This window comes from Amborella trichopoda, chromosome 6 (assembly GCF_054954075.1).
Source record: "Amborella trichopoda isolate Santa Cruz 75 chromosome 6, AtrichopodaSantaCruz75HAP2 v2.0, whole genome shotgun sequence".
Lineage (NCBI taxonomy): Eukaryota > Viridiplantae > Streptophyta > Magnoliopsida > Amborellales > Amborellaceae > Amborella > Amborella trichopoda.
This window is the reverse complement of record NC_142341.1, coordinates 30584095-30656183: the sequence shown is the minus strand read 5'-3', so window position 1 is coordinate 30656183 and position 72089 is coordinate 30584095. Positions and strand designations below refer to the sequence as shown.

Below are 72089 nucleotides of genomic sequence, written 5' to 3'. Positions count from 1 at the left end.
ATGGTCATGCACCCTTTGCGATCTTTCAAGATCCATTCGGGGTCCTTCCAGTCTTCATCCAGCCAAAAGATTATTCTTTTCTTGATCGGCTCAGGAAGATGGCCTTTTTGATACCCATTTCGGCTCATGGATCGAACTTTTGGATCACGAACACGAGATATGAAAATCACGAGAAACGTGTGATCTTTGATTCAATATTGTGCCCGTTTCTCAGTGTTTCTCCACAATTTCTTCGTTGTATTTTGACGAGCATGCCATTATGAGCGTTTAACAATGAACATGAATCAATTTGGGGTCCGAAAGATTGTTTTCCAAATTTGATATTTTTGCCAAAATTTGATTTTCGGTGGCCAGAAATTGCAGCAACTTCGTTCTCATCATGCGTTAAATCTGACCATCCATCACGTACAAGGTTTGGCTCAGATGAAACCTTTGACTTCTTGCTCATAATGGGTCTAGTTTGAGGTCAATCTGACTCATGGGTGTCGTAATGTGGCCATTTGATCGAAGTGCACTCTTGCTGAAAAATATGCGACCTTTCCTCGAATAGCAAACTTCTCTCTAGCTTTTCTCCCGGCTCGCGACACAACAGGTCATGCCATATATCGAAATGCTCGGGTCGACGAGAGGAACATACTCGTAAAACTTGAGCATGATCCGACTTGGGACGAGAGAGATATGGCCTTCCAAAGTTCACCCCGAAACCCAAAACTACAATTTCCATTATTGGAACCTGGTTCACTGAGGGTGCACAGTAATAGCGTGTAACCTACCTATTTTGGGTAATTTGGTCATAACTTGGTTTAGGGCATTCCGGATCCACTAGCAATGGTTCTACAGTCATTTGATGTTTCGGTGATAGGGTTGTAGTTATAAGGTTCAATTTCAAGGTGATAGAGGTCGATTTTCCAAAAAAATTTCTTCGTCTGCACTACCTTAAACTTGTCGGATCGTGACGAAAATTGGCAAGTGTTCTTAAGAGACCCTTAGGCATGATCTTGAACCTTCTTGGGCCATTCTGGGACATTTGGAAATTTCACTTTTGGATCAGGGCTTATTGTCCTACGGCTTTCGTAATCCACAGGCATTTTAGTACCTACAGACCTAAGTCGCGAAAATTTTTTCTCTTTATTCACATCAGGGAAATAAGTATTGAAAAATACCTTCAAATAGTCGTGCATTTATCAGGGTTATTGCGAAAACCAGATATGGTGCACACCCTAAGGGTCCGGATGAAAACCCAAGAGGGCATCCAAACCAGATGGACAGCAGCCCTCTGGGGAAAAACAGGTCTCCTAGCCCATTTCTTATCCCCACCATCAAATAGGGATAAGAACTGAGTGAAAAAAAATAGAAAAGAAAGGCGAGCAAGCCATGAAAAGAAAGAGAGGAGACACAAGCCATAGAGAAAGAAGATTCAAGCCAAAGAAAGATTTATTTCATGAACAAAAAGGATTACAAAAGTTGCAGTTACAATATTGTGTAGCTACAAAAGAGATAGATTCGTTCTGAAATGAGTCTCCCATTTAAAGATACAGCCCTCCAAATCTGCCGCCGCCGTCTAAAACGGTAGTGTCTTCCAAGAGGAAAGGCCATTCTTTTCTAAAAAAAGAGTACCAAAAGAATGAAAATAACCTCTTGCTACTTTTCACCCCAATTGAAGGCAAAAAACCAGGATGTAGTTACGAATGTAGCAACAAGCGAAAATCCGAGCAGCAAATCTCCTGCTCGACATATTGACAGCTCACCCAAGTGCTGAACATCCAAGCTGACTATCATGAAGAAGATGATGGGTAAGCGAAGACCACCACAATCTATCATCATGCTTGGATGGACGAGATTGGGTTCACGTCAGAGGATCCTCAGGATCTTACGCACATCCTCAGACCTTGCTCTCGGAATCTCAAGCAAACAATAGGGCTTTGAAGGCATAAGCCTACCACATTCAGCACAAGCCCATCAACACTTTCGCAGGGTCGAACATCTTCATCAAGGAGGTCGACATTCGGACGCACCCCAAGACCAAAGACCCAAACGCCGGTCTCATCAAGAGGCATGGCCTCCCAGAGGAACGCTTCAGGAAAAAGAGATATCCTCTCCCCCTTTTCCAAATAAAAATAGAATATAGAGGCTTCTATAGGGGAAAGAGTTGCTTTCCCACTCTCTTGGCCTAGCCTTTTTATAAAACCGTAGACTCATCATAAAAGCACTCTGCTTCCCGAGCAGGGCTTCGTCTGACCACATGGACACGTGTCACTATGATAAATGCCTCAACTGACTCCCAGTCAAGTCTTCCACCGCTTCAGCTCCCATGCATCATTTTCATTGGATCACGTCAAATATTTGCTACCTCGTCCTCCCAGTCGTCACTTTCGATGGATTACGAGAAAATCCTCTACCTTCCTGGTGATGTTTCCTAAAAAACACGTGGGACTATCATTAAAATGACCCACCTTCTCGGGCAATATCTTGCCTCCTTGCGGATGCATTCTGCCCCACAAAATCCCACTTCGACAATCAACTGCTCAAGGAAAAACGTGTTTCCGCGTGCCCAAGCATCACATGATCAAGTCACACTTTTCCCCCCTTACAGTAGCTCATCTACGGTATCTACTACCCCAGAGAGCCCTATCTAGGCACGACCCCTCCAAGTGGAGTCCCTTTAAAAAACAAAAAAAACAGAAACCAGGCATGACGAAAACCCACAAGGGCGTCATGAGTAAAAATGACAGGCGGGCAGGGCCATGAAGCCATGAGTAAAAGTATCCTAAACACAAGAAAACCAGTCATGACGAAAACCCGCAAGGGCGAAATGAGTAAAAATGGAAATAAAAAAAGGGCGGATGTGACCTCAAAGTCACGAGTAAAAATGTCTCAAAAAGAAGTCGGCGAAAACCACATTTGTTGCACCACTCCTCCCCAGTTTCAAAAGAAAACCCGAAAGGGTGCTTGGACTAATGAACAGGTTGACTCAGCTTCCTAACCAAAGACGACTTCAGCCACCTACAAAAAAATTCCAGCCCCAGTGCAAAGCAAATAATCCTGGCCTCAGAGCTAAAAATCAAAATCTCGGCCCCAAAGCCAAAAATCAAAATTCTGGCCCCGGAGCTAAAAATCAAAAATTTTGCCCCAGTGGCAATCATAAAATTTCGGCCCTATCACCAATCAAAAATTCCGACCCCAACGCCAATCAAAAAATTCCAGCTCTGGCGCTAATCAAAAATTTCGACCCCAGCACCAACCAAAAAATTCCAGCCCCAGCACCAATCAAAAAGTTCCAGCCCCAATGTCAATCAAAATTTCGGCCCTAGCGCCAATTAAAAAAAAAATCCCCAGCCCTACAGCCAAAAATCAAAAAAAAATTCCAACCCCAGTGCCAATCAAAAAATTCTGACCTCAGAGCCAAAAATCAAAATCAGGCCCCAGAGCCAAAAATCAAAATTCCGACCAAAGAGCCAAGAATCAAAATTTCGGCCCTAAAGCCAAAAATCCCCCACCAACTAGATTGGGGCAAAGCCCACCAAGGGAACCCACTAGCTGGTCCAGTAAGAAGGTAACGTTGACATGAAATGGTAAGCCCTTCACAAGGCAGCCTATAGCGTGCTCTCTCAAAAAAAAAGGAGATTCTAATAGCGTTGGAAAGGAAGCCCTTAAAAAAGGCCCCCAATCATTAGAGTCCACTTCGATCACCCCTCTTCAGAAGGAAGCTTAGCATGATCTCCCCCTCAAGTATTGCTCTGATGCCGGTGATCGAGAAAAAAAAAATGTTTGTTGAGAGGCAATAAAAACACTTCTTAGTGAGGATTCGAAAAAAAAAAAAAAAAAAAGATGAACTTTGATGACAAAAACCTCATTCTAAATGATTGCACTTCTCCCTTCTCTCGAAGCACAACATCCATCGGGGCAAGTTGTTGTATGCCATTTTTAACATACTTACATCCCGAGCAAAGAAAGGAGAGAGTCAGTGATGATCTGGTCTTGCTGGTAACCAAGAGACCACCACACCATGGGAACGCTGAACAATATGCTTAAACACTAGGCAACCTTTGGAAAAGTATTATCATACCAAAAGACATATCAGACTTCATGAAGCATAACTCGAGATCTATACATTGGATCATCACAAAGACAGGTCCAATGAAACCATATCACGAAGGGCTACAAGCTGGTATAACTTTTATACTCAATCTAAGGTTGGATAAAATGCAGATTCCAAGGTTGGAGAAAGCAAGATCACTCGGTCGCTAGAATCCCTTTTTCTGGTGATCTCCCGAAATCAAAAAGTACTTCAAGCAAGGATCAGAATAGACAAAAATTAGTGCAAAACAACTATGGAAGTCTCCTCTGTAATTTGCAATCAAAATGAAGGCTTGGAACACCACGGATCGCACTACAATAATGACCAAAGTTCATGATCTAGCTGAATTTCTACCTCTCGAGAAAAAATCCACCACAAGATGATCAAAAGACATCAAACTCTTCAAAATCAAGTAAGCAACAAGACTATAATGAAGGATCATCTGAATCATTGCTGCAACCATCCAAAAAAGCTTCCAAGATCTAGCAATTAGCACAAACGGTCTAAGGGGATGGTCTTTTCATTAGCACAAACAGTCTAAGGGGTATATTGGTCATTGTTCTTTAATTCAACATTTTATTATAATTTCTTTTAATTTTAATTAGGCTTAGTTTTGAGCATCCCCCCCTGTTTTGTGGATCCTTTATAAATACAAGTCTAGGTCAATTGTAAAAGGGCCAAATCATTCATCAATGAAATAGAGGCATTAAGCTTATTTTCACTTGTCTTTGCTTTTAACCCTAGATCCCACATCTAGAAGAGAAAAAACTTTTCAAAGAGAGAAACTACCATTGGCCCATCCCAATCATGTGGCTCTGATCTCTTTCTTTTCTTTTCTTTTCTTTTCTTTTCTTTTCTTTTCTTTTCTTTTCTTTTCTTTTCTTTTCTTTTTTTTCGTTTCTTTTCTTTTCTTCTTCTCTCTCTCTTCTCTCTTGCTCGCCCCGCTCAGTGACTCGTGTCCGCGGCCAATGCACGATCACTTCTCTTTATCCCTTGCGTTTCGAGCGTAAACATGGTAAAACTTGCAATCTCGTATAGCATCCTGTTATCCCACATACACTCGAACTCAATACCTTTCAGGGTCAGCTTAAGAGTTCCAACCCTCAAACCATCGCTCGAACTTCCTCTCCATATAGTCGAGTTGAGTCGTGAGAGATGCATACGCTCTCTTCCTCAGTCACTCGAGAGGAGTCATCCTGAGCCAATAGTCAAGAGGGTTCTAACCCTTTCGGTCGCTCTGATCGCCCAAGTGCATAGCATCTGCACGGATAGGGAGATTCTCGCCACCCTCTATCCCTTATCCTTTCTTTTGGCCAGCCAGCCCTCGTTCGAGTGAGTCATCATATAGGAGTACCATCGAATCCACATTGCAGTTTCCAGAACAAGAAAGCGAAGCGACATGTCAAAATCCTGAGGAGAGTGTGTGTCCAAACTGTGTTGGCAGACCGTCGGAAGGCTTTGTAGCTATTCCAAGAGAGAGAAACCGCCCGAGCGTGTTCGAACCCCAAACAACTAGGTAAGTTTCTAAACGCACCCGCGTCGTAAAAACTCTCTTTATTGGTTACTATAGAAAAATCAGGCTCCGACCAGTGGTATATGGATTTCAGTGGTCTAGAGAGTATGATTCGAGGGGGGGCTATGGTTTATGGTTCAGTTGGGTTATGGTGTAGGGTAAGGTTAAGTTGTAACTATAGGGTTTATGGGTTTGGTGGTCTAAGGGAAACTCTCTCCATAATAAACTATTATCTCTTTTCTCTCTTTGGTTCAAGTTCGAGTACAATACGGCTTAATATGCTCTTAATTCAAACTCAAATCAAGAACCTTTACAATCTCTCTCTCTCATTATTTACAAAATGAAGAACTTTAGGCTTATATAGAGCCCATCCATAAACATTGGTGGATGCTCAAGAAACAACAATCAACTAAAAATATATCCATCTTGAATTAAAGTAAAATCCCGTTTTTGGGCAAAAATGAGCATTTTACCACTCCCTCAAAATGTGGAAATAACAAAACCATCCTTGCAAAAGGGGCCTTATGCCTTTCCCATGGTTCAGGGCCATTTTGGCGTGTTCAAGTGACATTCCGAGTGATTTAACATCATAGAAGCGTAGATCATTGTGAGGCGATTATTTTGATATAAGATTTAATGCTTTAATCGAACTTTTGTTTATAGTCCCAAAAATTTGGCCAAACCATCAAACTTGAGAATTTTTCGTCTTCGATCTAGCATGCCTTGTCGCGTTGTTGGTCTTCTTTTCTATCACTGATCGAAAGGGAAGTCGTTGTGATTGTTTTGCAATAAAAACTCCCTGATTTGGAACCCGTTTGGGTACTTTTTCATTTATGGAGGTCATGGAATAATGGGATTCCAGCAATTGAAATAATGTGCCTTCTTGGGAGCTTTTATAGGATGTCTTCCCAACGTGTATTTCAGTCAAATAAAATGTCAAAATGAAGCCCTCTGAGTCACAATCTCAATGGATTCGACGTTGAGCTTATAGGAGTATGAAATCTTGAGACTTGTTCGATGAAGTCGCGACATATGCTGCATATAAAATTCTGCAATTTCATGTTTCCGATCAACCTTCTTTTTAGGATTTATCTTTATCCGGGGATCCCAAGTGCCAACCACCACAACCTGTAGATCAATGAGGGGAACAACATACCTAAATTTGGGAACGATCCACTTCAAGGTGAGAAAGAAAAACAATTTACAAGTTGCCCCGTTTTTAAAAAATACAAATACTATAAATAGTAACCAATTCAATGAGGCTCAAGTGAATAGTAAAATTCTTGCTTGTTTAGAAAAGTAGGACATAGAAAGGTCTGTTTGAGCTTAAATTTGACAAGCATACTAGTTTCGACCTTCTGAATCCATCCGTAGTGGTCCCATGACCACTAGATATCTCTAAGATAGATTTCTAACTATGGTGCACTATGGTCATGTTCGTGATCTAGGTTGGAAACTGATTTCGTGCATGTTTCTCATATTTGCACCCAAATTGAACGAAACTTTCGGAGCATCCTTGAAACATCATAGGAGGCTCATGTGGTTCATTTGGGGCTGAAAGGACATCTTTATCATGGTTCTTTAAAGTAATGGCTATTTTTATGCGGCTTTCTGTAGTCCATAAGCGTGATTGTCAGACCTGGGCAGCAAGCGCCTCTTCAATTAATTGAATCGAGGAATTAGTGCGTAAACAATACGCACTAAAAGTCATGTCTTATAGAATGAGCCAAAAGAATACGTGCAGAAGCTAACTAGTATTCCACAAACCTCGATGACAAGGGTGGTCCTCTAGATCATGAGATGTCTACTCTTTAGGAAGGGTTACTTAAAATCATCCTATGACCTTGAAAGCATTATGATGCATGACGATATTAGTAAAGAGGCTGGAATTTAATACTTCATAGCGACAACTCTTATGAAGGCTAAATAAAAAGGGAAATGTTTCTATGTGGCCCCAACAATATATAAGTTATATATGACCCCACTTCTTAGCCACTCGATCTAAATCGAACGGCTTAGATTGCTCATATCCCAATATCATACCAAACACTGTTTTGTTTATCACTTTTGTATAAAATATTTTTTAATGAAAATTTAGGCGTCCCATCACATACTAGGGTGAACCTAAGAAAAGTAAAAAATAAATATTTTATGTAAAAATAAATGACCAAAATACCCTCTTAATTTTGAGGGGTACTCTGGTAATTATTCATCATAGAAAAAATTTTATTATTATTTTTTATCATGTGTACCCCTATCAGATCTATGCATGTCCCAAATTTTACTTTAAAATGATTCATAGAATAAAAATTAAAAATAAAAAGCTCTGAACCGTCCGATCAAGATCGGACGGTTAAAAGTCAATTTGTGATTTTGTGACTCAAGCCATGTTAGCCATCTACTTAGATCTCATATATGTTATATATGTGGGTGGGGGCACATAGAAAGCCTTCCCAAACAAAAATGATGTTTGTTTGACCTCATTGCTTTTTTAAGAAACTGTAAAACGAATTTATACAAGGGTGCAGCCCTCATACGGACGCCTCCGTAGGTGTAGAGGTACAGTGCCCTTCAAATTTTATCATGGTAAATAATTTTGATGTAAAATATTATTAGGATTATCTTAAAATCTATTTTTATATCTAATTTTAAATTTCAAAAATGGTTAAAATCAAGTAGATGTATAAACATATGAAAATCTTGAAAATGGACGGTGTAGATAATATATTATAAAATGCATTATTTCTGATACTTAAAATCTTTTTATTTTTTATAGTCATACATCATAATACATCTCAATGTCGAGATGATCAATCAAAGGGTTTTTTAACATTAAAACTACCTTTTCCGATGGATTTTTGAAGGGCATCCGTAGTTCTACATTATAAGGTAGCATCCTTATATAAACTTTTTCCTTTATACAAAGGGGTTGAAACGCCAAAAGGAGTTCGTTTTTATTCCAAACTCATTACAAAATGATTTAATAAAGGGCAGGCAATTTGTTGAGTAGGGAGCAAATTGATACGATAATGGTAAACCTACCCAAAACCTAGCTCTTAAACTAAGAACTCTCATATCTCAATAAGGTTGTAACCGACTTGGAAGAGATGATATGTGGGATTGAGTTGTATGCATCAAAAGATTTTATGCCTCTGCATTTTCAAATGGTTCTTTGTGCAAATTGTGAGGTTATATATTTTCTCTCACAGTCTAGGAATTATACCAAATCAATAATATGTTCCATATAGGACAAACAGTAAGTTTTGATTTTCTTTTTGAAAAGGTAATGTCCGTAATCCTATTGAGGTCACTCTTGTATGTGATGTTAGGCACCCTGTTTTGGCTCTTGATAGTTCAATGTGGATAAGCACAACTAAGAAGGTATATTTGAGAACGTATATTTGGTTGAACCTTAATGATTCAATTTTGGGCAAACAAATGACTCATAAGTCATGAGAACAAAACTTAATAATATGTCTAAGAAGGCACTTGTGAGATTTGGAGGTAAGAGGACCCTGTAGAACAATTATTATATTGAATATGCATTTTATAAGGGTAAAAGGATAAAAATGTTCAGAAATGTTTGACTGCATACTATCATTATATTCCGATTGAAATTCAGAAGGATGAGATATCAGTGTTACAGAGCATCATATTCCGATTGAAATCCAAAAGGACGAGATATAAGTGTTATAGAGCATCTTGCATGGGCTATATTATCGAACACTTTGTTATTATGATTGAGTGGGAGTGCTTATATATAACACCTATAAGATATGGGTGAGAGGACTGCATGAATATGTCATGGGCTTAGGAAGCGAACTTGGGTTAAATGGCTATCATTTGGTGATTAATTAGCAACACTAGATCCTAGGCTCAAATCCGATCAGTAGTCGAGTAAGGGGTTGTAAGGGCCACAATTCATTGAACCTGACCACTCGTGGCCATAGAGAGAAGGAAGTTGAGAGAGGCAGAAGCGCACGCCAGGAGACAAGGGCGAAGGTTAGCGTCGTCTGTGTTGAATAAGACTATCGCCACACACGAAGATAAAAGAGTGGTAACACCACAGGTATAATGGTTAACGCCGTGCTCAGGCCAGACTAACGCCACGTGCTAGTGGAGGCATCACATCTAGCATAAGGACTAGCGTCGTGTATAGCGTGAGGTAGCATTGTCTGAGAGAGAGTGGAGAAGCCTTAGCATTGTCTGAGAGAGAGTGGAGAAGCCTTAGCATCGTCGTGTGAAGAAACACTGCCTAGGCTAACGCCGCCCGTAAAAGGCGGGAGATGTAATGTTGGGCACGTCAGGAGGCCTAGCATTGTGCGTAAGGAGAGAGAGAGAGAGAGAAATAGAAGCATCACTGGTTGTAGCTACACCACACATCGACTTGGGATATCGCCGTTTGGAGCATCGCCGTGAGCTAGTATCACTGTCTGGAGCATCGCCACGAGCACATATAGCCTTCTGAAGCATCGCCATGAGTGAGTTTCACCGTCTAGAGCATTGCCGCGAGCGAGTATCGCCATCTGGAGCATCGTCGTGAGCACGTATCTCCGTCTGGAGCATTGCGACGAGCAACGGCATCTGGAGCATCGCCGCGAGAGAGTATCGCCATTTGGAGCATCACCGAGTGCCTTACAACCAAGAGCATCGCCCCGAGCGCGTATCGGCACCTAGAGGAACGCCGTGTGCGGTTGGTCAAGTGTGCAGTCATCAGCAGTGTCAATGTCGCACCGTACCTGTCAATGTCGTGCGAGTGGCTCTAGTCACAGCTCATTTCTCAACCACCCCGCGACCTCAACCACAGTTGGCCTCACCTACCCATGTGCCTATAAATCGCACCCCTCCTCACCCTCAGCATCGTTTTCTCTCTCTTTCCCTCAAACTTTCTCTCTCTCTAGAGTTTAGTGTAAGCCTTGTGCTGCTGCCACTGGGAAATTGTCGACAGGAGCAAGAGGTGACCTGCGCGTGGAGGCTTCAGAGCGTCGTGACGTTAAGTAAGTGGACTTAGTGTTGTGCCGCCCCTAAGGCATCCATGGAGTGATGGAGACCGAAGGATAGGAAAATGATAGATTAAGATGCATGAACGTAGAATGTATGGAAAATAAAAAATGAGTATTCATCCATTGCCAATGAACTTGGAAAAAATTATAAAAGTAATCCCCTTGCTAAGCTTGCTAAGTTGACTTGCAAAATGATGTGGATTATGGTGGTAACATGTTAATAATTCTAGGAAGGAAATGTTTTCCAGCAATTATGAGAGCTCTTGCTCTAAGCTTTTCACAAGCCAAACGACGCCCAAATGGGCCCAAACTGGTCTTGAATGAGAAATATACGTACGCACTTCTGGTTGCTTTATATGCCATGTTGGAATGTTGTATAGATTGAAAGATGTGAACTAAAATGTTGAAACATGTCGCTGTTCATAATTGCTGTAAATTCCAGTAATTATACGGCAATATCAATGTGAGAAAGTCATACGGCAATATCAATGTGATAACTTTATGATGAAAGTTTCATGATAAGTGCCAAATTTCCAGTAATGATAACCATGTGTAAGTACTCCATTCTAGCTTACGTGATGGGTGCCTTGTGCTAAATGTCGTATTGTTATAATGGGAATGTGATTTATATGTTATAAAGTATTGAATTGGCATGAACATATTGAATGCTCGAGCGAGAGATGAGGCCCTAATGATGAACACTACGCAATACCCATTAGTAGTGAACACTGTTCTATTATATCAATGTGAGAATGGCCATTGTTTATGGATACTGGTTACTACACGATGGGTCACCCATCGGTAGTGGAGACTGATGCACTGAGATAGTAATGCCAGAATGTTTCTTAAACTGCACAATGACAAGAATTGGTTAGGGGAGAAAAGAAGGTCGCTCCCTGTGAATCATGAGATGAGAGAGGTGATTGATTGATGCCTTGTAAGGAAAAGGACTATCGAACCCCAATGCGCACTGGGGACCATGTGCGTCAGTTGAGGGTATTACAAAGTGGATTACCCCACTCCCTCTTGTGGGATGGTAGAAGTCCTAAGCAACGGGATTGGTTTGGCCTGATGGATAGGGATTCTACAAGAAAGGAGTAGGTGAATTAGGGAGTGAGTGTGTAATGAATTAATTGTGTATGTGGCTCCCTATAACTGTAATGACTACATAATGGTTGCTACTTGATATCATGCCTATAATTGATGCATTGATATGTTGATTACTGCATAGGACCATTGCTTTGCAACTTGCTATATTTAAATAAATTTTTCAAACTTATTACCAATGCGTAACATTAGATCTACTTACTGAGCTTCAAAGCTCATTCCATTTTTTTCCTCCTTGTAGACTGAGAGTGGCAAGTTCAGAGTTAGTATTACAGGTTGCAGTTAAGGATCAAGGAGGCCATTCTAATGAGGAGTTTTAGATCTTGTAGGTAGTTGGGCTCTTGGCCCTAACTGTACTATTTGCTTTAAATCTATGTAACCTTGGTCCCCGGAGCCCTAAACTCTATTGTACTACCTTTGGGTTGTAATGAAATGACGCATTTTTTTTTTTTTTTGTAATGATGAATTTGCTTACGTTTTAAGTATTTAAGGCTTGTGAGCATCCACTTCCATTGGTTTGGTTGATTACCGTGAATAAAGTGTTGAGTCTTCTCCTACCCGAGTAACAAACGCTACATTAGGATCATGAACTCGCGCTCTGTCGCCCTCCATCATCAGAGGTAAGGGGGTCGGGGGCGAGGTCGTGACAATTATGGTATTAGAGCAGCCATGATAGGGTCTTTGGCCTAGGGAGTTAGGAGGGGAGTCTTTTGATTAGCTTTGGGGTAGACAAGTGACTGAGCGCTCTTGTAGTTAGGTTGAAGATGCTTAGAGCTCGTACCCATAATGCTAGTTTCAGCAATGAGAACATCGAGACGCTCGGTGAATTCTATAGGACTTTTGGGGCTATGACCCAGATGATGTAGGAGTCGAATCCCGCCCTGTCTACCCCTACCCCGAAACAGAATGATAGTAGTCTTTTCGAGAGGTTTAGAAGGCTGGTGTCCCCAACCTTTTTGGGACAAAGAGGAGCAGAAAAGGCTAAGAAATAGAAGAGACAGATAGAAAATATCCTAGAGGTCCTGCACTTCTCGAGCAAGCAGAAGGTTAGATTAGGAACCTTCATACTGGAAGGAGAAGCCAAGCACTAGTGGGACTAGGTGAAGCAGTCTTGGGGGAGTCAGGGACCGAACCCACCTGGGCGAAGTTTCTGACAACCTTCGATGATACGTATTTTCCAGACTCTGTCAAGGAGAGACAAGAAGTAGAGTTTATTGAACTCCAACAAGGGGGTATGACCCTGGATCACTATGCCGCCAGATTTACAAAGCTCTTTAGGTACGCTCCCCACATTATTCCAACAGAGGCGCGAAAGGCTGCCAAATTTGAAAGGGGCCTACGGTTGGATATAAGGGGTAGAGTGATGTTGGTCGACCTAAAGTCATACGCCCCGTTGGTAGACCTCGCCTTGAAGATTGAGAGAGACTGCGAGGACCACTGTTCGAGGAAGGAAGGAAGGATGAAGGTTATGTTATCGAGGAGGCTCTCGAAGACACCCCAACAAGTTCCAAGAAGAGATGTGAGAAGGAGGCCATACCAACTGAACCCGAGAACCCAGAGGAATCTCCTGGACAGCACAAATATTGATCGACGCCTGGCCTATACTCATTGTGGGAAGGGCAACCACACTGTCTAAGATTGTTACCAAAAGAAGAATGTGTGCCTAAGGTGTGGCAAGCTCGGTCACTGGGCTAGGGACTGCTCTATGATGAAGACTGAGAACTACTCAAAGACTCAAGGATGAGTGTTCGTCGTCATGGAACAAGAGGCCAAGGTGTCCACCTCAGTGATCCGAGGTATACTCTTAATTTGTGATACTAAAGCTAGAGCCTTAATTGACCCTAGATCTTCTCACTCGTTTGTTGCACCCCAATTTGCTGGCCATTTGAATGTTGCACCTGCACACCTTAACTACACCCTGGTAGTATGCACACTAATGGGAGGCTCTATAGAAACAGGTAGAGTGTATAGGCAGTGTAAGGTTTCAATTGATGGGCATGATCTGCCAGTGGACCTGATTCATCTAGACATTCAAGGATTTGATGTCATTCTAGGTATGGACTAGTTGTATATACACCATGCTACATCAATTGCCATGAAAAGACAGTGACTTTTAGGCGTCCTAACCAAATAGAGTTGCACTTGGAGGGAATTAGGAATACTACCCCGCTAGTCTCTGCCCTCTAGGCCTTTCGCCCTTTGACTAAGAACTGTGAAGGGTATCTGGCTTATGTAGTGGAAAATCGGGGTGTTCAGTCAACTGGGATACCCCGTGGTGAAGGAGTACTTTGAGGTATTCCCTGAACAACTGTCGTCTCTACCCCCAGTAAGGGAAATTGAATTTGAGATAGATGTAGTCCCGGGGACCGTGCTCATCTCTAAAGCCCCATATAGGATGGCCCTAGCATAGTTAAAGGCATTAAAAGAGCAGCTAAAAGAGTTATTAGATAAGTGGTTTCTCCGACCCTGTGTGTCACCCTGGGGTGAACCTGTCCTGTTTGTGAAGAAGGGAGATGAGTCCATGACGCTATGCATTGACTATAGACAGTTGAACTAAGTAATGGTAAAGAATAAGTATCCTCTGCCTAGAATCGATGACCTCTTTGATCAACTCCAGGGGGCCCAGGTGTTCTCAAAGATCAATCTCCGATCAGGGTATCACCAACTAAGGGTGAAGGAAGGAGACATCCCAAAGATGGCCTTTAAGACTCGATACAGTCATTACGAGTTCCTTGTGGTGACGTTTGGATTAACCAATGCCCCTGCTGCATTCATGGATCTGATGAATAGGGTGTTCCAACATTTTTTAGATGACTTTGTGGCGGTCTTTATTGATGATATTCTGGTATACTTGAAAACTTGAGAGTTACATGAGCAACATCTAAGATCTATTTTGCAAACTTTAAAGTTAGAAAGGTTGTATGCCAAATTAAGTAAGAGTGATTTTTGGCTTTCCAGCGTAACCTTCTTGGGCCACATTATTTCCAAGGATGGGATCACGATCGACCCCTCCAAGGTTGAAGCCATACTTAAATGGTAGAAACTAGCAAATGTGACGAAGGTTAGTAGTTTCCTGGGTTAACTGGATGCTTCAGGCGCTTTGTGGAGGGATTCTCAAAGATAGCGCTTCCTCTAACTTGGCTGACCAAGAAGAGTGTAAAATTTATGAGGTCAAAAGATTGTGAGAGAAATTTTCAAGAACTTAAGAAGAGACTGACCACCGCCCCTATCCTAGCATTACCCGAGGGAAATGAAGATTTCATGATTTATACTGATGCATCCCATAAGGGGCTCGGGGGTGCAGAGAGGTAAGGCTATTGCTTATGCCTTCAAGCAATTAAGGTCGTACGAGCAAAACTACCCCACTCATGATTTGGAACTCGCGGTATTAGTATTTACGCTGAAAATCTGGAGGCACTACCTCTATGGGGCCCAGTTTAAGGTGTTAACGGGCCACAAGAGCCTCAAGTACTTGTTTTCCCAAAAAGAGTTAAATATGAGGCAAAAGAGATGGGTGGACCTACTAAAAGATGACTGGACAATCGAGGAAAACTAATATGGTGGCCAATGCCCTAAGTCAAAAAACCGTAGTCTCCATGGCACAATTGATGGTGCGAGAAATGAAGTTATTGGAGGATGTAGAGGAGTGGCACCCATCTCAACCTCTTGGTGAAGAGAGTGAAGTATTGTCATATCTAAGGGTGGAGCCCCAACTCTTTCAACAAGTCCGAGCCGCTTAGAAATAAAATCCCCAACTGATGAAAGTCCTCGAAAAATTGAAGATGGAGGGAAAGGAGGATTTCTCTATAGGCAGTGATGGCATGTTAAGGTTTAAAGGTCGAATATGTGTTCCCAATGACGAAAGTGCGAGAAGGGCCATTTTGGAAGAAGCACACCACTCTCGGTACACGATACACCCTGGGGGTACAAAGATGTATCAAGATCATAAAAGAGCCTTCTGGTGGAACAACATGAAGCGAGACATGGTGCAGTGTCTAACATGCCAACAAGTGAAGGCCGAACATCAAAAACCCTTGGACTATTACAACCTCTGCCCATACCATAATGGAAATAAAAACACATTGCAATGGACTTTGTCTCTGGGTTACCCATGTCAAGTGCAGGGCATGATGGTATCTGGGTCATAGTGAACCGACTAACGAAGACTGCTCACTTCTTACCAGTTCGCACTACCTAGGCATTAGACAAGTTGGCCCAACTATACATCAGAGAAATTGTGAGACTTCATGGGATTCCTATCAGCATTGTGTCAGACATGGACCCTAGGTTCACTTCTAGATTTTGGTCAAGTCTACAATCAGCCCTAGGGACTGAGCTTATGTTTAGCACTGCCTTTCACCCCCAAATGGACGGATAGTTGGAGAGGACCATCCAAACTTTGGAAGACATGTTGAGAGTATGTGTGACGGATTTTAGAGGAAGCTGGGAAGACCATCGACCCCTAGTAGAATTTTCTTACAACAACAGCTTCCAAGCCAGCATCCATATAGCACCTTATGAGGCCCTTTATAGAAGGAAGTGCAGACCGCCCATTTTCTGGGAGGAGGTGGGCAAAAGGAAGTTACTAGGACCCGAAATAGTTCAATTAACTTCCAAAAATATTTTTTTAATTAGAGAGTGGCTCAAGACAGCCCAAAGTCGATAAAAGAATTACACCGATAATCGCATGAGAGACCTCGAGTTTGAGGTGGTAGACCGGGTCTTCCTAAAGGTATCACCAACCAAAGGCGTTACTAGATTTGGTAAGAAAGAGAAATTAAGCCCACGGTTTATTGGGACTTTTGAAATCTTGGAAAGAATTGGGAGTGTGGCATACCGACTTGTCCCGCCATGTGATTTGGCCAATATCCATGATGTCTTCCATGTATCCTTGTTAAGGAAGTATCGACCTGACCCATCCCATGTTTTGGAGTGCAAGCCAAACCTGCTAAAGGAAGACCTAACCTACATTGAACGGTCGATTATGATATTGGACTAAAAAGTGCAGATGTTGCACAATAAAGAAATTCTCCTGATACAATGGCAATATCACATAGGGGAAGAATCACCATGAGAACGGGAGAATGAAATTAGGGAGAAATACCCCCACCTCTTTGATTAATGATTTTGGGTACGAAATCTTATTAAGTGGGGGATGATGTAAGGGCCACAATTCATTGAACCTGACCACTCGTGGCCGTAGAGAGAATGAAGTTGAGAAAGGAGAAAGCGCACGCCCGGTGACAAAGGCGAAGGTTAGCGTCATCTGTGTTGAATAAGGCTATCGCCATGTGTGAAGATAAAGGAGTGGTAACACCTTAGGTATAAGGGTTAATGTCGTGCGCAGGCCAGGCTAACACCGCGCATGAGTGGAGGCATCGCCACGAGCATAAGGAGTAGCGTTGTGCACATCATGAGGTAGTGTTGCCTGAGAGAGAGCGGAGAAGCCTTAGCATCATGGTGTGGAGTAACGCCGCCTGGCCTAACGTCGCATGTAAAAGATGGGAGATGTAACGCCGGACATGTGAGGAGTCCTAGAGCGGTGCGTAAGGAGAGAGACAAAGAGAGAAAATGAAGCATTGTCAATTGAAGCTACGCAGCGCATCGACTTGGGGTATCGCCGTCTGGAGCATTGTCGCGAGCGAGTATCGCCGTCTGGAGCATTGCCGCGAGCGCATATCGCCATCCGGAGCATCGCCACGAGCAAGTATCACATTCTGGAGCATCGTCACGAGCAAGTATCATCGTCTGGAGCATCGCCGCGAGAGCTTATCTCCGACTGGAGCATCGCTACGAGCGAGTATCGCCGTTTGGAGCATCGTCGAGAGCGAGTATCGCCATCTGAAGCATTGTCGCGAACGAGTATCATCGTCTGGAGCATCGCCAAGCTCCTTACCACCTGGAGTATCTCCGCGAGCCCATATCGACCCCTGAAGGAATGTCGTGTACGGTTGGCCAAGTCTGCAGCCATCAACGGTGTCAGAGCCGCGTCGTACCTGTCAGCGTCGCGTGAGTGATGTCAGGCACAGCTCTTTTCTCAACCACCCTGCGATGTCAACCACAGTTGGCCTCACCTACCCACGTGCCTATAAATCGCGCCCCTCCTCACCCTCAGTGTCGTTTTCCCTCAAACTTTCTCTCTCTCTAGAGTTTAGTGTGAGCCTTGTGCTGTTGCCATTGGGAGACTGCTGACAGAAGCAAGAGGTGACCTGTGCGTGGAGGCTTCAGAGCGTCATGACCTTAGGTAAGTGGACTTAGTGTTGTGCCGCCCCTAAAGCTTCCATGGAGTGATGGAGTATGAAGGATAGGAAAATGATAGATTAAGATGCATAAACGTAGAATGCATGGAAAATGAAAAATGAGTATTCATCCATTGCCAATGAACTTTGAAAAAATTATAAAAGTAATGCCCTTAAACTTTCTAACTTGGCTTGGAAAATGGTGTGTATCATGGTGGTAACATGTTAATAATTCTGGGAAGGAAAATTTTTCCAGCAACTATGAGAGCTCTTGCTATGAGCTTTTTGCTGGCCAAACGGTGTCCAAACAGGCCCAAACTGGTCTTGAATGAGAAATATACGTACGCACTTTTGGTTGCTTTATATGCCATATTAGAATGTTGTATAGATTGAAAGATGTGAACTAAAATGTTGAAACATTCACTGTTCATAATTGCTGTAAATTCCAGCAACTGTGACTTACTTTGGGCCACGCCATTGCCCTAGCAAAAGGCTTCCAAAATCCCTTAAATTACACCATTGGAAAGGTCTTTGATGGGCTCTAGTGTGCATATTTTAAGATTTGTCAAATTCTCTATAAAGTTTGAGTTATGCCTCAAGATGCACTACCACATCATTGCTTACTATTTTTCCAACGACTATCACTTGCATGGGGCCAAGCCTTTGATCTAACAAATGAGGCCCGATTTCCTTGATGAGTGTAGTATTTAATTTTCCCAATTAGCTATTACTTGAAACATCAAAATTTTCTTGATAAGTGAAAAGTGGGAACGAAAAATGACAATTGCTATGCTTGTGCCATGAGATTATGTGAATGATGCTTCGCCACAATGTGCTATGTGAAACAGTGATATGGCAATATCAATGTGATAACTTCATGATGAAAGTTTCATGATAAGTGCCAAATTTTCAATAATGATAACTATGTGTAAGTACTTCATGCTAGCTTATGTGATGGGTGCCTTGTGCTAAATGTCATATTGTTATAATGAGAATGTGATTTATTTGTTATAAAGTATTGAATTGGCATGAACTAATTGAATGCTCGAGCGAGAGATGAGGCCCTAATGATGACCACTACGCAATGGGATACCCTTTAGTAGTGAATACTATTTTATTATATCAATGTGAGAATGGCCATTATTATGGATACTGGCCACTACGCGATGGATCACCCATCGATTATGGACAGTGATGCACTCAGATATTAATGCCGGCATGTTCCCTAACCTGCACAATGACAGGAACTGGTTAGGGGAGAAAAGAGGGTCTCTCCCTGTGATTCATGGATGAGAGAGGTGATTGATTGATGCCTTGCAAGATAAGGGCATGTCGAACCCCAATGCGTGCTGGGGACCGTGTACGTGAGTTGAGGGTATTACGAAGTGGATTACCCCACTTATCTTTACCCTCCCTCCTGTGGGATGGTAGAAGTCCTAAGCATCGGGATTGGCTTAGCCTGATGGATAGGGCTTCTACAAAAAAGGAGTAGGTGGATTAGGGAGTGAGTGTGCAATGAAAGAATTGTGTATGTGGCTTCCTATAACTATAATGACTGCATGATGGCTGCTACTTGATATCATGCCCATAATTGATGCATTGATATGTTGATTACTGCATAGGACCATTGCTCTGCAACTTGCTATATTTAAATAAATTGTTCAAACTTGTTACTAATGCATAATACTAAATCTGCTTACTGAGCTTCAAAGCTCGTTCCATTATTTGTCCTCATTGTAGACAAAGTGGCAGGTTCAGAGTTGGTAGTATGGGTTGCAGTTAAGGATCAAGGCGGTCATTCTAAGGAGGGGTTTAGATCTTGTAGGTAGTTGGGTTCTTGGCCTCGACTGTACTATTTTCTTTAAAGCTATGTATTCTTGGGCCCTAGAGCCCTGAACTCTATTGTACTACATTTGGGTTGTAATGATTTTTTTGTTGTAATGATGAATTTGCTAACTTTTTAGTTTTTAAGGATTGTGAGCATCCACTTCTCATAGTTTGCTTGATTACCGATAATAAAGCGTTGAGTCTGCTCCTACCCGAGTAACAAACACTACATTGGGATCATAAACCCTCGTCCGGTCGCCCTCCGTCATCAGAGGTAAGGTGGTCGGGAGCGGGGTCGTGACAGGGGCCATCTCCCAACTGAGTCAACAGAATATGGCATGGGCTTGAGAGTTTGTGAGACTTGAGAGAGAAATAGGGTAGTTTTAGGTTTTTTTTTAGTGTACATAGTGAGCCATATAGTTAAGGCCTTAGAAATTCAAGCGAGATGTTGGAGTTGTAGACTTTGTACTCAAATATACTATAGTCGATTGTTTGGCTTTAGTGGGAGCATAGTCCTCTAAAGGGGATTAGGATGTGGCTTAGGCTCATTTGAAACGTAAAGAGTTAGGCTTACCCATTGTGATGCACGTAAGAGTTAGTTTTACCATTGTGATGCACCAGGTTTTGGCAATCTAGGGCTTGGAAAGGTGTTAGAGTTATGAAATCCTGTGACCATAAGCATAAAGGCGTGACCCATGATATATCAAAGAGGATTTAGGATTATCCCATAGGAACAATTGCCCGTGGGTTGGAGCATGATGGCTTATCAGTAGGATTGATGTCTTTTGAAGAGAGGTGAAATTTTCGACATTAACGCCGCATGGCATGTGCATATTATAGGTGCATTGTGCTGAGGAAGGACTAGGGAAAGACTTTAAGATGTGCCGAAGAGAGACCTCGCCACCCCTGCAAGTTTTAGTGCGCGGGCGTGAAAGGGTGTAATCTTACCATTGAGGGAGCACCTGCAGTTCACAATACTATCACCGTGATCCAGCAACCTATTGGCGTACTTTGATGAATCAAGAGATAGCCTGTTCTTGTGCGACTGTGAGTCATCGGTTTCATTTAATTGGTTTAAGAATGTGGTTTGTGTGTTATGGGGATAGGCCAAGTGGAGTGCCTTAGCTTAATTTTTCTAACCTGTTGTGCCAACTCGTCTTTAACATTTTTTTTAAATTAATTTTAAACAACTTTATTTTGATAAATACTCTTGAAAAATGATTTTTGGATATTTTTGAGATTTTTGTAAATGTTTTCTACAAGGTAAAACAAAACACTCAAACAAATTGTAAAATGGAAAATTAGGATATATCATGTGAATGCTAGCACATATGAGGCTTAAGTGACCAATGAGCCGCACATAGGCCTATGGAACAAGGAGCCACTATAGGATCCATTTGGGGGGCACATCCCGCTAGAAGGGACCTGCAAGTGATGACATCAAGGTGACCTCATCACTCCTTTATCTCTCCCTGCCTTTCCTTTGTTTCTTATGTGTGAAATTAGTTAAACTTTTGGAAGGGCTAAGTATTTCTAGAGAGGACACTTCTCACTAGGTCCTTGAAAATTGTAAAGTGTGTGTGGGATTCAAGTCACAAAGATACTTGAATACATGGTAAGTTAGTTGAGGAAATCATGAGATACTCTATATCTTTGCTTTTCACATGAAAGGACAGAAAGAGAGAGAACTTCCTCTCTCTCCACGATAGCTTATACCGTCATCCAAATGACCATATTAATTTGTGTGGTCATAATCCCTATCACCATCCAATTAAGGGGTTACACTTGACGCAGAGAGTAACATGCCAAACACAATAATAATTGAAATCCTTTGTCACTCTCTCTTTCCTTTTTTTTATTTTTTTTCTTTTTTTTTCTCCCTTAGCATTCACATCTCATTCTCTTTCTTTGTCTCTTCATTTAGTTTTTGGTCTAGCTTGACCACTCTATCAAGTGGTCGTGGACCCAAATATGTCCTTGTCCATCTAAAAAGCTTTGCCAAAAGATTTCATGCTCCTAAGGTAGCATACACTCCATTTATTCCCTCCGGCAAAACCTAATCTAGGAGCATTTTTAGGACCCCAATTTTTGGGGATGTAACCTCTTCAACCTATATATTATATTCAATAAAAAAACTTTCCAAATTGCTTTTTCTACTGGCTTCAAAAAAATAACACCTTAAGATTGAATAGAAACCATCTAATTTTTTAAGTGAGATATATAAATGTTAGATAACTTAATATTCAAATTTTTATTTCGAAAGTAATCATCTAGTAATTTTTTGGTGCTCCCAAAAATTTCATAACAAAAAAAATCTTCCTATGCTAGTCTTCTATTTAAGGGAGTTAGTGTACAGCATTCTCCCGAGGGAACATATACATGCCCAAAGCCTTTTAGATCATTGTTGATTGGCAATTTCAAAAATAGAAAAAGTAATTTTTGACCCTTAAAATGCTAGACTTGGTCGTCTCTCAATCAGTTTGTCCATAATATTTGATTTGGAGCATTTCTTTAGCCACAAAACCTTTTTTTACTAGATTGAACATTTGTATCAGTAAAAGTGATCTTAAAATTATCACATCAAAGCAATCCGTCAACTTGCATGTTTAGGGAGAGAGATATTTCATTGAATTTATTTTTATTTATTCTTTTGGACATGTTAATGGTGGGAATGGAGAGCAAGACGTGGTTCGTCATCTGCCCTTAACCACTCATGCCCCACCCCTATTCCTAGACCCTCATGTTTTTCAGGCGCACTTTTGATCACGTGGGTGATCGTTGTCCAATTAATGCAACCATGATGTGATTGAAAATGAGGGGCACCAGCCGGACCGGGCTGAAGAGGTTGAAGAGTGAAATTAAAAATCAAATGAGGAAGAGAGAATTATTTTATTTTCTTTCCTATTCTAGATGTAAACTATGAGTTATATTTTCCTTTTATTATTAATGGAAATTGGGTACGGGTCTTTCTCCTTCCACTAATTTACCCAAAAAAAAAAAAAGCAGAGAATTATTTCCAATTTCATTGGACCTATGGGTAGTCGAGAAATAAAATGGTGCTCTCCACGACTTTTGGGAGAGATTCGCTGGAAAATTTTGACCTTCGAACTCTTTTGGTCATGCCATGACAAACACCATTCATTCATCCCTTTCGAAATGCGCATTTTGAAGTTGTATATTTTGGACTTTTATTTTGATGTGCAATTATAAGTATGCCAAAATAGTCTTAAAGCATGCGCATGAGAGGCCACAGCAGCTACTACATGTATTAAACAAATTCTCGAATGCAATGCTCACTAATGGTTGAAAATATCGGTTTCTTACCTCTAGATGTCATAGTAAGAAACGAGCATGTATACTATACTCCCGCGGGAGTAAACTCTACACCTACTTCCTTGGTCAAAAGACCTATTTGGAAAGATTTTTTTGCATGTGAAATTTTTCTAACCACCTAAGAATACCTAAGAATCACTAGATGATTACTTTTAAAAGAAGAAACGAAATTTAATTTTGAATTTACTAATACTTAGATCTTAACCTTTAACAGTTGGACGGTTTGTCTTCAATCATGAGACATTTTTTTCCAGTGAAAATACAGTGCAGTTTAATTTGTTTTTGGTTTTTTGTCCTTTCGAGTTTGGTCTATTGATTGAACACCCCCACAATTTACCCCACAATTTATTCTTAGGATGGTTCTACCAGAGGGACTACAGGGACAGCATACTCCCAAAGGAGTATAAAATATTTGGCATTACGAAATAATAAAAAGAAAATAATAATGGCGAGGGAGATAAGTCTTGACATTGTTGTTTCATATCTCCTGCAAAGACCAATGAGGGATTCTGATGGTGTCCACTCCCATTGGGTCGTTCACTACTGGAAAGTGGAACCTGAACGTGCCACGAACATCCATTCACATTGGAAAATGGAAACCTCTTCTTGTTTATAGTTAGGAATACCTAATACATTTCCTTTAGGTAACGTGCCTCCGTAGACCATATTTTAGGTTTCATTTTTTTATGGATCAAAGGTTTCAAAATCATCTTGTTGTATAGATATTATGTTTTTTTTAACTTTTTAAACTAATTTTATCTATTTTTATCCATCTCTTTAGTCCAAATAAATTTTTTTTCTAAACCCATTCTCTCTCCAAGTGTTTCTCTATCTCTTCATGAATCTCCCAAAGCCCTCTCTCTCTCTCAAAATTGGGATAGAGATAGGAAAAGAGAGAAAGAGTCGGAATAAATATGGAGAGATAGAGGGGTTTGAGCGATTCATGGGGAAAGAGAAAAATATCAAGAGAGAAGAGATTAGCAAATGATGTATTTTTTAAATTTGTTTGGGTTAAAAAAAAGGATAAAATTAGGTAAACGTGTTTTAGGGGGTTAGAAGATATAATAGATAGAATATCTATAAAAATAAATAGGTTTTGAAACGTTGGGTTTCCTAAAAGAGAGGGTAACCCAAAACCTACAAGCTACAAAGAAGCAACCAGGGCGGATGGCATTACAACTTGACCTTGGGAATGCGAATTTGCACAAAAAAGGAGTGAGATATGCAGCCAAATACACATGATCCTTTTCAGGTCTTTTGGGAGGGTTCACTGGATCCTTGGTCACTTCTTCCACCTCTTGTTCATCATCATCCCAGACAGCATTGGAATTGGGTTCCTCTTTGTCCCGACGGTTCCCATGAAAGAAATCCATCCATGAATTGAAGTGCACTATCTTAGATTTGGTCTTGGTCTCTAAAAGTACGAGTTAGTAAATTTCAAACAGCTCACAAGACTTGGAGGGGGTGGGTCGCCATTTATGGGTTGAGTTCCAAAACTTACTCCATTACTGGGGGATGAACTCTTCATACATGGCCCCCAGCATGGGCAAACCACCATTGAAGTACATGTCAAGGCGGGTGATTCCCTCTTCGCCATTATCAAGGAGCTAGTTGTTGCTTTTCTGACACCGGGTCTCCAAGAGGGCCCTGATTGTATTTGAGCAATTGTCATAGTAACTAGCTAAGCACTGGCAAACAGCTGCTAAAGCACAGGCTTCTAAGTCTTTAGCATGCGATCGAAGGATATCAAACCTCCATGTGCTATACCCTCACATATATTGGTGCTCCCTCAAATCAGAACCCACCAGATGCCCCATGAAGACCTTCTTTTTCCATCATTCTTTTCCCTAGAGTAGGGAGATTCTCACTTGAATCAAAATTTCAGTGAAAAGAATGGTACATGGGTACACCATCTCCCTAAATCATGGTTCTTCACCTACATAGGTGACGCTTAAGGGCTACTCCAGCTTCTAAGCGATTTCAAGAACACCAAGGGTTGTGGATCTTGTAAAAGAAGCACTCGTATATGTATCATTGTTCAATGGAAAAATAAAACTTAAAAATAGAGTCTATTAAGATATTTTTCCCTTTTTGTTTTTTATATTGTGAATCTTGTACTGTTTTTCTAACTTAAACAATCGTAGTTATTGTCCTCATTTGCTCCAACTACGTAAGTGGGTCCTAATTACCAAGATGTCCCTAGTTTGCAATCACAAGTCAAGGCAATTTAAAAAATATATAAATTTTCTTTTAGAAGATACCTAATTAAAATGAAACTAAAAAAAAAATACTGCAATTTAAACGATATCATCTCACTAAATAATCTTGTAAGACTGTTCGAGGATCTATGCAATATCTCCTTTAAAAATTAGAATAATATAAAAAAATTTATTTTTTCTCAAAAAAATAAAAACTTAATCTTGTAAAATAAATAAGAACAATATGGAAATCTTCAATTCTCGAGTTATGAATTCCAGCTTAGAAAAAAAAGTTACAAAAACTTTATATGGGAAATAAAGAAAAATGGGCCATAAAGAAAAGCGTGTGGTTTGCATCGAGCCGAGGCTCTAAACAATCAAAGTAGAGCCTACCTTTAAATAGTGTCGAGAAATGTGGTTTCAATATTGAAAATCTTTGTGATAGCCTTAAATATATTTCACCTCTAATTACAAAATTTAAAGCCTAAAAAATAGTATAGATCAAACAGATCTATAAAAACTTGAAAATCTTAAAAATTGACAATCCAAAAATAGTTACAAGATACGCTATTTCCAAAATTTGAAATCTATTTTTTTCTTATGTCCATGCATCTTGAAGTTCAGATGATCGATTTGAGGACATTTGAGCATCAAAACAACCTCTTCTAGTGACATTTTTAGGGTAGGCTCAAATTGGATTGTTTAGAGCCTCGGCTCTATATAAACTTTTCCGTAAAGGAAAGGGTAACCAGAAAGAACTATGAAATGTCCAAAGGAATCTAAGGGTATATCTGCAATAGCTTGTTCGTTTTCCATGTCCTCTCTCTCTGCTCCTTTCTTTGAACTTTATAAAGTCTGGAATCCTCCAAGGACAAAAATAAAGTCTTCCACGTGTAGGCGAGGCGGCCTATTGATATTTGAGTGGGAGCTCCCACCATGTATCACCTGCGACCCATGTCGGCAACAATATACACGACAATTAATGTTGTCTCCTCTTACTGCCATGCTACATGTAACATACATTCATCATGCTAAACTGCAATATCAGCCATTTATTGTCAACTGATTTATTTGAGTATATAAAGGCCGTAGTTCATTTCGTTTTTATTTTTAAAAATAAAATCTTAAAAGTATATTGCCCAGATAAAATATTTTGTCCTTTTTGCTCAATCAGTGTAGGAAAAAATGGCTGGTTCTAACCGAAACTGGGAGTTAGCCCAGGTCCACCCAATACATATTTTGAAGGATTTTTTTAATGCAAAATTTAGGGATCCAAGTATTATCATACAATTATTCTCCTAAAGAACAGACTTGCATTTTGAGTATCTTGCCATCTAAAAATTGAACAGTTTTTTATATTGCGATGTTAATTTTTTTGAGCAGAGAGCTCTATTTTAATTTTCATTTTCCTTTTCTAGAAGTTGGTTTTTAAGCTTCTAGAAGCTACATCCCAAAATTTTTGGTCCAAAAAGTATCCCTAACATATGCTTTACTGAGAGGGAGCAAATGCACATTTACTCCCGCATGAGCAGCGAATCTTTTCACAATTTTGAAGACGACGGGGGGATTGCGCATGCAATACAGGCAAACGTGAAAAACGATGGGGCATGCCTCATGTCTCACTTTCCATCTCACTGCAATTGGACACGTGGGAATTATGTACGAGGGTGAATCGGAATGCAATTGGAGCCGTCCGCGATTATGTACGAGGGTGAACCAAACAAGCTAAACGGACCTCCCTTAAACCAAAACAAAATCCAAAAAAAAAAATTTAAAGGAAATTCATATGATTTTATTTAAGAATTAAAAATATACGCTCATATTTTAAAAGTCAAGTCAACAATTGTTTCAGGCGGCCGAGACCACATTTGTACAATATGCGGTCTAGAGGTGTAAATTAAGATGGATGCAAATAGGTGGTCCATTTAAAAATAATTGTAACTAACTGTCCAAATATTTGGTTAATATAATTATTAATTTTAATTTTTAAAATTTATTTATTTTTTTATATTCATGACCTTCGTATATTAAGAACATTGTCTAATCAATCATATATTGATTCTAATCAATTTCCTAGACATCGAGTTTTGCTTTTAGAGGTTAAACTAAACCAATAAAGGAACTTATTGGCAGACCAAATGGTCGAGCTAGCCAATCGGTCCAGACTCAATAATTATGATATAAAGTATTTTTTCTAAAGGAATTGTCTACAAAGATATCATTTATTTTTTGTACATGGAGGTCACAATCATTCTCAATATTTAGATGTTAAATTAGATGGTTTAGGGCGAGTTACGAAGTCCGAAAATTTTTATACATGGGTGTCACAAATCATTAGATGTTTTGGGGTGAGTCACGAAATTCGAGAAAAAAAAATTTTAAAAAAAAATTTGTGTCTATTCAATGACACTTTTACAACTATCCATTTTAAAATTTAAGAGACAAAAATGATTATGACATCCCTGTAGAAAAGATAAATGATATCGTTCTAGACAAGGGTGCGGTTTCTATAAGGTTGCAACCTTAAACAATCCAATTAAGGCACACCTTAAAATTTTATTATAAAATTTAATTTTGTTGTAAAAATACTTACTATTATCTTAAAATCTATTTTCATATCTAATTAGAAGTTTTTAAATTTCAAAAATAGTTAAAATCAAGTAGATCTATAAATATATCAAAATCTTGAAAATAGACAGTCTAGATAATGTATTGCAAGATACACTATTTTTAGGACTCAAAAACATTTTTTTTCATATTCATGCATCTCGATGTTGAGATGATCGCTTAAAAGGTTTTTTTAACACTAAAACAACATTTCCCATAGATTTTTGAGGTGCATCTATGATTTTTACATTTTAAGGTTGCAATCTTATATAAACTTTTCCCTCTAGACAATCCCTTCTAAATTTGCATAAGTGAACCAATATTTTTTTTATTTTTTTATTTCTCTCAAAGTAAATATAGCAATAAAGATGAAACCACTAGGCACTTGGCAGTGTGAAAATGCGATATTAATTGAAATTAGGTGTTTTTTGTGATCGGACATGCTGTCATTCTGTGAGCTTGGTCACGTCACCATCCCTCCAACAAGCAACCTGGAAACCCTCTGCATTTTATAATATGAAAACAATTTTTTAGGCCGTCACATGGATTTTTGACCCTAAAACACCATTTTCCACACTACTTGGGGTGTGTCATTGATTGTTTGAGGCCACAACTTCATACAAACTCCACCGTATTAGTTAATAGAAAAGGTTTGCATAAGTCTTAGGTCTTACCCAGAAGTCGTGCTTTGAAATCTCGTTGGAAACTGCATATTTTGGGACCAGACCGTAATATTGGTAAAAATAAATGTACAAACGTAAATTTCTCATATATCTACGACGGTAAAAAATAACACTATATATCGTAAATTTCCCTTGATTTTAACTCGCCAAATCAAAGAAGGACCGAGTTATTAAGCACTTGTGGTCCCTTCCATTTCGTGTATTGCACCGCCAGTGGTAACAGACTCACTCTCCCTTATATAAACCCCCTTTCATCGAAGGGGGAGCTCACGATAACATCATCAACTCTTCTTGTTTGGTTACTAGGAGCAGGGTAATGGAGGTGGGAGCTCATCAAACTGTGGTGACAGTCGAGATGGCAGAGAACAACGAAGTTGTTGTTTCTGAGTCTCAAATGCAAATCGAGAGCAAGTCCTCCTCCACCGGACTCAGACGAGAGGGCTTTAAGAGGCTTGATTCTTTGGACAAAGAAGCTAACAATTTATCTGGATTATCGGTCTCCAAAGTATGTAACAGATCCTGTGTTCCATTTTCTTCTTTTGCTTCCCCCCTCTCCCTCCCTGTGCCATGTTCTTTACTCGAGTTATGCTGTTGAAATTTCGAATTCCATTGGAAAACTGGGAAAGGATTTTGAGCCCATGTTTCTCTTTCTTGCTAAGTTTCGTTTTCTTTGTGAATGCTAATTTCTCTAAGTAGTTCCCATGTTTCTTGCTGTTACTTTTGTTACCCACTCTCCCATTTTTCCCTGAAGAGTTTTTTATCTCATTTTCCTTTTCCTTTTGAGTATTATTTCTTTTCTTTTTCTACATTTTTTTTAATTCTGAGATTTTTAATGCTTTCTCTTTGTGAGCTATATGGAATCAATGTTTCAGGCTTTATCCATTATGGGGGTGTTGAAGCTGGCTTTCCAAAGTATCGGAGTGGTGTATGGAGACATCGGGACTTCGCCGCTGTACGTGTTCGAGAGCACCTTCGCCGAAGCAAGATCTCCTCCCACACGTGAACATATAGTTGGAGCGCTCTCCCTCATCATATACTCCCTTACTCTCTTCCCTCTCATCAAATACATCTTCATAGTGCTATGGGCCAATGACAATGGAGATGGTGAGAGAGAGATAACGTAGATTCAAGATTCATAGGTTCAAGATTTATGAAAGGAAAAAAGTGAGAGAGGAGAAATCATTTTAATTGTGTGGTTGTTTTTGTCGGCAGGTGGGACTTTTGCTATGTATTCACTGATATGTAGATATTGTAGAGTGAGTGCGACGACAAATGAGCAAGCAGAGGACATAACGGCTTATAAGGAGGGTCACAAGAAGAGAATGAATGGGAGGGCCAAGAGGATTAAGGAGGCCATTGAGGGAAGTGGATTTGCCAAGTTATTGCTGCTCTGCATAGCCCTCTTCGGCACGTGTATGGTCATCGGAGACGGCATTTTGACTCCATGCATCTCAGGTTTATTTCATTCATTTAGATTTTTTTAAATTAATTATGAGATTGTATATTAAGAGACCATTTATTTTTGTTACAAAAAAGTTATAATTACATCTAGCATTTAGATGTGAAATTAGATAGTATAAAGTGTTTCGCCGATATCTTTTTTTTTTTTTTTTTTTTTTTTGAGTGAATCAATAACACTCTTACGTCCACTCAATATGAAACCACTCAATATAAAATCTAGCAGAACAGACTGTGAGTCGCCTCCTTGTACCAAAACATAAATGCTTTCTTTATATTCTCTTTATATACTTTTATGAGAGTACGTGATTGTGTATGTTTCCTACGGAAAATTTGGCCTCCCTATAAGAACAATAATAAAAATTCTAATGATGACATCAATATTTCGAAAAATACAGTACACAATAGGTAACCAAAAGTTAAGATCGCCTCTATCTCACCCCTCCCAGACCCTAGCATCGGGCTATGGCCATACAGTACACAATAAGTATGTGATATATACCAAACCAAACGAAGTCGTATCATATACGCAATGGGTTTAGCGACTGTAAAAGCTTGTAATATATGTACCATAAAAACAATGTCCTACGCGTCAGTTCCAGTACAAGAACTCGACAAGACGAGCCAGTCCTCCACCTTAGCAGACTTCTGCTAAAGAACGGTTCGTGCCCCACCATCCATTGTTGAGTATGGACGGTGAATAGCAGTTTGTTTCCTAATAGTTTGCTATCTGTATCATTGTCAGCGTTTTCCCTAGTGATGGAAATATCTTGGAAAGCCCAGAAAAAGAGATGCAGTGGCAGGAGCCTCCAATGTTGACCCGCAACGAAATGGAGTAAATGGGGAAAATTATTAAAACTCCTTATAGACTCAACTTTCTTGATATCCTCTCCTCCAAAAACTTTTTAAAACACTAAACACACACACCAACCCCCCCCCCCCCCCCCCTGGATTCAAAAGGTATTTTTTTTGGGATTAAAATACCCCCATTTTATTTTTCTTTTTGTTTGCCTTACCAAAAAATGAGTCCGTGCCAATCCGGCAAAAAATCATTTGACAGGCTTGCACATAAAAAGTGTTGGACCTGATGCATTGATTTTATGTTGCCGATCTGGTAGCCGAACCAAAAAATTAGTCAAACCCAGCATAACAAAATGTGTTGAATCGACACCAAAATATGTCAAACCGGTCCAACACATTGATTTCATAGTGTTGGTCCGGCAATATGAAAACATAGGCAGAAGACAGAGAGGAGGGGCATTTTTGTCATAATTTTATTGAATTTTTTACTTGAGGAAGTGCAAAAGAAAACGGGTTTTCTTAATGTATTAAAATGTCTTTGGGCAAGGGGGTTTTAAGTAATTTTCCCAAGTAAAAAGTGGATGAAAAGATCGGGGTTATGTCTTCTCTGAAATTGACTAGAATAACCTCCATCTTCTTCTTAATTTACCAATCTGAACTTTGGAGTTTGAGGATGGGCAGGAATGGGTTTGGGACCTGACAAGTCGACCCGACTAGTTCAGCTCTGGGTCCATATTTTGGACCGCATGGGTTGGGTCGGATCGAGTTGGGTCGCACCTGCTCCTTGGTCAAGCCAAACCTTTTTGGCTCAATCCAATATATATCCGAGCAAATATATTTACATTATTTTAAATAATACAACATAAAATCTATACTATTGTTTATATTTTTAATTTATTGACCCAGATCCAACCGAACCGATGGGTGAGGTCTGAGTCCAATTATAACTAATCGGGTCAGGATCGACCCGTTTGAGTCCCTTCCCTTCATACACGCTACATGCATGCACTTTAGAGAAACTTCCTATATATGAGGAAACTATGCTGTCAAAGTCTGTCATTGTTAGTTTGAGGAAAAAGCGATTGTCAGTGGTCTTTGAAATCTTTCAAGAAATCATAGACAAAATAGAGGGTGGGGGACCATCCTCTTGTGAGGGAATCCAGGTAATTAATATATTGCAAAAATAGGGAATAGTGGTTTCGCACATATGCATCAGAATTATTGATGACCGGGAAAGTTCAATTAGAGCGCGTATGGCTCTAGTGATGGTACATTAGGGTAGACCACAGGGAAATTTGTAGTCCTTTTCCAGGATGAAGTTATATTGAGAGTTAAACATACTTCATGCTTACTGTCCCATTTATTGATTTTCAGTTGGAAGTGAACTCTGGCTGAGCCCTGTTTCAAGCCAGGTTTGGGCCATATGTTGAGGCTTGGGCTGGTCTCAGTAGGCTTGAAATTTTGTGGGTCAGGGCGGGCTGGCATTGGTCAGCCTTAGACCCAACTCAAAAAAATTTATGTATTACTCATCAACAAAAGGTTTTCTCAATAATTTATATAAGGCCAGGCCCCGACCGACCCCAATTTGTCGGGGTAGTAGAGGCTGAGGTTAGCCCTAGGGATAACTGATCTCCAGCTAAGAAGCCCATGTGTTTAAGGCTACAAACAAGTTGGTGTGACCTCTAGTAAGGTTACAAGGATTAGATCCCCACCGTCAAGGCCCAAGGCCCAAACCCTGTCTATATATAGGAAAAGCCTACAAAACCATATACCATTTTCCCTACGATAACATGTTACACACTCAACCGTCCAATCCTTGGTGGAACGGTTGAACTGTATCAATGTTTTAATCTTATTTTTTATAAACTGGATTAAACTGAATTTTTGAGCATTCACAATTGCAACAAAGGCATAAAATATCTACAATAACTTAAAGGAAAAAGTTTATATAAGGATGCTACCTTATAATGTAGAACTACGGATGCACGTCAAAATCCATCAAAAAAGTAGTTTTAATGTTGAAAAACCCTTTGATTGATTATCTCGACATCAAGATATATGACTATGAAAAATAAAACGATTTTAAGTCTCAGAAATAGTGCATTTTACAACATATTATCTACACCGTCCATTTTCAAGATTTTCATATGTTTATTATCTATTTGATTTTAACCATTTTTTAAATTTAAAATTTTATAATTAGTTATAAAAATAGATTTTGAGACAATCCTAAGAATATTTTACATCAAAATTATATACCATGATAAAATTTGAAGATGCACCTTACTTCTCCACGTACCTGCACTCTAACTTAAATGACCTTGTGAGACCCTCTCACACCTATGTGTGTAGGACCCCAAAGGATCACGATTAAATTTGGCACAGATGTCTAGAAAAATCAAGTCCCACACCCATGTGGTAACTTTTATAGAGTTATGTGTCAAATTTAATGGTGATCCTTTGGGGTCCTACACACATGGGTGTGGGAGGGTCTCATAGGATCATTACTCTTTTAACAAATGTGCCTTTTTTTGGAGTACATACACCCAAATTTTCAAATTGATTGAATTTGTAAAAAATTAAAACTGAAAAATTGTATGTGATGTCAATTGTCTGATCAAGATCAGACAGTTGAGATTAATAGCTTTGCATTGCATGAAAAATGTACAACACGCACAAGTACAGGTCAAGAATAGACCTGGAATCAACCCGGGCTAAATTTGTTGCGCCCAAGTTGATCCACCGGATCCAAAATTGAGAACTCAGACGGGTCAGGTCAACTTGAATGCTTTAGTAGCCCTACCATTATATACCGTACAACATAAATCTGGCCCGTGAAATATCTTCTCATACAACTAAGTCTTTCTCGCCTTTTATGATATACCATGTAAGTTTGTGTTTGTGCGCATTTCTGCAGTTGAGTCGGCCTAATGTATTGCCGTCTTCCAAGCAATCAAAATGTTCCCACTGTGAACTGTAACCTCCAATACTATCCCCACCTTGAACTATGGAAATAAGAGATTAGGCCGCCTCAGTTGATGTTTTGAGCAATAATGTGTACCATTTAGAACCACTGCACTAAACATGAGTAAATTCAAGGGTGGAATGCAAATTTGGCAGACGGGTTCATATACAACATCCACCATCTGTGCTTATCCACTGTTGAAAAACAAGGTCGCAATAAATCATTACCCACTGTCTGTCGATAAACATAGACAATGGATACTGTACCGAAGTACCCAACAATACACCGGTTCCGAGCATAGAATACTTCTCCTTTGGGAAATATGTATAAATGTTAAATTCCTAGACTTTGAGGAGCATTACTCTTGTAGACTCCTATTGAAACTAATGATTTTGTCTGAGCCTCTTCCTGTTTGGCTATTTTATTTTAAATATAGTATCCATTTTCTACTAAACCACATTCATGTCTCTTTACAGTTCTATCAGCAGTGGAAGGGGTGAAGAAAATGGACGCCTCCATTAGCCAAGGTACAATAACAATGCCAATGGTCACAATGCATGCACTCAAATAATGTTTTTTTCATTTTTCAAGAAACAACCCACTGAATTGTGGTGACTACCGCCTAGTAGTGGCGCAATATGAATATTCATGGTGGTAAGTTTATTTTTTTTGTGCAGAGGCGGTAGTGACGCTATCTGTGGCCATATTGGTGGTGCTTTTCTCAGTCCAAAGGTTAGGCTCAGACAAGGTCGGATACACATTTGCCCCGGCCATACTAGTATGGTACTCATTCATCACTGTCATTGGCGTCTATAATATTCTCCATCATGATTTCACTGTCCTCAAGGCATTCAATCCCCTGTGCATCCTTCAATACTTCACCAGCGCAAGCAGCAACCCGAAACAAGCATGGATTTCACTTGGAGGCATTGTGCTATGTATGACTGGTACTACTACTAAAGCTTCCATTGCTTCTTACTCAAGGACAATCTGCCTGGTTTTTCTTTCCCCTTTCCCTTACCATGTTGATGGCAGTGGTGTAACATGGTTTGCTGGTGAAACAGGAACCGAGGCCATGTTTGCAGATTTGGGTCATTTCTCTGTTAGGTCCATCCAGGTAACATAGTTGTGGCCATCTTCCTTCCTTTCACTCTTGTAAGTTCCAAACACAAGAAGAACTTGCACTGACAGAGGTGGTGCTTCCCAGATTGCTTTCGCTGGACTGGTGTATCCCTGCCTTATCTGCGCTTATGTTGGGCAAGCCGCCTATCTCTCACATCGCCCTGATCATATAGGCGATGCTTTCTATAAATCCACACCAGGTAAATAGATATGCTAAAGTAAAAGAAAATGATCCACATCATATTTCCTTTCTCCCAAAATTAACTAAGCATATTTTGAATTTGGAAGTGCTCATACTGATGACAATGCTGATGCATAGATAGCGTTTACTGGCCCATGTTTGTGGTTGCGGTTCTTGCGTCAATAATTGCAAGCCAAGCGATGATCTCTGCAACCTTTGCAATCATAAAGCAGTCAATGGCACTTGGGTGCTTCCCTCGAGTGAGAATTGTCCACACGTCCCGATCACATGAGGGCCAAGTCTACATTCCCGAAATCAACTTCCTCCTAATGCTAGCCTGTGTAATGGTCACCGCCTCCTTCAAAGATACAGCCAACATTGGAAATGCTTATGGCATAGCAGTGGTCGCCGTGATGCTTGTCACCACTGCTCTACTCACCCTCATCATGCTCATGGTCTGGCAGACCAGTCTCATCCTTGTGGCTCTCTTTGTGGCCATCTTTGGCTCCTTAGAATTGATCTATTTCTCATCAGTCCTCTACAAGTTTGATAAGGGTGGATACCTTCCCCTTAGCTTTGCAGCTGCCCTCTTCTTGGTGATGTATGTTTGGTACTATGTACAAACAAAGCGTTATGCTTATGAGTTCGAACATAAGCTCTCGGCAGAGCAAATGACCACAAATCCTGGGTTGACTCGAGTTCCAGGAATTGGCCTCCTTTATACAGAGCTTACACATGGTGTTCCTTCAATTTTCTCACACTTCCTCACCAACCTTCCTGCCATGCACTCTGTTGTCGTTCTCGTCTCAGTGAAATACCTGCCTATCAACAAGGTACCTGTTAGTGAGAGGTTCCTGTTTCGCAGAGTTGGGCCCAAGGCCTGCAACATGTACAGGTGCATCGCTAGGTATGGGTATAGGGACCGGAGGGTGGGGAATCAGGAGTTTGAGAGATTTCTGATGGACCACCTGAAGGCGTTCATCAGGACCGAGGGATGGGAGAAGGCTGATATTGATGGTCAAGTAAGCGAGCGTAATGAAGTTGAGGTTTCAATAGGAGAGCTTGCTATAGATCACGTTGTTCCAAAAACCCAATGTGGTAACACTCAGAGTACAGAGGGTGGGGAGGACAATTGTGAGGAGAGGAGCAATGAGATTATAAGAGAGGAAGATGCAGAGGAGGAAATAAGGTTCTTGGAGAGATCAAGGGAGTCAGGTGTGGTGTATCTATTGGGGCATAGCGAGGTGAGGGCAAGCAAGGAATCAGGGTTGGTGAAGAAGATGGTGGTAGATTATGTGTATGACTTCTTGAGGAGAAATTCAAGGCAAGGACTTGTTGCACTGCAAATACCTCACAAGAACTTGTTGCAAGTGGGAATGAATTACTACATATGATACCATGTGGAGATCTAGTCCCAGTAAGGTTTCGACTCCATGATAAAAGGCACGACAAGAAGAGATGATCTTGACAAATGAGATAAACATGCAAGTGTTTTTCCGTTGGGTTGCTAAACCCAATATTGAGATCAATGTAGAAGCTCTGATCACATAAAGGATCTTGGACTGCAACTCGGGAATTTCACAAATAACATCTATATCCACTATAACTTAGAGAAACACTTGTCAATTAGAAACTAGTAGAGATCTTTGAACTAAATAACCAAAACTATTCAAAATCTTGTTGTGAATAATTCTTTTAAAAACGCACAAGATTCATGTTTTTACACATGAATCTGAATGGAAGAGTGCGAGTTTGGTTTGTGCTTGGAAGAAATCTGAAGCCTTGATTTACCATTTTGATGGATGATCAGTCCAAGTGGGTATACAGAAGGAACCCTCTATATTTGGAAAGTAGTTTCAACAATCCACATGGTTAGCTTTTCCCTTAAATTTCCAAGACCTCTTTCCAGCATCCATCCAGCCTAAACATCCCAATATTTATAATGCTAAATCTTAGTAGTGGCCTTCTGCTCAATCTCACCTTTTTTCTTACACAATAAAGACCCAAGTTTCATTTCAGGAAGCACTAAAAAATTGTTTCTTTCCTCCTAAAATTCCTAGAATAAAGGGACCCGTATTTTCTCTAAAACCTGAAGGGGACTTAACAGATGAAAAAAAACATTGAACAGAACTTGTACATTTGAGTTCCAAAGTCAATTACAAGAGGTATGAAATGACAGGTGTAAAGCCTGGTTTTAATATACATGACATGAGAACGCAATATTTAGTGAACTGTATATCAGAAATATATGATTATTGGGCATCAGAAATATATCTTCCTGAACAAGTAAGATCCAATTTTGTTTTCAATATTTCCTTTCCGCGATATTATTATTTCTAAATTTCAAATCGAAGTGAGGAGCTTGTGTAGGTATCCCTTCCATTGTATTAATGTGTCGAATAAGTACAAAGTGCATATGCACAGCTAGGAATTCAGGCTTAGGCTTAGGCTTGGGCTTGGGCTTGGCTTGAATGGTTAGAAGTTGACATTCATTTGTAATAGCTCCAAGTTCGATTCCTACTACTTAACTACCAAAACAAAACAAAAAAGGTAGATGCAAAGTGCTCTTATCGCTCCTAGGCGTGGGAGTTGTTCTCTTTCGGGAACTCCCATCCCTAGTAGATAAGAATTTCATTGTCATTCTTTTGGAGTTGCCTGTGAGTATTGGGGATTCATCTCTCATTATCGCTTGAGTGGATGGCTTTCATATATCTTTCACCCGCTTATTCCTTTCTTTTGCAAGCCGCCAAGATTTATAGTAGGGAGCATGACCTTCCAAATTTATCAAGGAACATATTTCTTAACTATTTTTTTCTTCCAGTATGCGACTGTTCCTAGGAGGTTTCCAATTTAAAATTGTTGCTAGCGACAGGGCAGAAGTTCGCATTTTAGGACTTTTGTTTGTTGAAAATACAATGGGATTTTGTTAGTATGATGGGATTTATTATTGTATAATATATTCTTAAGGGTGGTGATACTTTGCTTTGTTTGAGGGAGAATTCCTAGATTAATATATTGGAAAGGAAAATGTTTTGGTAGAGTTGCTGACCTAAAATACGTAAAGCCTCACCTTAAAATTCACCGAAAATTATGGTTCTGACATCCAAAAACCTTCAAATCAATCATCTCGACCTTAACCATTATGGTTGTGAAAAAAATTTGAATTCCAATCCCTAAAAATAATGTAAAATGTAACACATTATATCTCAACCATTTATTTTTTGCTAAAAATAAGTGTTCGATATATACAATTTTTTGAACTTCAAATTTCATACTCGATGCTAGAAAAGGATTTTAGAGCCATTATTGAAATTTCCGATGCCCAAAATGTTTCTCGCACAAGGATTCAAGGTGAGACTCTACTTTGTTTTTATAAAGCTTAGGCCTCATAGAAATTGCATCCTTGAAGAAATGATGCAAGAGCCAAGCTAGCTCTCACAATCTCAAGCTCCTAAATTTCCAATTTAGGGTAACATTTCAAGATTCAAAATGATGGGCATGCAGTTGAGTTTTTAGGTCCCATTCGGCATGAGGATTTATTGGTAGTCTCAGATGGTGCCAATGTAATTATTCTCTTAGAAGAAGTCCCCAGGTCTACTTGCACTAAAAACAGTTTAAATTCCAGCAGAATTCATTTTGACATTAGCCGACAGTACCACAAATATATATCTACATATAGAGAGAGATTAAAACTGTCCTGGATTATATTGATCTTTTAAATAAACCATAACCAAAGCTGACTCATGGCATCGCAGCCTGGAAGACATGCTCTTTTAACAAGAAGATCATGAATACCAGCAAAATCTTCCCTTTCATGGTGCGTCCTCAGCAACAGTCCAGCAGAATCTCAATCCTAATGGTTTACCGACAGGACAAACAGTTAAACCTAACACACAGAAAGGTAAAGAAGCCCACAAAATTGTGGTAAACAGTGAGATTGCAAAAGAAATAAAATGTCTGAGGAAATCATTGTTTTATGGGTGCAACAGACTATCAGCATGCCTAGATGGGGTTCTCAGCAATCTTCCTACACAACAGAATTAAGCATCCTAAAGGAAGATTCATAATTGCCAGAAGCACTTGCAATTGCCACTATCATCTAGATGCAGAACCTGGTCGTGTTCTTTTCATTCTTTCCTCAGGATGATCTTTATTTATTTATATAGCTAGAACAAAAAAGAATTTGGACCCTAAACCATTGACATAGAGGCCCAAGAAGATGTGTTCCTTACCCAGTAGACGGTGCTGCTCAGCAGGACAAAGTATACAGCTTATGACCTTGTAGGGAAATAGGATTCAAATTTTTTGCACTAACATTGGGCCAGGAAGAGCTTTGTATCACGGTAAAACTCATGTCAATCTAGAAAGCAAGTTCTTGGAGAATTTGAAGAGTCTGTTGATGAACCTGAAAGTAGAACAGCATGAGTTTAAGACTTTATTTAGAAGAAGCGGACACTTATAAGCCAGAATTTAGGGAACAACTAACCCATTCCAAATGTTGGGCTGTAATACCAGGTGCATTTGACGTGTATATACCACCCAGGACCTAGAAAGCAAGAAAAAAGCCTCAAACTAGGCAGGGAAACTAAGAAACAAAGGCGGCAAGGCATTTCTGCACGTGTGTAGAGAGAGAGAGAGTTACCTTTGTAACAGTTTCTAGCAACATCCCTGGGCGTACAGGACGTGGTTTACGGCCTGTCATACTTTCCTATAGAACACAGTGATTTAATAGGCGATGACCTTATGCACTTGAAACTATGCAATGCTAGGTATTGAAAGAAATAACTGACCCCATGAAAAATTCCACTCGACATACGTTGCCCACTGCTGTCACCATCTGTATCTTCATTTGTGTGGTCTGCACCTTCATTTTTTCCTTCAAGCACCTCCTTTAGCATCTTTCTCACAGTAACCCCCGGTTTCAATGCAACTAGTTTGGTTAGGAAGTTCACCTGCAAGTAAATGTAGGCACAATAATTCGTCATCCAAGAATATACAGTAGATGATCATACTTCATTCAAAGAGGAAGCTTTTCACATCATATTTTGAACCAAGCCAGTTTACAGGGAGAAAGAAACCACTAATCGTAACGTAATACTTCTTTATCAGTTTTATCACAATAAACAATGCTTTGAAATACAATGGTTGAGGTCAAAATGAGTTGTTTTACTATAAAGATATTGCTTTTAGTGAAAAGGTGGGTAATATACGCACTTTAACCATAAAGTAAGAGTACAATTGATATACATATATACATGTATAGTATGCAGGATATAAATGACAATATATGTTCGTTTGGGAGCACCTCGGTTTTGAGGCCAAAACATACATTTATGAATATAGCATGGAGGGTATAAATTATAATACATACATACATGTATATTCATATACATTCATATAAATGATAATACATGTAACTATGTCAATGTGATAATATAATGAAACCATACTTCTAAAACCAAAACCATGTTGTGACATTTATATCGACCCAAATTTTGCACACACTTTTCCAATAGATAATCCACCAAAAAAAAAAAAATTTCAATTTACCCTAGATATGGTCGAAACGAGTCCCAACAATGAATCTAGACCATCCATTTGGTGGATTTTCAAAATCTAGGTCTTTAAGAACTGAAAACTTTTTCTTTTTTAACAATTTTAATGTTATGATAATAAAGCTGTATAAAAAAATTGAAAAGGAAAAAAAGGTCCTTCTAAGGCCTAGATGTAAGTATTTCACTAAAATGGATGGCCCACATTAATTGGGCTAAGAAACACGTTCTATTATGTGTTTTCAAATGTTGTGTTTTCATGATTGTTAAATAGAATGAAAAGAGTGTATATCCTAACATAGTTTTTTGAAAATTGTTTCATCCTCAGCAGAGCCTTTTCGCAATTATTTGAGGTCGACTACATGAATCTTGGTTCGCTAGGTTCAGGATCCATAGAAAGTTTTGGCAAAATTCTGTCTTAGCTGCCTACCTAACAGCAGTTTTACCCAAACTTGGGATGGGTTAAGGGAAAGTTTAATGTTCTCATCCTTCTTAGACCTATTATATATATTTGGAAAACGCTCAAAAACGTAGCGCAACTATAATGAATGGTAAAATAGGTGGAACCCCAATCATTAGACCTTGATGGGATAGTTGAATAACATGTCATTGCTTGAGTTTTAATCTTTTTTTTCAAATTAGATTAAGATGAGATTTTGGGCATGTGTAAAAAAACTAGGGCACGCAAGAAAAATTATAAAACCAATATTTTGCAAAATTTGAGATGACCAAAACATCCCTAAAAATAATGGGGGTAATTTGGTCATTTTAAATTCTTGAAAATACTATTTTTTGTTTTAAATTTTTATATGGTGCGCAATGGTGTTAAGAGGTGATATAAATATAAATATATATATATATATATATATATATATATATATATATATATATATAGATAGGGAAATGATGGCATATGCTTACTAGCCCATAGCTACATATGAGCCCAACTCAATCTGAACCGATCTAATGCTCACGACCTCATTTCGCATTTTAAATTTAATTCTTTTTTTACAAATCCAAATCATTTGAAATTTTAACTGTCTATTATTCTCATCAAGGCACACCAAATAAAAATATATAAAAATAATAATTTGTAAAATATAAATTGACCAAAATACCCTTGAAACGTTTCGGGGGTATTTTGATTAATTTATTTTGTACAAAATATTTTTTTGATATTTTTATTGGATTCTTCTATTTTTAAAGAGCACATGACTAAAATTTCAAGTGATTTGGATTATAGAAAAAAAATTAAACTTAAAATAAGATATGCAATCGTGATCATTGGATCGACCCAAATTGAATATGGGCTGTTGGGCTCATATATAGCTGTAGACTAGTGGGCCTACGCTATCATTTCCCATATATATATATATATATATATATATATATATATATATATATATATGGAAAAGTCTTCTCAACCCCCATAAGCGAAAATGAATAGTGATTTTCTCTACCCTCTTTACCCTCCAAATTTCATCGCACGGTCATGATTGTTCGGTAGTGTTTTATTTTTCATTTTTTTTCTACAAATCGGAATGGCTTGAAATTTGGAGAGTATGTACATCTTACTGAGGCGCAGCTAATAAAAATATAAAACAAATTATCCCCGAAAAAAAATATCCAAAATACCCTCGAAACTTTTCGGTGGTATTTTGATCAATTTTTTTCATGTAAAATATTTTTTTTATATTTTTCAAAGAGTCCCCTATTTTTTATGATTACGAGGGTGTGACATCACCCACATGGATCACTGAATGCCACTAGTGTGCTCTATGTGGGTGATATCACACCCCATGTGGATGACATCACACCCTCCTAATGATCAAAAATACCCTTATTAAAAAATTCTCTATGTGCAAAACAAAGGTATAAAAGTGTCCAAAATTATTGAGTACAATGATAAATTACTCTATAGTGTGAGCACCCTAACATAACCCTATATATATATATCTATATATATACTCAAACTTTCATAACGATCTGATTTGTAAAAAAAAAAAAAATCGTCAAATGGTGACATGCATTTTCAATCGCTCAACTAAGATCTAATATCCAAGATTCCACCTATATTACTATTCATTAACGGTGCTACCTTTTGTCAGCTTTTTCTTATATGGTGCTACAAGATATAATTCTAGTGTTGGAAACCTTATGATCGCATGAAAATCCATATTACCCTTAATTATGGAATTTCAATTTCAAAAAACAGTGCAGATTGCGTAAATTTATAAACATTTGAAAATCTTAAAAATAGGCTGCCCAACAAACTTGTAACAAGATGTACTATTTTTAAAACTTCAAATTCTGTTTTTTTTAATCTATACATCTTGAGGTCAAGAGGATCAATTGGAAGGTTTCCCAACTTCATGACACTCTTTCCTAATGGATTTTTGATATGCACCTTACTTATATAGTTTAAGGTTGCTACCTTTTATAAACTTTTTCCACACACACACAAATGTGAATCACATTTCACACATGGATGTTAATATCAAGCCTTAAATCACCCCAAATCTCTTCTTGTAAGATCTTTTGATATTTCAAATAAATCAAATCACAAAAGAAAAAAAAGGAAATAATATCCCAATAGTCTTAGTTATCTGTTATCATGAAAAAAAAAACAGCAGTTCATTATTTTGTACGCTTCTCTAACAAAAAAAAAAGAAAGAAAAAACACATAAAAAAATGTCTTTGTCCTCCTTAATATGATGGGAAAAATCTAACATTTTAGACCCTCAGGGCATGAGCAGCTCGAGGCAGGTGCCTTGCTTGAAATGCCATGCTCGCAAGATACAACAGGGGTACCTCGGTTTTGAGACCCAAATATATATATTTATATATATATATATATATATATATATATATATATGGAAAAAGCTGGGGTTAGCCCACTAGCTCATAAGAACATATGAGCTCAATGGCCCAGATTGAATCTGGGTCGATCTGACGATAACAGATGTCCAGTAGTGCTTGAATTTAATTTTTTCCTATAAATCCAAATCACTTGAAATTTTAAGTGTGTCCTTCTCATCAAGACACACCTAATAAAAATATAAAAAAAATTATCCACAAAAATAAAAATGACCAAAATGCCTCCCGAAACTTTTCAAGGGGCATTTTGGTCAATTTATTTCATGTAAAATATCTTTTTGATATTTTTGAAGATTCACCTATTTTTTATGAACATACGCCTAAAATTTTAAGTGATTTGGATTTGTAGAAAAAAAGAAAAAAATTCAAACACTACCGGACATTCGTGATCGTCAAATCGGCCCAGATTCAATCTGGGCCAATGGGCTCATATGTTCATATGAGCTAGTGGGCTAACCCCAGCTTTTTCCTCTATATATATATATATATATATATATATATATATATAGAGAGAGAGAGAGAGAGAGAGAGAAGACACTACGCAACGCCTATGGGTGACAATGAACAATGTTTTCGCCCATAGGCTCATCACCGTTGAAAAAATTGGGCGGCGTACGTTTTTCGACTGCCACAGATCTACCATGTTCGTGGCGATACCGTCACGGATGTACTAGATCCGTGACAGTCAAAAAATCACGCGAAACCTTACAAGTTCGTTTAATAAACCGCCACGGACACTACAGCACTTTGCTTATAGGCGTTTTTTAGATTTTTCATATATTATATATATATAGTATACAGGACAGGACATAAATATATATATATATATATATATATATATATATATATATATATATATATATATATATAGGAAGCATCTACGCAACGCCTATGGGCGAAATGCTACAGTAATTTGGCCCATAGGCCAATTGCCATCCGAAAAATTTGGACGTATTGTCCATGGCGAGTACGGACATACTAGGTTTGTGGCGGTCCAAAAATTCACGTGGAACCGCAACGGACGACGCTGTCCGTGGTAGGTCCATGCAATAAACCGCCATGGACATAGCAAGTCTGTGACGGAGGCGAAACACTGTAGCATTTCGCCTATAGGCGTTTTTTAGGTTTTTTCATAAATACACACACACATATATTATCAATCGAATAAAATTTTGAAGAGGGAAAGTCCAAAAAATATTTTTTAAAGAATAATTGACAACCAATATTTGAATATAACTAGTACAATGTGAGTCACATTTCGCGCATGAATGTTAATATCAAGCCTTAAATCACCCAAAATCGCCTTTTGTAACATTTTTTGATATTTCATAATGAATCAAATAAAAAAGAAGAAATGACATTGAGATATTATTTACATTTAAATAAGGGAAAAGTTTATATAGAGTTGAGGCTTTAAACAATCAAATTTGAGCTTACCTCAAAAATTTCACTAAAAGAGGTTGTTTTAATGCCCAAATAGGTTCAAATTGATCATCTCAACATCGAGATGCATGGACATGAGAGAAAAATGGATTTCAAGTTTTGGAAATAGTCTATTTTGTAACGTATTTTTGGACAGTCAATTTTCAAGATTTTCAAATTTCAATAGATCAGTCGATCTTCACTATTTTTGAAGCTTTAAACTTTATAAATAAATGTAAAAATATATTTTAAGGCTATCACAAAGATTTCCAATATTGAAACTACATTTCTCGACACTATTTGAAGGTAGGTTCTAATTTGATTGTTTAGAGACTAGGCTCTATACAAACCGCACCCTTTAAATAATGAAATATGATCAAAAAAGGAAATGTGGTTAAGATCGAAAGGAATCGGCAATTCATGTTACGCCTTCCTTGCCATAAAAAAATTAGGGAGGAATTGGGGGTTGAGAGGTTTAGAATACCCGCTACACCCCTGCTCCCCACACTCCAAATAGAAAATATTTTTGTCCTCCTCAATATGAGGGGAAAAGACCATATTGACCATGGAACAAGGACATTTTCCACCCCCGGACCATGCACAACCACTCGAGGCTGGTGCATCGCTTGAGAAACTAAGTGTTCGATGTGAGTGGCCTTTCCAAGGCCTCAATACCCTTTGTATTCATACTTATTGCATGGATTTTGTCTCCATTGGAAGGATGGGACCCAGAAGGAGACCAAGTTTTAGGTCTAGGGCTAAAGAGTAATAACTTTGAGCCATGAAATCCTATGCCCATAGGGATCAGCATATGGCTCTTGGGTGATCAAAGAGCCTTCTGGGGTATCTATTTGTCAAGGTCAAAGATTTCCTTGTGGAAAGTGAGTTGAGCTTCCGCGTGGGAAGGCTAGCGTGTGAGGACAAGGGCCAAAACCTCAACAACTGCCTTCCCACGACATGCGCATTTGAGAGCCACATTTTGAGGAAATCTCTTCTGGGGGGGAGTCCTGGGAAAGCCATGAACATGAGCTTAAGAGGGGAAACCCCGCATCCATGTTTGGCTCTTTGCTTGTCCTAGGGGGTGCACCTAATATTCACTTCAAAATCTGGAATTTACTAACAATTGATTGGCTTTGATGAACTAATCATAAGCCCCTGCTTAAGACTTTGGGTCATGGGTTCTGTTGGGTCGATTTGAGAACGTGGTCATGAGTATTGGAATAAGACAAGTGGAGTGACCCTACAATTATGAATCCAAACCCTATGATATCTAATTTCTCTTTAATATGTTTCTAAGAGGCCAAATCACTTTAATTTGGTAAGATAAATAGAAAAAACGGTTTTTGGTATTTTTTGGAATTTTAGATAACTTTTCAGTGCCAAAATGACTTAGAAACTTCAAGCAAAATAATTCCAATGAGAACACCACAGTGGGCCGAGGCACACATGAGGCCCAAGTGGCCAATGGGCCTCGCATGGGCCAAAATGGGGTCCACATGTGGGCCCCCACTGCTGCTGACATCACTTTGACTTCACCAGAATGGGCAGCCCTCCCACTTAAAGGCTAGCTTGGTTTTAGAGATAACCATGATATGTTTAAAGGGAGCTAAGTCACATTTATTCACACACGTTTTTCTAGTGGGGGAAAGGATTGGATGAACCAAGGACCTTGGACTGATCTATAGTTGAGTACATGGAGGATGCTTGGCACAAGATCCATACTGCATGGGGGGACACTTGTCACATTATTATTCACCACATGTGAAGCCCATGTGATATTAGTTAACTTAAGAGAGAGAGATTATCTCATCCTCACTCTCCTATCAAATGAAAGGAAAAAGAAATCTTAAATCTAAGGGGTATACCCCTCCTATAAGTTTCTCTCTCCTAGATTATCTAAATATTACATGGATATAATTACATTTGGATTAATGTACATAGACCTTAGAAGACCAAAATCATTAAAGAGAAATTATGGTTTTGATTAGCTAAGGGGTTAATGGAATCAAATATCAACCCATGATATATGACAGCTGGTTAAGGGATGAATGGTTTGGATGGAAGCCTTTCTCACCCTATAGGTCTCCTAGATTAAAGGTCCATATTAGTGATTTAAAAAATGGATCCGTGACCCAGATTGGGCACCCCAAAAACTGGTTTGAATCGGCGAATCAGCAATCCAGATAGCCATTTCACTGTGCGAAAGAAATAGTGAACTGGCAAAAAAACACTTGAAAAAATAGTTAACCAGCCAAAAACCGGTCCGGATTGTTGAATCGGCGGTCCGGATTGCCGTTTTACTGTAGTGAATTGTCGTTTTATTGTGCAGAACCGGTAGTACCCTTTTAGACTCGTCCATTATATATTTCTTATATATACGTAGAACCAGAATGAGGTGACTGATTCCAAGATCAGACCGAAAGATTTCATGTCGACCCTGGAATTTTTAAATCACTGGTCCATATTATACCTCCTTAATACGAACCTTCTACACACTCATAGAACCCTAATCTCACACTATAGAAGGGGTCCTCACCTCCCATAATACACATTCTAATGCCTAAATTGGGTGAGAGAGAGACTCATAGCTTTCTAGGCCCCATCTAGAGAGAGAGAGAGATCCTTTCACAGTCAGTTGCAGGGCATTGTACAGCCCATAAGCCTAGGCCCTCTTGTCTGCACTTCACCTTACATACGCCACACATGCTCCCTACTCCATACCACCATTGAAGGACCTCCATGGCATTTGAAAGTTGCCTAAAACCTCTCATCTCATGCAAGTTACAACAAGGTAAACGCTCTCTCTCTAGGCCATTTTATTCATTTCCTTAAGCCCTCTCTGTCTATAGTCTCCCACACGGTATTGTTTTTGGCTACGTGGTATAGTCCATAAGCCCAGGCCCTCTTCTTAGCACTTACCCTCCATACTCTGACATGCTCCCTACTCCATACCAACATTGAAGGACCTCCGTGGAAATTACAAAGTTGCCTGAAACCTCTCATCTCATGCAAGTTACAGAAAGGTGAAAGCTCTCTCTCAAGACTATTTCATTCATTCCTTAAGACCTCACTCTGACCCTCTATAGTCATATAGTCTTGCAAATAGTATTGTCTTTTCGGCTACCAATTTGCTCGAAATATCCCACAACGCATGTGTGCATCCTAGGTCACATAGTTCATCTTAATTACATTCCCCTCCAGCACCTAAGTGAGATTAGGGAGGTTTTGGGCTTCCCAGTTGGAGGAAGGCTCAGGGGCTCTTGCACCCACACTATTGAGGAGGAGATCCAGTGTTGGGTGTACAATGCCAATAAAGGTAATCCCCGCACACTAAGGTAAATGGCTCCCCCTCCATGGTCCATGACCTCCATTTTTATGCTGTTGAATAAGTTGTAATCTATGATTGCTTTGGTTTGAATTGTATTGAAGTTTGGAAGTGTTTGATTAGATTGTCTCATGGGTGTATCTGGCTGAATTGTTTTGTGTAAATTGAGTTGTATTCAAGCAATTTTACTTTGCCCAATTGAATGCAAATTATGTTGGGTCTATTTGGAAGTGTTTTGATCATCAGTTTCAGTTGCATATCAGGGAGCTAAGTGCGTTGTATCAGTCTATTTTTGTTGTACTTTTGATTTAATGTGTATGTAAATGGGTCTACTTGAGCCCTTGGGTAAAATTTTAAAGTTGTATACACCAAGGGATCTATCTCTACACTTACACCAACATCCATCTGAGCACTGCCTCAGGTGCTTAGGTGTCAGGATAGGTTAGGCTGCTTTGTCCTTGGCGGGACACCTATGCAGCAGCCCAGCCTCGAGGCGCAACCTAACTAGGCGCCCAACGCAGGCACTTCTAAGATAGTGCATAGAAATATACTGCTATTTTTTAAATTAATATCTTGAAACTTTATTAGCAGAAATGCCCTTGTCCTTTATTGAAAATTTCTATTATGACCTGATAAAGGTAACAAAAGTACACTTTTGTCTTTAGTGATAATTTCACATATGCTTTACACAATGAACAAGCTACCTATGAAAACCAACTAAGCAAAAAGCAACCATATATTTCATAAATCCATCTTGTACAATCCATTATGATCTTAAACTTTGTATCTTGAAGGGTTTGTTAAAGTTAGATAATCCTCTTCGTATCAGCTGACAAGCTTATCATACTATGTTTCGATGAAGAAATTTTGTCTATCATATTCTGATTTAGACTATTCATAAGAAGAAATAAATTTTTGAATCTTATATCAAAAGAAGCTTTGCTAATAATGGCCAAAATGTTGCATTACAGAATCATATATCAAACTACACAAGATATATTTTTAGAAAAGTAAGTTTAGAGTATATAAAACATCACAAAATTTAGTAAAGAGAGAAAAAATAAAACTGCTAAGATTATTTAAGATGGGGTTCAATTATTATTTTTGTATTTCTTATTTTCGATAAATCTGAATACGATTGTAAATTTCATATCAAATGAACCAGCGAACAAAGCAAGTCCAGATTATTGCATTTGGAAATCTTAATCTACCTTCTCAAATATTATTTATTCACTGTTTTTATTTTTTAACTCATTAGTATTTGTAAAATGTTTTTCAAGTATATTTTTGCCATTTTAAATACATTATTAAATGTATTGTTTTACTATAAAGCACTCGTAGGGTTGTATCCAAGGTTAAGGTATGGTCATGCACAGCAAGCCAAATCTGACAAGTACATAGCAATGATTTGACTCACTTTGAATACGATGTTGTAATTCAGTAACCATTTAAACTCTCCAATAAAAAAGTAAATTTGTATATCAGGAATGGATCTATGCACAAAGGAACAACAATCATTTAGAAAAACTATTACGATGAACCGTGGGAAATTTCCTAGTATGCTCAAAGACAAACATCAAGTGCATATAAACACAAAGTTCAAATCTTTCTAATCAAAAAGTCAGAAATCAGATGCAAACTTTATCATAGTCCAAAAAAACCCGAATGGCTACTACTGACGAACCTCAGCTTGAGGAAGCATACTAAGTCCACGATCATTTCTTTCATCTAGAATCCCACCACCCATCATATTTCTAGCTTCCTCTCTTATCAATACAAGCCTTGCGAGAAGCTTCCGATCTGGTACTGTAGGCCTAGCTTCCATTGTCTACAAAGCCTCACAGCACAGAAGATTTCAGGAATTAAGAAGCATATCGATATAGTCTAAGGGTTCCATAGATATTTTTGGCTCATCACCAAACCTTATGGAAAACAGTGATTAAAGTAGAAGAGTAAATACCAAGTACAGCGTTCCATAATAATTAAAAACAATAAATTGTTGTGCTCCATGGCAAATAAAATCACTTTGACTTCACAAACTTGGGCTGTTTGATGTTGTTGTTGGAAAGACTAGCTAATTGAACATGTGAAAATAGATCTAGCAATAACATAAGAAACTTCAAGCATATGTACTATTAAAGGAAAAAGGAACATGTAGTTATCTGATACTAGTAAATGACATAGGAAACTATTTGACTCTTGCTTGCAACTTTTAAGTGACGAAATAAGGCATTAAATAATTGTCGTGCCATAATTCTCTCTCAGACATAGGGTACACAACATTCCGTTTACCATTGACAAGGGCATTCCCCTTGGTTAAGGGGCATGATGCACAAGGACATTTTAGTTGTTTACAGTTTAGCAATTTTAGGTGATACTAATTTTGATTCAAGTCATCATAAGGGTTAGATTTGACTTATTGACGTTGTTCTTAAGCTCTAAAAGAACTGGAGGCTTTGTAATAATAGACAAATCATCCACAGGATCATCAGAATCAACAGTCCAGGTTAAGCTTCAGCTTAAGCAACCAACAACAGCCTGAAACATTCCCGCCATATTAAAAACAATAAAGTTATTTCTGTTTATTTCTCCTTTGAATGATTAATTATTAATTCTTCTCAAGGAGGGAAGAAGGGAGGATAAGAAAGCTGGTTTTTATGAGGGACAAATTTTGAACTCTCCATGACTCCCGTAGATCAAATTCTGTAGGACAAAAGTATATGCAATTGCACTGCAATGCCCTATACTCTATATTCTTCATTATTGAGCACTAATAACCAGAAATTGCTTTGTTAATGAGGAAGGCATAGGATGGAAAAGCATATAGGAAACAAGTAATGGTGTTACACCCCAGAGCTCTAATAGATAACAAAATGATCAATTGTATGCCTTGGCAAGTAGAGTGTTAAGTAACATCTATACCCTAAGGACAGCTATATTGTTTCCATGTAATGCATAGAAATCAAATGGTTCAAAAAGGAAAAAAGCAATGGCTGCAGAAGTCTAAAACTAGTGAATATGTCATCCATCATTTTCAATCGTATGTTGTACCAAGCTGAGAGTTGAATGAAGTGACATCTGAACCCTAAGGACAGGTTTATTATTCCCATGAAATGCATAGATATCGGATGGTTCAAAGCAAGCAAGACTTGCAGATGTCTAGGAGACAGGGAAATTCTTTTTGTACCAAGCCAGATTAGGAAAACACACATTTTCAAGCTCCCAGCATGAACTCATAAAAAAAACTTATCCTTACAAGAAATTGTTGTTATTTACCTCCAGTAAATCATCAGCCTGGTTAGCAATATCATTTAGATTGGCCTTTGGAAGTTGAACCTTTGCACCATTCTCACCTTTAAATACACCACCACCACCAGCAACCCGACGAAGCAACTCATATCTGCTATCTTTTTTAGGAGTCCGGCAAAGAAGACCAATTACTTGAACCTGACACCATGACAGTAGAGCGCTAATCACCACATGACCAAGACAAATGATTGGTAACAATCATAAGGATCAGTATTCTGCAGTTAAAGGGAAACACCAAAGGAACAGAACACTCACATGAGGCGGGCATTTCTTAGCCAGATGGGACAAAACTGTTTGTTTGATCACATCCAAGATTGACCTGCGCTGGACAACAGAAAGAAGAAGATGTTTCTAATCCTGAGGACCTTAAGTTTAAGTACTAATCAAAAGAAAACTTTGTAACTTTGCTAGTATAAGCTAGTACGAATGGATCCAGTACAAATACATATCACAAGGATAATATCCAATGGAATATAACAAATACATTTAATAAACAACATGCCATTTATAACATTTTAGAGATTACAACAATGATTCCCTTATTGTTTCTAGCCAAAAAGCATGATTATTCAAGAACACTCAGAAAATGTTACACGACAATGAATGGAAACTAAACTGTAGCTTATTACAAACTATAAATGACCTTCATATTTGATAAAGGAATGAGGGATTGAAGGTCCCTCTTTAGTAATGGGGAGTTGAAATTGAAAATGGCCATTCCTGGTGAAGGAGGGAATGGAGTTGAAACTGTTGGATCACTTGCTATAAGTACTGAAAAGGAAAGGAAAATGTTTGGAAGCGCTGACTTAACTGAGCGGTAATGCATCTCCAATCAAAATACATACATATATAGGAACGAAGTTGCTCAATGGCCCGGTCTGGTGTAGCATCAGGTTTCCTCTTCCAAGAATATAGCTGGAAATAATGAAAGGAAATGTCCAGAACACAGTTCCATTCAAATAGGGGCCTTCAGCGGCCACAAAAGGGATAAAGCATGGTTTTAAAATGCGGCCGCATAATGCATTATCTGCTGGGAAGCGCATCGCATGAGGCCACATATGCGCTTTGGAGGGAAGCGCAGCATCTGGCATAGCCCGCATATGCGGCCAGCGAGTGATGTGGAAAAAACCCACTCAGGAATGGCCATTTTCAAGGAAATAGGGTATTAAACCACACCCCCCCAACCCCACCCCCACCCCCTCCCCCCCAAACTACCAAAAACAGCCACATCCATAGCCTTTACTTCATCAAATCGATAAAAAAAAAAACGTGGCAGAAATTTACTTTTTTGAAATTCTTAGATTTTCGTATTGGTTGACCTTTGGTTGTTGATGTGTTTCTTTTGGGCGTTGATTTGAGAGAGTTTTAGTGAAGTTTTGACAACAAATTGATGATTTCAAGGGCCAAGAAGAAATCGATATATGTTTACTTTGGGTGTGATACTTATGAACTCTTTAATCTTCATGGACTTTTATTTTGTATTTTGTAACTTTAAACTTTGTAGTTGTAAATTTGTGATTATGGTTGTTGAATGATTTATGAAGCTAGTTTCAAGTTTCTACTTTCTACTTTGTAATGTCTTCTATGATCTATCAGGGGATAGTGGATACAGAATCCCCGACAGCTGATACTTTTGGAGTCAATGAATAAATTGAATACCTACTATCCCATAAATCACCTCCATATTTTTTCTATGCATTAACCTATTTTTTAAAAAAAATTATAAATTTCTTATTTATTGACCGTATCGGGGTGATGCACCCGCATTTGGACCGCATCGAGCCTCCTCGTCGCATCGGCGCCCCCAATGCATTGGGCCGCATCTCGCCTTTTAAAACAAAGTAACAGAATAAAAAAGAAGACGAGATTCTGCTCGCTTGAAGGCTTAGATGGACATGACCTAGTCCGTTGATCATCAGTGGCCAATCCCAACCAGCAATGAAAGCAAATTTTAAGTTCCTCAATTAAACAAGTTTTAAAACATTGCCTTTTTTTTTTGTGTGTGTATGCCACGTTAGAGTTGTGGGTGTTTGGGGGTATTCGTATATCAATTCTGATAGATATAGAGTACGGAACGGGACCACACTATTGCAACCCACTCTCGAGAATGAACTTAAAACATAAGAGCAGGCATTTGGCCCTCATTTTACTCGAAAAACCGTTAAAAGGTAGGGTAGATGATGGTTGTGATAAAGGACAGCCCGTCAACAGCAAACGTGTTATCCAATCCGATAGGAAACCGATAACATATGCGCCGATAAGTTGCCGGTCAGAAGGTTGTAGGAAGTCCCCCAAACGGTCACAAACTATGGCCAATTTGGGAGATCGTCAGAATTGGTGTTAAGAGGACCCCACGAATAAAAACTGTGGGTTTTGGGATTAGTTGCAACACAACACACATGATTGAAGGGTTGTGGGTCAAACTCTACCAAGATGGATGCACATGGGCACCAAACTAAGCAAAACTTTAATGAAGTAAACTCCAAGATATCTTCCAAAAATCAAGCAATTCCGAAATTGAGAGGCCAAGATATGCAAGTGGCAATCTCAGAAGCATGGATGATAACATGGGTAGCCAAGAGAAAGTGGGTCAATTTACAAAGAGAACCCAAAAATCAATACCAAGTGGAGCCGAAAGTTTTAGGGATGATAGCCATATCTTCAAAAAACTTAATTTTAATACTTCATGTCATTCCCAATATCATTTGCTACCATTTTCGAAAGGAACTTCATGGTAGCACACTGCTATATCCTACAACGGGTATTATTCACCATGGACAATAAACAGAAAAAACAGCTAGAGAAATCAAGTCTGTTCTAGCCATTTCTCCCAATTCTTGCATTGAGATTGGCTGAATTTTGGATATGTTGTTCCTTGTTAAGTGAGCTTTCCAAATATAAGTGTGGTGTTCCTAGCCCAAATCATGGGTAGATTGAAGAGATAAGATGAGGGGTTGAAGAAAATTCACGTGTTGCAGGCTTGGTGACCTCCGCCCAGTCCATAGATGATTTCTCCCAATCAAGAGTACTCCAAAACTGGAACTTTATGAGGAGATCCTTCACTCACTCCCCTATCCATCAAGATAAGCTTTGCCATGGCCCCCCACAAAATTGAAGGTGATTTTGAAGCCTATTCAATGCTAAACTTTTGATGTTGCTGGAAATTTGACTCACACCAACAAAAACACTCATAACTCCCTCAATACTTACGAGTTTTTGATGAAATTTGAGGCAAATCGCTCCTAGGTCGATTCTTTACGACTCTACAAAGCCAAAACGGCCACAGAGGTGAAAAAATTGGCTGAATTAATAGAGCGATGGGAGGTATATGAACCCCCAATGCTTCCAAGGGTAATAATTTGAAATTTCCTAGAAAAACCCCACCAAACCTACTTTTTAAAAAAGTGACGGGATACAAAGTTAATAATCCACCCATGAATCATCTAGCTTTTTAGTTTTCCACCTACCTTTCATTTGAATTCTATAATAAACCTCAACCCTAGGTCGTTTGAAGAGTTGAATGTTGGAAACTTGAGAGCGAGACTTAGATAGAGTAAGCTAGAGAGACAAACTCCCGTAGAGAGAGAAAACCTAACTTTGTTCCTCAGTTTCCCCATTATACAGAGAGAAAGTCCAACCCCAACCAAAACCTAACCAAACACTACCAAACCAAACCCTAACCTTACAAACTAGAGCCTAACCAAGCAAGCCATAACTCATCTTGACCCAAACCCTATTAAAGAGAGCATAAACCGTCAGGACCATAGTTGTTGGAAATGCCTAGGAACCCGAATCGTTTTATGAACCGGAATCACGGAATTGCCGCCGGCTAGAAGATTCCTGTCTTAGGAATCATTGTCTGTACAATAGGAATCGCAGGGAACGACATTCCTAGTTTTAACAATCGCGTTTCGATCGAAATAGATCCAAGTTTCATCCACATGAAATCGAGATTCCGTCCTTCTTGGAATCGAGATTCCCATCCCCTTGGAATCGAGATTTCCATTCCCTTGGAATCGAAACTCTAGGAGTCAAGATTCATTACTATGCGGAATCGAGTTTCTGACATATGTGGAACAGACATGTTGTTGTTTCGAATCTTGATTCTAACATATTTGGAATCAAGTTTCTGAAGTATGATCAAAGATCCAGGCCAGTTTGAGATCAAGATTTACAATAATATGGACTATGGAATGCGTTTGATGACACCTACCGGGAATCGAGATTTTATTTTTATGGAGAAGGAAGCCCCAAGCACATATTGAACCTTATCAACTTCAGAACCTATATTGTATGTCTCTTATTAGAAGGTTCCCCAAATTTTAAAGGCATTGTGTTGACTATTGAACTTACGGTCATTATATACAAAAGCTAAGTATTACTAAATTGTGATTTTGACTTCATTATTATAAAGACAAAATAGGATTATGTCTACGCCATGGTTTTATTTTTAATTGTATGTGTTGCATAACCAGTTATATTTTAAATTTAAAGTAAAAGCCATCTAGGGTCACACAACTAAAATAATGAAAACCAGCAACCACTAGAAGCATTTGAAGGAAGATTTCTACTCCATTTTCCTTTAGGAAGTGCACAACCACCATAGACATTGGACATTATGTACTTCGAATTGTTTTTTTTTTTTTGGATACTTTGAATTTATTTATTTTTTAATCAAGATTTAATCCTTGTTGGAATCCATATTTGATATATTTGGGAACGTCCACCCACAATTAATGGGTTCAAGTTTCTAAAGATGTGTTGGATCGAGATTCCAAAATTAAGGAATCGAGTTTCCTTGGTTCCGATAAATGGTTTCTAAAGATGTGTTCAATCGGTTCCGAAATTAAGGAATTGAGTTTCCTTGTTCCAAAAAATGGTTTCTAAAAATGTGATGAATCGAGATTCTGAAATTAAGGAATCGAGTTTCCATGGTTCCGAAAAACAGTTTCCGTGGAGATTCCTTAAAGCAAACGCAGAATCAGGTTTCGGAACCGGAATCGCGAGGTCAGTGGAGAGATTCCGGTAGCTATGTGTTAAACCAACTCAGAGATTATCGTCTTGATCAAGGGATTGAGTTCCAAATAACATGTCCATATGCACCTCAACATAAGGTATTGCAAAGTGGAAAAATAGACACATTTTGGAAGTCACTCAAGCTCTTTTACTGGGAATGAAGGTCTCCAAAGTTTTCTAGTCTGAAGCGGTACTCAGTTGTTTTTTTGAGAAATTGCATGCCCACTCATGTTCTTGAGGGAAAGTCGCCTGCTAAAATTGTTCGTCCTAGCTTGCCCATGTTTCCTATACATCCCATGGTATTGGTTATATGTGTTTTGTCCATATCCTTGGTCCAAAGAGGGACAAGCCTGATGTTAAAGCTTCCAAATGTATGTTTATGAGTTACCCATCTCATCAAAAGAGATACAAGTGTTATGATCCCATTAACAAAGTTCGTTATGTCTCCATGGATGTTACTTTCTTTGAATTTGTCCCTTATTTCTCTTCTATAGGTTGTGAGTGCTCTCTTCAAGGGGAGAATACGATACAATTTAGTGAAGAGAGCACACTTGTTATTCCCCTTTCAATTCCTACACCTCTTTTATTTGAAGAGAATGGTGCATATCCAGAGGAGTTGAAGACATATATGAGGAGGAAGAAAATGGTAAATCCCGAAGTTTTAAGCAACTATACCTCAAATGCTAACCCAAATTCAGGAACTGATCCTGACTCAGGTAACTTTTACACCCTTTCAGAGAATCCTAATTTGTACTTACCCAAAGGTACACATACTCTCGGCATCTAATATGAAACTTCATATCCTACAATTTTGTGTCTTCCTCTCATCGTGCCTTCGTATTCGCTCTGTCTTGTGTTGGAATAACTTCATGTGTCACAAATGCACTCTCACAACCTCAATGGAAAGCTACCATGGGTGATGAGATGTGAACACTTGGGTGGAATAATACATGGGAAGTTACCAACCTTCCTAAAGGGAAGAAGGTCATAAGATGTAAATGGATATTCGTCATAAAATACAAAGCTTATGGTAAAATTGAAAGGTATAAGGAGAGATTAGTTGCAAAAGGTTTCATTCAAACTCCAGGTATAAACTACTAAGATAGTTTTGCTCCTGTGGCGAAGTTGAACATTGTGAGGATTATTCTTTCACTAGCTCCTAAAAAATCCTGGCCACTCCATCAGTTAGATGTTAAGAATACATTCTTGCATAGAGACATCCAAGAAGAAATTTGTATAGCCATGCCTCTTGGTTTTCAGATTAAGGGGGAGAGAGGAAAGTTGTGCAAGTTAGAAAAGGAAATATAAGGACTTAAACAGTCTCTTAGAGAGTGGTTTAACAAATACAATGAGGCACTGCTGATATTTGGTTTCTAAAGGAGTCAAGCTGTCAATTTCAAAACAAAAAGAGTCAAGCTGTCATATACTCTTTGTGAAGAAGAATGTTCCTGGAATTGCAATACTTATAGTGTATGTTGATGATATTGTTATGGCAGGAGATGATTTGAAGGGCATTGAGATGATTTGAAGGGCATTGAGAATCTTACATCTTATTGAAGAAGGGTCCCCTAAAGTATGTTCAAGCAATTGAAGTGGCCAGACTAGAGAAAGGAATAACCATCTTTCAAAGAAAATATGTTTTGGATTTGTTACAACAAACAGGGATGTTGGGATCTAGACCGCAGATACTCCTATAGAAGTCAATCAAAAAATTCTTAGAGAAAGGGGAGAGTTACTCCACTTCCTAACTAATAGTTAGCAAGCTTATATGTACCCCACCATCACTCGACCAGACATCTGTTGTGCGGTTATCATGGTTAGCCTATTTATTCATGCACCACGAAAACCACACCTTGATGCAGTGTAAAGAATATTAAGATATTTCATGTTTGCTCCAGGCAAAGGGATAGTTTTCTCCAATCAAGGGCATCCTAATGTTGTTGTTTATACTGATGTTGAATGGGCAGGTAGCCAAACTTTGTTTATACCGATGCAAATAGGGCAGGTTACCAAACTCATAAAAGATCCACAACTAGTTATTGTACCTTTGTTTTAGGAAATCTGGTTTCTTGGAAAAGCAAGAAAAAAACTGTCGTGACAAGATACAAGGCAATGGCTCATGGTACATGTGTAGTAATGTGGGTTAAAAGAGTTCTTGTTTTATTTGCTAAAGTTAATCCCATAACTTTATATTATGACAATCAAGTTGCAAACAATGCAGAGAATCTAGTATTTCATGAAAGAACTAAACACATCGAAGTAGTTGTCACTTCCACATTTGAAGTCCAAAGATCAACTTGCAAATATCTTCACTAAAGCTGTTGGATGGGACAGACTACATGATATCACAAGCAAATTGGGCATGATTGATATCTATGCACCAGCTTGAGGGGGAGTGTTGGAAATAAAAGAATATGTTTTATTGTATTTAATGGGCAGAATTTTCATTTATCTTTGTTCAGGACTTTGTCTTATTTCTCTGATAAGGGCAGTATTGTCTATACAATGTAATTAGGCTGTAACTTAATATAAGAAAGCAGGATGGAGGTCTCATAGGACTATCACGCCACTCTCGTGTTTTCTCTATCTCTCTATTTCCCACAAGTTACACTCCCCTCATCTACTTCTTCCTTATTTTCTTTCTTCTCTTTCTCTCTCTAAGATCTAGTCTAATTGTCTTCTTCCCTACTCTCTCTTTTTTAATTTCAACTAATTCTAAATGAAGGAAAGGGGGTGAATACCTCATTTTATTCTGTTATGTGAGTAGTACTTGGGCTAATACTGCGTCAACTAGCCAAATGCTGTGAACTCGGGTGAATCAGCCCGAGTTCCACAGTAGTGGAGCACTTTGCACAATACTCACCCCTGTACTAAGTACCTATTCAGGCCTTGGAAGCCTGTCAAAGGCCAAGCTACTCGCTAGAATTGGAGTCGACTAAAGCGAGTCTCCAAACACTGGTGGTAGGACAAAATTTTAAAAAAGGAAAAACCATTGTGAAGAATTAAAAAAAAAAAAAAAAGAAAAAAAAAGAAAAAAGAAAAAGGTGTTTGTAATGGAACTCGAACCAAGAAGCCAATAGAAACATTGTAAATATGGGATTGTTATTATAATTTTTTTTTATATATAGTTTGGATTTTTTTGGCAAAGATTGATTATTTTTTGGCAAGTCCCTATTTTTACATTTTCCTTTTTTTGGAATTTTTTTAAAATGTCCTCAACTATGAATTGATTTTTTAATCCATTTCTATACTTTTATTTATTTAACTTCTAGAAGCTTCATTTTATTTTTTTCTAATTTTGTCTAATTTTTATAAGTTTATCCAGGGCTATTGGCCCAGTACAGGACTCAGCTGATTCTACTTAGACTCAGCCAGCCAAGTCCCTTGGCCGAGGCAAGTTCCTAATCATTGGTCTTACCACATTTAACACATCAGAAAATGCCACCTAAACGTCAAAATAACATAAAACATACTATATAAGCAAAAACTCGGGCATGTAGCAGATTTCCATTTATAAAACTCATCCATTGGAAACAAATCAAAAAACAAAAAAACTCATCCATTGGACAATTGACTTAATTCAACATGTTTCTCCTGGTCTTATTCTCTGCTTCAAAGTATGTCGTCTACTTGTCTTCTGATGGAAAATGAAGAGAAAAAACATCAATTGATGTGCTGGTTAGAAACATGGAGTACACCAAGCACTCAGAAGCTCTTTCTACACAAACATGAAGCTGAGAAAGATCTGATGACTCATGAGATTGTTATAAGCAACTCCCTGTCACTAACAAGCCAGTAAGATAGTACGAGCATTCCTTTGGTGGCATGTGGTAAAAATAATCAACATATCCGAGGGTTCTAGCAGCTGGCCTATCATGTAGATATTGGAAGGTGAAAGTAGCAGTGCATTGATTGGCCAATTTGGCAAGTCATCTGACCCATTTTCTTGATGGTCCAAATAACATCATGATATAATTACAGGTGGATTCCCCAAGTTTACTGAAGTCTAAATATTCCTCTATATGACACAGACAAGTCAATATGATAGTAGGAAGCCCACATGTTATAGCACCACACCCCCCTTGTATCGAGGAATGGGTAGAAGCAGTGGAATAAAGGGCCCAGATGGTATATGAGTTTTTCTGAGATTCGCATGCGCTGAGAATCACCTGACACAGACAAGTCAATATGAGACCAGGAAGCCCACATGTCATAGCAACTCACCCCCGTTGTATCGAGGAATGGGTAGAAACAGTGGAATAAAGGGCTCAGATGGATATATGAGTTTTTCTGAGCTTCGCATGCAGTGAGAATCGAATGCATCTATCCATGTAGGTTGCCATGAACTATGGTTCTACTGGAGCTACCCACTTCGATCAATTAGCCAAGATTGTAAACTGTCATCTGCTTTGAGTTCTGCGTCCACTGATGTTTCTTCTCCTCTAATTTTTTATTCATTCCTAATGTAGTATGGACAACAGCCCAATTTGTTATCGTTACACGATTGGTTCTGTAACATAATAAAAGATAGAGAATACATTTGTGGATGTAATGCTCTTGGATGGTACAATTTGAAGGTTATCTGCTTGTCCCTTTTTCTTCCTTTGCTTTAGATTAAAGAGATTAAAGGGGAACTAAAGAAATGGAACAAGGATCAATCCAGTGACTTTTATATTTCTATAATTGAAGCTAAAAAAAAGGCTATAGCACATAAAAACCAACCAAGAGCATGACGGATGGATGAACGGAAGCTTCCCAAGAAAAGGAAATGGAAACCAAAAAACTGGAACAAGAACTGCTTAACAGGGGGGGGGGAGGGAATTTCCGGAGGCTTTAACACAACAGTAACACTATCATTTAAGTGAGAAATGGATGAAGGGAGCACAGAAGACCAGGCTGATATTAGAGACCTGCGAAAGAAGTACTTGTACATCATGTGTAAGACTGGAATCCAACCTCCTTGGGAGAACCTACTTGACTGCCTTGCCATGATGAAAAATAGGACAATAACCATTTGATCAAACTCTAGAAGGAGAGTCAAAAGGATTGAAATTTCCATTGCATAATGAGAGTCCCCTGCAAGCAAATGGCATATCCAGCACCTTTTATCATGCATGACAGATCATCAAAGAACACCAGATTTGAACCATCAGAAGGGTTTACATTATTCAGAAAAGAATAGCCTTTGTGACTTCCAATCAGTTTAGGAGAAGTAGATTACAAGGAGCTTCTACTACAATGCAAATTACAAACTTGGCATGCAACTCATGAGGTTTTCCTCAAAACAGCGTTTTGCTTCCATAATGAACACTGAATGCAGAACGACTTCAGACTTAATGTGAAGAATAGTGGGACCTGTACCGTAAGGTTTGGCTTAGTGGTATACATCAATTTGGGTACGGGAGGTCAAGGGTTCAAATCGTTTTGTCTCAAAAAAACCAAACAAAGCTGAACAATCCTTTTTCAAGAATGGACTCAAGACTAGGAGCTCAGGGTGGCGGGGTGCCACACTATGACACCTTGAATTCCATTCCTAACATGGGACCCCTTCCCAGCTGAACTACTCAAAAAACAAATAGTAGAACTTTCTTGTAATGATGGAGTTGCCATCATAGGGTACTTTCTTGTAATGATTGTGGGACTCAAAAGTGTAAACTATACAACATCATAGGCTACTTTCTTGTAATGATGGAGTTGCCATGTGCTTCATTGCACAAAGTAAATGCTCCTTGGGGACAAGCTTGCTTAAAGGCCATTAAAACAACTAATAAATAATAAAGACAATAATAATAATATAATGATTCAAATCAGGAGAAAAACAATTAGAAAGTCAGAAGTTGATATATATAGAGAACCAGTTCAGCCCAATTGTGTTGCCAAATAACCACTAGAGTGAAAAAACAATAAACATCAGGCATGAAACATAGAAGCAAGAAGGCCAAACACCAACACTTGAGGAAGAGAAACCAACTGCATAAAGCAATACACCATCTTGTAGCAATGTAGCAAAGAAGAAAAGTAAATCAACACTTAGAAAGGAAGGATCAAGCAAGTAAAAGAAAAAAATAAAATAAGATACCTGGTAAAATAAAATAACGGGTACGCAGCTTTAACAAAAAACAACAGAATATACCTGGTCATCCTGATCTTTTTCAGCAACCTGAATCATGTAGTCAAGAGCCAGCAAGAAGCCAGCCTCCATCTGGTCCACCCTCTGCCCTATCACCCCTTGGGCAGCTATTTCTACCGCAACTTCCTCTGATTTCGCATCCATGTTCATATCTTCCAACTACAAACAAATCATGCATTTAACATGTGCTTGCTTCGCAAACGCCATCTCATCACATTTCATCAAACCATCAATTACGGCAACTGTGAATGCAAATCGCCGAAAATGAAAAGAAATGGCAAATAGAATTGAGAAAGACACAACCACTAGATGGCATCACTTCACCTCATTTTACTTTTAATCGAGCAAGCAAAGTTTTTCAAAGAATGAGACGTACGAGTTTGAGCATTTCTTGCATTACAGAAACGACCTGCTCTCCTCCTTTGAGGAAGGCCTCATAATCCTCTTTACTTTTATCCCTTCCGCCATTATTACCTCCTTTGTTTACACCCAAATCCGCATCAGGAAAACCTCCCGCAACCTCATAAGGAGCTGTACACTGTAGAGGGCCCAACTTGGAGAAAAGCATGCTGCTTTTCTCTCTGAGACAAGCAGGGTTGGTGGGTTTGAACGAGAGGGGAGGGAGAAAGCAAGTGGTGCATTTTGGGACTGTAATCAGGGGGGAATTGGGGGACGAGGAGGAAAACAGGGCTTTCATTTTTTATTTTTTTTTTGCCCTTTAGAAGATATTATTGGGACAGATTTGAGTTGAGAAATGACGTCTGCAGACTCAAGCAGCAGTTTGCTCTGTGGGCTTGGAGCGAGAGACTCCTGCAAATGGGGTTCCATTTCCATCCTTTTGTTTTTTAGATATTGTCTGGAGCCTGTATCCTGAAAATGTTGACCATAAAACTTGAATGAGTTTGCGCTCTTGTGCATACGTGGCTCGCTTTCATAATCCGTCAATGTACGGAATTTGGAATTAAATTTGTGCACGTCGAGAGGATCCACCACTGCAACAACGATCGGTAAAATAAAGAGGGTTAGTAGAGTGGGGAACCGCTTAGTTTTGATCCAAGGTCACAGTTGCTGCTGACCATTAGATGTCAAAGTGAGGTTTAGTATAGTGTGTAACGGTTTAGTTTTGATATAAGGAGGTCACAATTGCTCCCGGATGTCAAAGTGGGTTTGGGGTTAATCATAGAGTTAAAATATTAAAATGGGGTGGACCTCTTGATCGAGAACCATATCGAGAAAACTCAATAACGGTTGGGAATTTGGGTTGGATAAAGAGTGGTGTATTAACATAGCTGTAATGTTGTTTAAAAAAAAAAGCAAAACATATTTAAACAATTACAGGAATATCTTTGTAAAGCTTTTGGGAACTATCCTAAAATCAAAGATTGGTATATTGGTAGAGGAAAAAGAATACGAGTAATTTTCAAGCAGGTTTCGACAACATCATTCTACAAGAGATCATCTCATCACCTTGAAATATCTCATTTATCAAGCTAAATACCAAACCAAGAAAACTTTCATAATTTTTGTGGATTTCTCTAAACCATATGACTCTATCAATAGAAAAACAGTCATGGCAAAGACTACAAAATATCGAGGCCCCAATACCTTTGATGTCAGCAATCCAAATGCTCTACTCAGATGTATGTATCCAACTCAAATATGATAATTCTCATGACAGTATGATGTTTCATAGATCTGTTGGTGTTAAGCAAAATTTCCCTCTTTCCCCCACACTATTTGGTGTTTTCATAGATGAACTAGCGACTAAGATTCCTCCTAGTGATTCTATTCTATTAGGCCAATCTCATGCTCATCTCTTGCTCTTTGCAGATGAGGTAGCTTTGATTTCCAAGTCAAGTCAAGGTCTGTAAATGCTTCACATTTTTGGTGAATTTTGTCAGTATTCTAGAATGAATATGAATGTCCAAAAAACTAAAATTATGATCAGTGGTACATGAAATATTGACTTGGCTTTTTAGATAGGAACTGAGTAGGTTGAGATTGTTTCATCATATAAGTATTTGGGTTTAGAATGCTCCAATAATTTTAAATGGAATAAATACATTGCACAAAAAATCACAGGAGGTATGAAATCCTTCTTTGCATTGAGAAGTTGATGCAAAAAGGAAGCCATCTTATGTTGGGATGTCCAAAGACAACTTTTTTGCACTATGGTACAACCAACTGTCCTTTATGGTTGTGCAGTTTGAGGCCCTGGATTAGCAAACAACTATTGGAAGAAAATAGAAGAAGTTCAAAACAAATTTTTTTTTACAAGAATTACAGGTAAAACAAGTGGCCCAATATGATATTATGCTCCTAAATGCTAAGTTGATACCCCAAGAAGTTGAGGCAATTTATCAATTTGTCGTTTTTGCTCAACACTTCACAACTTCTGTGATTGATAAAATTTCGAAGTAAGTTCTCCATGCTACTCAGAATAAGGGTTGATTATACTGGTGAAAGCTTTGGTTAAAGAAATGGAACATTCATGACAAAATCTTCTATTGGGACCTTAAGCAAATTCGAAAAATTGCGTGGCAAAAAGCAACCCAAAGGATTTGGGAGGAAGTAGAAGGAAAGAAACAATTTTATTTTAGTAATATCACAAGAAGAATTTCAATAAAAAGCAACTTATTTGAATTATCCTATCCCTATTTGTCTATGAATCCACATCAGAAGGGCGAGAATAGGATCTCATTACTTTCGTATTGAAATAGGAAATGGCTTCAAATTCCTGGAGAAGAGTGAACTTTATTGGCTTTGTGCTGAAGATGCTATTGAGGACGAACATCATATTTTTCTACAGTGTGCCACAACAGCAACCACCCAAGAAAAGTGGAACATCAATGTTCATAATTTGATTAATTTGTTCCAGATCCTATCCAAGACTCTTGGTCACTTTATTGGAGAAATTTTAAAACTCATGTCATGTACATTTCTGTCCAATAGATCCTGAGGGTCTTATATGGACATAATAAAAATTTAGTTTCAATTTCTGTTTCAATTTCATGAAGTTGGATAAATTTCTTTTTGAACCTTGAGTCTAGTCAATGATATGCTCACAACCATCGGATTGCATATACAAGAGTGGTTGTGACCTCCTTACATTAAAAACAAAGGTTCTCTTTATATACTTCTCCAAAATAAATTAGAATTTAATAATGCATTTCCTGAGAAGGATTACAATATATGGTCAAAATATGATCTAAGAATGAACAATTGCATGAGTTCCTTGAGACTCAAGTTGCACAATCGCTGGTAGGCTTGACTCAAAGATTGAAATCGGATAAAATTGTGCAAGTCAATAGTCTCAACCAATCTAAAAGTTAAATTAGAATCTAAAAGCTAAAAATAGATTACCCAAGAATAATTAAATTAAATTGTTACAACATGGTCCAAGGAGGAATAGCTGCATGAGTTCCTAGAGAAAATCAATGGCAGACTTGACTCAAAGGTTGGATTGGATCTAAAATTGTGCAAGTCAATAGTCTTGACCACTACCACTAGAATCTGGAAAATAAACTAGAATTTAAAACTTCAAAATAGATTATCGGGGGAGTGGTTGGGCCTCGATCTCGTCAGGTTAGTCCATGAGCGAGGACCCGTATATGGGGTCCGGCTCGAGATTGCTCTCTTGAAAATCGTGGTGCGCATGATGTGCGTTCGGGTAGGTATGACCTATGGAGAGAGAATTAGGGGTGTGAGGTGGGACCTACCTCATGGTGGATTCATGACAAGCTTGGGCGCGCGAGATACCCTCTTAGATCAAGATGGAAAGCCCCTAGCATGTGGCTAGTCCGGCTTTGGCTCCCATACTGTACTTTGTACCTTATAAACACACATGCGCAAGATGGCCAAACAAGTGGGTCAAAAGACCCTGACTTGTCATTAGAGCGATGATTTATTAAGAGTATATTGGGGGGAAAGATGAAGAAGACTAAGAAAAGATGGTAAAAGGACCACTTGTTAGTCTGGCCTTCCGGCATCACCTCCCCTAAGAGGAATACCGGAGACAGAAAAAATACCAAACCAAAGTCCGAATACCCCGAGGGATACTTAAGGAACTGAACTGTGGGACAGATCCAAGTCAAAGGAACCTCAGCATGGCCCCCAAACAAGTAGCATGATGGTAGTAACAATAATAATAAGAATAATAATAAAATATGAAAGAAGCAAGAGTTTTATAGAAATAATGGACAAAGAGAGAGAGAGGAAGAGAAAGAGAGGAAAATAACATGGATAAATTGAGGGGGGCAAAAAGAGATGTAAAGAAGAAAGAATGGAGTAATAAGAGAGAATGACGAGGAATATAGGGGGAGAAAAGTAGAAGAAGTGAGATAGGATGGGAGAGAAAGATATTAGAGGAAGGAGAGAGAAAGAGAAACGAGAGAGAGGTTTAAAGACATTGAGAGAGAGAATTTTGTAGGTGAAAGAGAGAACTAAGAGAGAGAGAGAGGGGATCAGAGAGAAAGAGACGAGAGAATTGGTGAGAAGGAGAGAGAAAGAGACCGTCAAGAGAAGAGAGAATGAGGAAAAGAGTATGAGAGAGGGGGAAAGAGGGAGATAAATGAATGTAAGAGAGAGAGTGTACGAGAGAGAAATAGAGTGAGGGAGAGGACCGAGAGGGAGAAAGAGATTATGAGAGGAGAAAGAGAGAGAGATTGAGGTAGATAATGAGAGAGAGAATGACGAGGGAGAGGAGAAGAGAGAGGAGAAAGTGAGAGGGAGGAAGAAAGAGAGAAGATAGAGGGATCGGGGGCTTAACTCCCAGTCCGAGACCGAGAGAGAGAGAGAGAAGAAGAGAGGGGATCGACAGCTTAGCCACTGGTCCGAGAGAGAGAGAGAGAGCAAGAGAGAGAGGGAGGGAGGGAGAAAAAGAGAGGGGATAGGTGACAGACGACGAAAGTAGAGGGGAGAGAGAGAGGAAGAGAGAGCATGAGGGAGAGAATGAGGAAGAAAGAGAGAAGAGTGAGGGACTGGGGGCTTAGCCCCCTGTTTGAGGATGAGAGAGAGGGGGAGAGAGAGAAAGAAGGGAGAGAAAGAGAGAGAAAGTGATAAGAAGAGTGGGGATCAGCGACCTAACGCCAGCTCGAGAGGAGAAGAGAGAGAGGGAGAAGAAGAGAGTGAACCGGCAGCCTAGCCACCGGTCTGATGGGAGGAGAGAGAGGGAGAGGAAAAAAGAGAGAAGAGGGAGGGACTGGGGCCTTAGCCCCCGGTCTAAGGTACTGAGAGATTGGGAGAGAGAGAGAGGAAGAAAGAGAGAAGAGGGAGGGATCGGGGGCTTAGCCCCTAGTCCGAGGACGAAAGAGAGAGAGAGACCATGCATTCGGAACAAAATTTTGTCGAAGTTCATCTTTCGAATCCTTATTAAGATGTTTTTATTGTTGCCTCTCAACACTTTTTTTCTTCTCCATCATTGGCATCAACATGATCCTTGAGGGGGAGACCATGCTAAGCTTCTTCCATGAGGGGATGAGCGAAGTGAACTCTAGCAACCTGGGGGCATTGTTTAAGGGATTCTTTTCCAATGTCACTAGAATCAGTTTTCTGGGGAGTGTGCTGACCGGGGGCCTTGTAGAAGGGCTTATCGTGACGTCCTCGACAACACTTCCTTCCAGCTGGTGGGTGCCCTTGGGGGCTTGCTCCCAATCCAGTGGGGTGGAGTACCTTAGTCTCTGCGTGAGTGCCTTTTCGAAGGCTTGCTTCCGACCTTCTTTTTATTGCACCAGCTGAGTGTCCCTGAAGGACTTTATCCCAGTATAGCTAGAATGTTTTTTTTTGTGAGAAGGGTTGGTCTGATTTTCACCTATTACCTTCAAATTTTTCATCCCTAAGTGAGTGACCTTTTTAAGGGCTTATCCCATATTAGAAGAATTTATTATGCTCTAAGTGAGTGCCTTTTTAGGAGCTTTCTCCCACAATAGAAAACTTTCTTGGTGCAACAATAGATTGACCTCGAAAGGACTTCATCCCACTGTGGCAAGGACTTCTTCTTTTTCTAAGTGAGTGCCTTTTCAGGGGCTTTCTCCCACATTAGAAGGTTTCTTTGGTTCTAAGTGAGTGCCTTTTCAAGGGCTTTCTCCCACATTAGAAGGTTTCTTTGGCTCAAATTGAGTTCCCTTTCAGAGGCTTTCTCCCACATTAGAAATTTTCTTTGGTTCTAAGTGAGTGCCTTTTCAGGGGCTTTCTCCCCACATTAAAAGGTTTTTTCGGTTTTAAGTTAGTGCCTTTTCAGGGGCTTTCTCCCACACTAGAAGGTTTTTTCGATTCTAAGTGAGTGCCTTTTCTAGGGCTTTCTCCCACATTAGAAGGTTTTTTGGCACAACAGATGAGTGTCCTCGAAGGACTTTATCCCCCTTGTGGCCGGATCTTCTTTGTGAGAAAGGACCGGTCTGATTTTTACCCAGTACCTTCCAATTGTTTTCAAACTTTTGCTAAGATTGGTTGAGGTCATCTTTGAGACCTGTTTATTAGTTCAAGCACCGTTTCAGGTTTTCACTTGAACTGGCTAGAAGTGGAGCCATAGAAATGGTTTTCGCCAACTTCTTTTTATTGAGACTCTTTTACCCTTGACTTCGATGTCACGTCTACCTTTTATTTCCATTTTTACTCATGGCGCCTTTTTGGGTTTCCACCATGCACGGTTTCTTGTTTTCAGAACTCTTTTACTCATGGCTTCATGGCCATGCCCGTCTGTCATTTTTACTCATGGTGCCCTTTCGGATTTTTACCATGCCCAATTTTATTTTTGGCAACTTTTACCCATTGCTTCATGGTTATGTCTGCCTGAAGCTCTCACTTTTACTTATTACGATCCTCATCGGATGCTCATCATCCCGGGCTTCTTTTCTTTTCTTTTTGTCTTTTTTTTAGAGAAACTCCTTTCCTTGACAAGGCATAGGACAAAGGGTTTATGTTTGGATAAGGCTTACTGGGGTAACAAATACCATATGTGAGGCTTTTATTGGGGGAAGTAGACACCATTGGGGGTGTACTAGGTTTCGCAAGGTGATGAATGATTCACACTTGCTGGGTATGGGGTTTTAAATGGCTTAGTGGTTTGGCCAACACATGAAAAACTCCATGGGGATAAAAATTGTGGATTTGCACTTGCTGACGAAGGTGACTTACCACTTGGGGAATTTTGAAAATCAAAATGGGACATCAGATATTTGGTTGATTGTTTTATTGGTAGTAGCGACCCGCTGGGGGGTAATCTACTTGGGAGGGTGGTTTGCTTGTAAATGTTGGCATTTTTTTTTTTTTGAGATATAAGGAAGTTGTGGCCTACTAGGGGCTTTCGTCCATCAAGCATAACAACCCATTGGAGATAAATAAATTATAGTCCATTAAGGTTGTTAAATTATTGTGGGTGACAATCCATTTAGAGACTGTTGGACCATCGAAAGTAGTGATTCCCTGGGGATGCTGGTTCTTCAAGAATAGGAACCCACTGGGGAAGAGTGACCATTGGAGTGATGGTCCCTTTAGGAGCTTATGCACCATCGAGGATGGTATAGCAGCATGGGATGTTTGGGTGTAGCGCCATGGGAATAATGGAGTTTCAAAACGAAACCAAATGAACAAGGATTATTTTTGGTCCCAATGAGAGGTTTGAGTTTAATTTTGCATTTCGAGTGTAAGGGTATATCCCAACATATTCCCACTGGTGCTCAGGTATATCAAGGGTATAGCTCCACTAGGGATTGGAAATCATTAAGGATCAAAATTACCCTTAGATTTCAAAAATTTTATTGAATATAATCCAAGGTCATACTGGATTAATGAATTCATGGTTCAAGATGAGTCCGTTTTAAAAAATGGGGGCTAATGGGCTCAGAGGTCTGAGCTTCATCTAGCCTTGGCCTCAGAGGGATTAGTGTGTGTAGGTGGAATGAAAGGCATAACTCTTTTGTTCACCTTGTGTAAAAATGTGCATAGGTGTGTGCTAAGCTCATGGTTAAGCCATGGGCTTGTGTGCGAAATGAAAAGAGAATAATTGTCCCTGGGCCTAGATGTAGGTTGGGAGCTTTTGAGTAGACTGGTGTATCAAAGTTGATAGACTGCAAGTTAGAATTCAACTTGATAAGTGAGAGAGAAAGAAAGAGTGCAAAGTCGGACGGACCCGCAGTTTGATAAGAGTCTAGATCATTTGAAGAGTAGAAGAAGCAGACATGACAAACCGGCGGTTAGGCGTGGGTTTGATGCGAAGAGAGAGAAGGGGACAATAATGAGCCCATGGTTTGACGCAGCGACGCCAGAGAGGCGAGATGTCCTGGGACAAACCGGTGGTTTGGCTGAAACGACGCCAGAGAGGCGAGATATTTCGAGATAGACCCACGATTTGGCAAAGCAACGCCAAGGAGACGAAGCGTTATGGGAAAAACCCGCGGTTTGGATGGAGCGACGTCAGGGAGGCGAAGCATTTCTGGGACAAACCCACGGTTTGGATGAAGAGACGCTACGGAGGCGAAGCGTTCTGGGACAAACCCGCGGTTTGGATGAAGTGACGCAAAGGAGGCGAGATGTTTCGGGATGGACGCGCGGTTTGGCAAAGCGACGCCAAGGAGACGAAGCGTTCTGGTACAAACCCGCGGTTCGGATGAAGCGACGTCAGGAAGGCAAAGCGTTGTGGGACAAACCTGCAGTTTGGATGAAGCAACGGCAAGGAGGCGAAACGTTTCCGGAATGGACCCGCGGTTTGGAGTTTTATAAGAGGAAGTTAGAGAGAGAAAAGGGGCTTTTACCTTCAAGGTTTCATTGTGAGACAAAAACTGAGTGGTTTTTACTTTTTCTGCTTTTTCCCTGAAGAGAGAGAAAGAGAGCTCCACCTTATGGCCTCAGATAGAACCAGTACCCAGGCCCCAAAAAGTACTTTTTGGCCTCTTCTTCTGCTTTACGCTTATGCTTGGTAAAAAGACCTTCATTTTTTTACAGTTTTCCCTTTGTTGCATTTTACCTTGCGCACCACATACTCGACGCTGTGCTTGGTGCATCAGGTGTGCTTTGTTTTACTTTTGTGCATGACCTTGCTGCAAACCTGTATTTTACCCCTTTTCCTTGCATTTTGATGCGATCTTCTGTCATGCATTTCACACACATCTGCTGTGTTCTGGTCATGACCTCTTCGGTCAGTGCTCGACCTAGTCACATTGTTGTTGCTTTGTGCAGCCTCTCTGCACATTGTTCTCTCCCCCCCCCCCCCTCCATCCCAGCGTTTTTTGGCTTAAGGCGCTGCCCTGTTTTTTGTTGCTCAGGGCTCTGCCTTGTATTTTGTTGTCTACGCTCTGTTAGCCTTAGAGCATTGCTTTTCATTTTGTGCTCTGCGCTCTGTTTGCTA

At 39.2% G+C, this 72089-nt stretch overlaps 2 protein-coding genes across 4 annotated transcripts; one reads left to right on the top strand and one right to left on the bottom strand.

Annotated features, from left to right (window-relative positions):
* The first annotated feature begins 28857 nt into the window (after positions 1 to 28857).
* LOC18434939 (potassium transporter 5) lies at positions 28858 to 36790 on the top strand. The gene is made up of 8 exons (XM_006844998.4): positions 28858 to 29093; positions 29461 to 29692; positions 29801 to 30043; positions 34289 to 34339; positions 34490 to 34759; positions 34877 to 34929; positions 35020 to 35134; positions 35254 to 36790. Exons 1-8 carry the CDS (start codon positions 28905 to 28907, stop codon positions 36507 to 36509), a joined length of 2409 nt encoding a protein of 802 aa, XP_006845061.1. The 5' UTR covers positions 28858 to 28904; the 3' UTR covers positions 36510 to 36790.
* A 1878-nt stretch (positions 36791 to 38668) lies between these two features.
* Positions 38669 to 63819, bottom strand: LOC18434938 (protein PEP-RELATED DEVELOPMENT ARRESTED 1, chloroplastic). Of its 3 annotated transcripts, none has more exons than XM_006844997.4 (10): positions 63123 to 63819; positions 62750 to 62905; positions 51856 to 51924; positions 51568 to 51738; positions 49976 to 50119; positions 39906 to 40067; positions 39758 to 39823; positions 39602 to 39661; positions 39348 to 39520; positions 38669 to 38968 (listed from the first exon to the last, which is right to left on the bottom strand). In XM_006844997.4, exons 1-9 carry the CDS (start codon positions 63441 to 63443, stop codon positions 39476 to 39478), a joined length of 1194 nt encoding a protein of 397 aa, XP_006845060.2. In that variant the 5' UTR covers positions 63444 to 63819; the 3' UTR covers positions 38669 to 38968; positions 39348 to 39475. The 3 variants fall into 3 exon arrangements, with proteins under 3 accessions (XP_006845060.2, XP_088726389.1, XP_088726388.1); XM_088870263.1 differs by having other exon boundaries at positions 51856 to 51919; positions 63123 to 63650; XM_088870262.1 differs by lacking the exons at positions 39348 to 39520; positions 39602 to 39661; positions 39758 to 39823.
* Positions 63820 to 72089: the final 8270 nt, after the last annotated feature.

Bases quoted from the DNA above. Each gene is read 5' to 3' on its own strand.
- LOC18434939 (XM_006844998.4), top strand. From the start codon at position 28,905: ATGGAGGTGGGAGCTCATCAAACTGTGGTGACAGTCGAGATGGCAGAG. The intron at 29,094-29,460 runs GTATGTAACAGA...TCAATGTTTCAG, and splicing joins CTGGATTATCGGTCTCCAAA to GCTTTATCCATTATGGGGGT. The intron at 35,135-35,253 runs GTAAATAGATAT...GCTGATGCATAG, and splicing joins TTTCTATAAATCCACACCAG to ATAGCGTTTACTGGCCCATG.
- LOC18434938 (XM_006844997.4), bottom strand. From the start codon at position 63,443: ATGAAAGCCCTGTTTTCCTCCTCGTCCCCCAATTCCCCCCTGATTACA. The intron at 40,068-49,975 runs GTTCGTCAGTAG...ATTTACTTGCAG, and splicing joins GTATGCTTCCTCAAGCTGAG to GTGAACTTCCTAACCAAACT. The intron at 39,521-39,601 runs GTTAGTTGTTCC...TTCTACTTTCAG, and splicing joins CAGCCCAACATTTGGAATGG to GTTCATCAACAGACTCTTCA.